The sequence below is a fragment of the Gallinula chloropus genome, assembly GCF_964237585.1.
Source record: "Gallinula chloropus genome assembly, chromosome: Z".
In the NCBI taxonomy this organism is placed as follows: domain Eukaryota; kingdom Metazoa; phylum Chordata; class Aves; order Gruiformes; family Rallidae; genus Gallinula; species Gallinula chloropus.
In genome coordinates, this window is record NC_140089.1 from 23,070,060 (window position 1) to 23,142,148 (window position 72,089).

Sequence of the window (72,089 nt, forward strand, 5' to 3'; positions counted from 1 at the left end):
AAGCATCATGTCAACTTCATGCCTAGTACAAGTGGGACTGAACCTTCAGGCCTGTGTGCCTGATTGTGAAGTAAATAACAGCTTGTGGTGCCTTTCAGCCCTGACTGGGAGGACATATTGCATTACAATATTAATCTTTTTGCCAAAAATAGTCTTCTGGAGCAAACATACTGATGGTCTGTCATCCTGTACATCCAACATACCCACACCAGATCAATAAAATTATTTTCTGTACCTCCAGAGATGAAAAACACACCCCAAAATATCCCCCCTCACTTATCCTAGGCTCTTAAGTAGATTGAAAACTGTTCAAGACTTACCACTACCACTTAAATCTGAGTTCTACAAAATGTTCAATGCAAACCCCAAATTTTGCTTCCCTATTTACATTTGTAAAACACCACTTACAGTAGTCACAGTAAATTACAGACCTCTGGCAACAATTTTCACAGTTTTTTTTTTCACCACACAGTTAAAGCTGAGCAATGTACTATGACTGTTGAAGTAGTATAAGGCTGTGAAATGTTCTACTAGAATACCTCTGCCCCAGCAAACCCACTCTAAGTTCTGATGCCATATTGTCAATGCAGTTATGTCTCAGTAACTCCTTCAGTATGTTTGTGGTCACTTAAGTGTTTTGGTCAAACACTGCACTTCCATAATCATCTACTTTCTATGTATATTGTTCAAACAAAACTTTTTGTAGTAATATATAAATTGTTTAAAATGTTGTCAAACTAACACAAGTATTTCACTCAGGAAAAAAAAAGGTGCTGGACTACAAAGTAGTGGGTGTCACTTTTCCCTAAGCATTATTAATGGGGACTATTTTAGTCTGCACTGATGGGGAACGACAGGCTGTAGTGTTGCTTCAAGTTAAGAATAGAAAATAACTGTACTTGCAAGAATTCAATTACTTTGCATTAAAGCCACCATGGGGTTACCGTACATTTATACATCAGAAAGTCAGTAAATTATTTTTCTATAAATTAGTCTCTCAAAGTTGACTTTTTTTTTCTTTCTGTTCTGAATGCCAAACTCCTGACTGCTTCTCCACCACAGAGACTTCATATCTGGATAGCCGACATCTGTAAAAACATTTCTAATGAAAACACTACTAATATAACCCCCTGGAGAAACAAATGAAATGAGATCTAAGTATGCAGCCGCCTTTCTACAGTTCACTCTTGAACAATAGCAGGGCTAGTGCTTCCTATCCAAGATTTGACACAGGTCATGATCATTTAGGCACAGTAGTAGCAAAATAAATAATTGTGTAAATATGTAATAACTCGTATAAATATTTCAGTAGCACTTAGAAGATATGATAAAGGCCTTCCATCTTTAGCTGTGCATTAAGGTTTATCTTGGTGGATGGGAGGGAGAAGCATTTAGACTGTAGTGAAGGAGAACTACGAATTGAATACGTGGAAGCTCAGTGCCAGACATAACATTGCTTCTCTTCTGCAACAACAGTTTTGAAAGTGTATTAGTGTTACAAGTGTTCAATAACTGTTAAAGTATTAAGGCAGTGGTTATAGCTTCATCCCAAAAAATATAGTGGCAAGGTCCACAATGTAACTGTGTATTTAAATAAACCCAATGCAAAGCAACACAGTGCTGCCTTATCTTTAAAATAAGATTTTTGTGACACCATTTTTCTAAACACCCTAACAATTAACAGGGTAAAAGCTTAGTTTCTTTTTAACAGTTCTCAAAATCGTAGCTAATGTTCCATATCAAAGCGTATAAACACTTGACATTCAGATTTTCTACCTTTGAACAGGTTTATAAGTAAATAATATGACACAACTCTTTGGTGGTCCACTACTGTAGTAACAAGTCAAGTCCTCATCACTGCAGGAATAATTATCACATACAGAGAAATGAGGGGATCTGCTGGCTGAAGATTATCACAAAAAAAAAGGTCTTTCTAAACGCCCTTGATTTTAGGTGGACTCTAGCTTTTCCTTTAAAAGACTGGACAAATATATATAGATATAATCAAAGCCTCCTTATCCAAAGCCAACTACAATTTCTGGGCCTGAATCATACGGCAGGATGAAAGCTGGAATTGATTTCGCAAAGGAGCAGCCCCCACCCTTCACCCCCACAACCCCCATTTTCTAATTTTTATGGGGATTCGTGTTCACAGAAACATATTGGTAAGAGTACTTGTTTTGAAATAATTCCATCATCTTCACTAATGACATCTGGGTGCACTGAAAATCAATAGCACGGGTTTCCCATAACGCCAGGAGGGCCTAGAAGTTGCTCTTCTTACACCCCCTTTTCGAAGGTGTACAGAACCAGGACTGAACCCATAAACATGGGTTTCATTTCCAGCAGTCTTTTTACGCTGTGTAAATTGAAGTAAGCTCGTTATCTCATGCATCTGTTTCAAATGGTATTTCTTTTGCCATGAAGAAAGATTAAGATAAAAATTTTAAGAGATTTTTGATTAAAATAATGGTTTTTTTTTTTTTCACTGAGTAGTTATAACCTTTAAAATGGTTTTGAGGCAATAAAAAGGCAAATGGAACCCAACATAAAAATTGTATTTTAAAAAGAGTAATATTGAGTTCCATCTCTGCTAAAGATACCTACTACAAATACTGACTTTTTTTCTAGAGTGCTTCAGACTGAAGCAAATAGACAAAATGTGGTAGAAAAAAATGAAATTAAAACATTTCTCATTCTAATACAGTTAACATGAAGGGTAATAACTATATAACAACAAAGATGCTAGACAGACTTTTTAATAATCACATAATTCATGCTTCTCACCAAAGTAGAACTACTCTCCTGAGTAGAATATTTTTAAACTCCACAGGCCTGTCATTTTCTTTAGAAGCCACAGAAGATGCTTGATTAGAAATTAAAACGTGAAATTAGCTTTGAAAGTGAACTTGTAAATTTCACACACTCAAGTACTAGAGACTGTGATATCCCCAGAAAGAGTAAACAATTTTTTAAAGTAGTTGAAAAGAAAACACAAAATTCTTAATACTTGCTGATTTTTTTTTATTTAATAAAGTAACACACCTGAAAAGTCATAGAACACCAAAATCAGCAGTTATGAAAATTTAGTCAACACAATCTTTGTGATCTTTAAGTCTAAGGCACCCTCCAGTGTTTGAAGAGGAAACTACACTTCCAGCGAGTGAAGCATTTGAAGAGAAACAGCATGAGCAAGTCTCCCTGTCAGGGCAGAAGCTCCCTGATTCATTTACAATATGTATATGATCATGCATCCATGATATTCCAAAGCCATGATATAGAAAAAAAAAACAGTAGAATTACTTTTAATGGATTTTTATTGCCTTTATGAAGGTGTTATTTGCTTTGCTAGTGGAGAGGGTTCTCTGTAAGCAGACTAATTTGAAAAATATAGTGTAGGGTGTGCAAAGTATTACAAAAGCATTTCTTACAACGTCTGGTATTGATAAGTGATAATTCCTCACAGAACATGATCTCTGTTTACACAGCTTGTTTAAAACTTTTCTAAGGAGTCTAAACTAATAGTAGGGAAAACAATGCACCTAGAGGCAAAGCCAGATATAATAAAAAAAAATTATAATTAATACCACGCGGAACAGGAAGGCCACATGTATACAGCCATGCCCAAGGAAGTTCACTGATTTATATTTAAATGAAGAAAAAAGGAATTTTCGCATTGGCATCTTTGTTCATAATAAAGAATTTATTTTACTTTGTTCATAGTAAAAAATGCTAAGATGTTTTCATTACTTGACATTCCAGTAGAGAAAAATTTGTGCTTATAGTGTTGCAACTTCATGATATTAGCTAGATCCACACAAATTATTGTATAATTATTGAAATAGAATGAAGGCTGAAAAAGAGAACCCAACTTCATCTGAGATTATGGAAAAGCTAACACTTTTTGTGGATTTCTCTTCTGGTTTTTAATACCTTGAGCCTGGACCCTGTTAATACTTCCACAAACATACCTTGTATATAATTTAAGTGGTAATGAGATAACATGCTTTGAAGTGTATGTTAAGTAACTGCAAAAGGGTTAGGTCTTAAGGAAAACATCTTTACTTTGAAAAGCTCTTGTGTTACATATAGGTTTAGAATTTAAAGCACTTGATTTCAATGAATTAGTGCTTCAAATAAGAATGCAATTGTACTTCTGAACTGCATCTCTGTTCTCCTGAACTATGTACAAAACTGCTTGAGCAACAAAGGGAAATTGATCCTGTACAATTGGGCGAGTTACTTAAGCTTCAGTTTCATAAGGTTTAAGAGTTCCTCTACCTCCCACCTCAAAACCCTAACTAATTTCTGCAGTAAATGAGACATCTTAACTACTGTTACAGAAGCAAAAAATTATCACCATGTGATTTAGTAAAGAGTGACACTTTGTCAGTGCAGCCTTTAATTTAGAATAAAGAGTTCTATCAGGAAAACAGCTGATGTAATTTTTCCCTAGTATAGCTAAAGATATCTTTAAAAAAAAAAGAAAAATATATTACAATATTGACAAAAAATCCTAGAATGGTTATGAAAAATATTACAAATAAACCTAGCCAAGGTGGTGCAAAAAGAGGTAGTAAACATTTTGGAAGAAAGTACACACAAGATAAATATATTTACACATATGTACACGAGCATAAAAACATTAAAAACCAGCCATCATCCCTGTAAAACTTAGAACAGTACTTAACTTCATGTATTCCAAATATTTACATTGACCTCAAAAAGAGCTAACAATAGGGTGCAAAATTAAGCATGACCTTACATATTTTGCAAAGTAGTACAGGTTTATAAAAATCACAGCCCCTGCTCAAATTTTGGCTCTATAGCAACTTTTTGTTTGCTTTTATTTAGTGATGTTCCTTTTTTGCAATAGCTTCTCTGATTTGACGATCAAGTTCACTCACAATATGATCTTCATGATTATATACACCTGTTCTCAACAGGGTATCTCTCTCTTCTATCAGACGGGACAGATAATCGTCCATATTCTCATTTAATTTTCTAGAATGAAGACTATCCACTCTACCAGAAGAGCTATCTTTAGCATCTTGCAACTGCTTTCTTTCCTCTTCTTGTTGCTTTAGCCTGATGTTGATAAAATGGAAAGGAACAGAAGATAAGTCATATTTAAAACCGTTCTGATTATTTTCATCTTAAGTCTTTTAGTTATTTATCTGCTGAGTAGTTAGAAAAAAAACCTATAAGAGGTAAAAAATTATCCTCTCTCTATGGAAAAATAACTATAAGAGAAATGTTAATATAATACTTTAATTCAAACAATATGTTTCCTATATGCATATGTAACTACAATACTTCTTACTGTGGCTCCTATTTTGGTAATGCAAACAGCATTCAAAAGGGTTCACATACAGTACTACTGCAGACAGCTTTTGAAGGACAACAGTAGATAGATTAAAAATTTTAAAGTATTAAAAATAAGCAAAATATATTCTTTTTTTTTCTTAATGTAGCAGTTATCCTTGGAACTGAAGGTTTAAAAGAGAAAAAAGCCTAGTGCTGTACAACTATGGCCATAAGAGAAAGCAGGGTACAGTGACCTAAAACATAGATTTTCTATATGGCAGTACTGTTGCGTTTTAGAAATGCACAATCTTTACCTCAGGGACACTGAATGGTGTTCTTTCACTGAACTGACAGCCAATTATAATCTTGATTTAACCGAGCCTTCTATTTTGAGGCAGAAGGCAAGAAAAGAGTTCAGGGGAAAAAAAAACCAAAACAAAAAAAAAAAAAAGAGGAATCTTACACAACACTTTTATACCTGTTAAGTTCATTTCTGATATCCTCCAGCTCTTGTCTGTCTGTTTTCCCCAGCTCTTTTTCTTCTGCTGCCAAATATCGCAGCCTCATGTGCTCCAGCTCTTGCTGCTGTTTTTTAAGGTGAGCCATTGCATTCTCTTGTTCACGCTAATGTGGAAAGGGGTAGAGACAACTCAGCTGATTACATGTAGAAGTGGTAGTTACAGTAACATGAGCAAAACCATAAATGAAGCCATGACTATTAAGTTTCCAACATATCAGAAATACAGGAGTTAAACAGAATGTCTTGGCTACTGGTATCTATAATGCAGTAAGACCAGTAACTACCACAGTTGTAGTAAATCTGTGCAGGCTGGATCAGCTGAAGCCAGGTCACGGGTATCTTCCCATTAACAAAATACCAAACACATTACAAACCCTTTTATAAACTCTAGCTTAGGCTGGTTAACACAAGACTTGCACTTGTGGAACTGCTCAAGATACTGAGATTGATACCTTCAGTACACAATATTTTAAATAATACCTTTGAGACATAAAAAGCAGAAAAAATGCTTAATAGCTCCAGGAAGTTTTCATCATCAGCCCCATAATGTCTAGTATCAAAGCTTCAAGAAATAATCTTTTAAATTGAAATTTATGGTTAAAAAGTATTTCTTGAAAACAAAACTCTGGTGATGTTTCCTTTAGCATTGTCTGGCTCTATACAAAACTTTAGATATCTTATTCTGTGGAGTTTATTTGGCTTCTTTGACACTCTAACTAAAGTAGGGTTTGTGTCCACAACCACTTTGTGACATTAAAGTGTCTTAATTAGAACTGTGGTCCTTCCAGTGTTTGTTTTCCTCCCAGTCATTTTCCATTTGACCTTGTGCACTAACTCAATACAGTCAGTCTCACATTCTGAATGAGACAGAAGACGTGAGGTAAAAATGGCATTTCTTCCTGTAGTTAAAAAATAAGGCAGGAGGTTACACAAACATCCTGGATCTAGACATATTGTAAAGTGCAAGGTTACCTTTGTAATTTTGACATTACTTTCATCTGCAATATTTGATTGTTAATACAATCAGGTTTATATTTATTGTACGGGTAAGAAAAGATAATGTTGTTTGATGTGTGAGTGTATTCATTATACAATTGACCTATTAATAATTGGAAGAGTCTAGGCAGGCAGTTTCCTGAACCTCAGTTCCCTGAACCTCAGTTCCCAGCATCTTAAAAACTCCCCAATGATGATCAATAAGTGATAAGAAAAGGAATTAGTATTAAACAAAGAGCCTAATTTTTATTGCAAGCAGGCAATGCAATAGAGAATTTCTTGACAATAAATCATACCATTATGTAAACCCCAAACACTTTATTTTTATACTGAGGCCAAAACACCAGCCAGGCAAATTAAATGCAGTAAGAACTGCAGTAAGACAGGCCAAAAAGCCTGAAGAACTTGTTAAAGAGATACACACTAATAATAATAGCAGAAGCAGGAATCCTGCCAAAGAGTCTACAGCTGTTAGATGAAGTATAAAAAAAGAACTCAGGAAAGATAAGGCCATAGGCTATCCTTCCCCAACAAGAGATCATTGCCGAAGAACGTTCCCGTGTGAGGGGCACCTTTTTTACGCAGGACAGGTTTGAAGGACAGTCTCAGACTGAAGGACAGGTTTTAGAACAGGAATCTGCAAATACATATTGCAAATATTAACAGGGCACTACAGCCAGCTGTATGCAAGTTTTCAAGAGTTGCAGGGAAATTAATACATAAAGTTGCAAGACCAACTGGAGGTTGCTGTTGACATCACAGAGGTCAGTATTCCCCCATATAAAAAATTGTATTCTTTCTTCAAACAGAGGCCTTAGGAATACACAAGAACTACCAGAGGGACTGTGGTCAAATTTGTTAATACCAAAAGAACTCCCAAATGAAGAATGAATCCAGCTTTTGCAGGAAAGTCACACTTCTAGACTTAAACAAGAAAATCCTAATGAAACACCACACCAAAGATGCCACCTCGAACCAAACACAAAACTAAGCTGTCATGGAGAAAGGACTCTGAGATTAGTCAGGATTTAGAAGACCACAGAAGGACAGCAGCTGATCATTTCCACAACAGCAAGTAAGTGACACTGGACTCCACAAGAATCTACACTGTCTTCCTCATTTATCAATAAATCATTCTAAAATAAACAGTTTGCTGCCAATAGAAAATCATTTAGTGGGGAAAAAGTGGATGTGAAAGAGTGGGATATTATGGGGGCAAAAAATATGAGTTAGTTTGAAAAGGAAACAGATAAATTACAAATACATTCACTGATGTCGATTAAACATGACATCTTGAATGCAACCACTGGCTCATGATGTACTTAACTGACTGAGGGAAGCTGGAGGATATTCAAAGATATGCAAACCATGTTTCTACAGCTTGTGCATGTACTGCTGGCCGATGGATGGACTAGATATTTCACATTGCTTCCACACAACAAAAAACACAGGCTGAAAGCAAAGATTAGGCAGATTCCAACTGTAGCTATGATCCAAGTTATTAGAAGTGGAGATTAATTTCTTAAGCAGTATACCAAACATGCTAGGAGCTTCTTAGCTGCTGAATATTTTGAATATAGACATTTGTATTTTTTAAAAACACTAAAGATCAAGCATTACTGTTGAAGTATTAAAAAAAAAAAATGACATAGGGAAGGGTTTGTTTGTTGCCTTTTTTTTTTTTATTCAGGTCCAGCAAGTACTACAATGGTATTTATCTGATTTCAAATATCTGGATAGTCAACAGCATCCAAGAGCAAAACCAAATTTCAAGTATACAATGGGCTACGAGGAATGGAATTATCTGAAGTATTTTGATAGTTGGACTTATCTTGAGTTGTTTCCTTACCAGAGGCTGGTAGGTAAGATAAGATACTGAGCATGATCTACTCTCAAGTAGGTGGGTATAAAAACAGTACAACCTCAGTTATAGTACAAGTAAATAAATGGACAGCAAATCTGATTATCTTAAATTACCCAAAATCTAGAAGCATGAGGATATGGTAATATTTAAATCTTTGAGACCACCACTATTCTTGTCTCATTAGATCTCCTAAGTTAAATTATTTTCAAAATCAGGTTAAAATATCACTGTGCTTCAGAAAAAACACACATTTACATTAATACCTTAAAGCAAAGACAGAATTTTGAGGATGTTAAATCTCCTTTGCAAAGGAAATTTAGGCTCACAAGATATGTGGTTGCCCTGTTCATGTAGAAGAATCCAGAAATTTCTATTTGTCTGTCTCAACAGGTAAAGAATTCAGTCTGGTGGCTAGTTGCTTTTCCTGATAATACAACAAGCCTTTAGAAACTTGCTATACATCTCCCTGTGGTAGATACTGGACAGTCTGCGTATCCAAGTACTGGATTTGGAATTGATTTGTTGACTACAAACTGTTTCTTCCTTTGACATTACAGTCACAGAGGCATCACAACAAATTATGTAAGAATGCATTTACAAGCTAAGTACCTCATCTGCAGGTGAAAACCTTCATTACTGTGGGGGATGAGGATCTTCCTCTTACATGTAAAAAAAATCTAAATCTTTTACAGGAGAGAGGACTGCCAACTACTGTTATCTTCTTTTCTAGCATTTCTACCTATGCTGATTAGTTTGTCCAATGAATTGTGGCAGATGGTGAGGAAAGGATTAACTTTGTGGGAAAAGGAAAAAATAAAATAAAAGTCTCCATACTCTGGAGTTGTGTTTATTCATGCTTTGTCACGTTTTAAACCAGGACAACTGTTGTTGGTATCTTATTAATTTAAGTCTCAAATTTGTGTATCTCAGTGATTGTATGAGAGAATTTTTTTGAAGGTATGTTGGTCAAACATCACCTAAAAACTAACTCCTGGAAAACTAATGCAAAGCAGAATAGCACTTATTACTAGCACAGCAAGACTTTAACGTGCCAGAAGAAAATTATATCCCTGCCTACTAATGAAACGATTATAATGAGTCATATAACACACACAATTCATCAAGTAGCTGTGACTACACTGAACAGAAGTTTTCTAGTCCAGTCCTTCAGTTTGTGGAGTGTATTACTCAGACCTATCAGGAAAGATTTTGAAAGTGTTCTTACAGTTGCAGCTTCAGAGGAAACTCGTAACTGTGCTGGCTAGAAGCAGCATGTGGAAGTGTAAGTTTCACAACAAGTTGACACATTACTATTTGAGGCAGGAAAGTTCAATAAACCAGAGGTTTCTGTTGTTTGGCAGCACACTTACACTGGCAAACTGATATCAAAATAGGCCTTTTGAAAAAGCTCAAAGAAAAAGTACATGTTACAAGTACATATACCAAAAGTTGGTAGAACCAAGTAAGGAGCTCAATTGTACAAAGACAACAACAGAATATTCCTTATGCTTTCCTACTGATCACAAGCTTAATACCTTGGTCCTTCATGTCCACACTGAATTAATTAGTCAGTACATTTTTTTGATTAAGAACCATCTTTCATGATGTTTAATGAAACCAAAAAGAGGGTAAAAGAATGATGCAAAAGCCAAGAAGAGATATACGGAAAGCAAGGCTTCCTGAAGAACCCTTCACTCAGTTTCTGTTCTTTTCAATGTTTTTTTTCTGGGAAAAAAAAAGTCTCTTAAAATAAAATAAAATTTAAAAAGTCAGTGTCAGCGGTGAGCAAGCTCATTTCTCAGGGTAATACCTCCAGATTTATAAGAAAGTAAGCTTGAATATAGTGTGTGCTAAATTCTCCTTTTCTCCATAGGAGAACAACTCTTACTAGTACATTTTATTTCCATGTAAGTTTTCAATAGGACTTCTTTTCAGACAAGTGTGATTATACATTTAATTTGATTACTACTACAATCGTGATGTAAACATGACAGATGTATGGCATTTCCTTACTTGGGAGGGGTGAAGGAAAATAAGATTAGTGTTACTCCTGGTAACTATCAGTGTCAAGAATTTCTGTAGCATGCTATGCCATAAGCCTGAATGATGACATTCAAGCACAAAAATATTAAGTAAAAAAATTAAAATCACCATTTTCTATGGCAAGATTTCCATAGCATTCAGTTTATGACAGTCCAACTTGGAAAAAACCCCATGTAAACAAGCACAAAGGAATTTTGCAGATTTATGATGGACCCCCATGTATAATTTAAATTACGCACTTAGTACTCTGATTTTCAAGTGTCTTTCCCAACATTACTCTTGGAGTCCTTTAAAAGTCTAATCATAACAATTTTTAGTGTGTGTAACAGCAAACTTGCTCCATATATACCACTCATAGCAAGACAGCCAAAACCATTTCCCAATCAGTTCCATCAATACAAGAAGATGGAAAAGAATTTACAACAGTTGTTTGGTAAATAGTGAGGCATGCTGATGCTGAACTAATTTATATACAATTTTGTTATACATTGAGGGACCATAAAGAGATTGTCTCTTGTTACAATGAGAAGGAAGGTTTTCTTAGTTGTCAGTGTGATGAAAGTGGTGCCACTTTATCAGAGACAATCAGGTATTAAATCTACTCTTACCACCACAGTTTAACGACCCATTGGGCAAAAAGAACTTTTTTAAAGCCAGAGAAGGAACTGAACTCTAATGCATAGTAAGTAGCATTTGAGATATAGCAGAATTCACCCTGAGATTTTCCAAAATGAAAAACCCAAATATTATTAAACACTTCTGCCTATTCATGGTCCTAATAACATGGCACTTCACTTTACTCTGTGTGTACTTAAAAGCTAAGTTACAATTGAATACAAAGTACTTTTTAAGTATATCTCAGTACTCACGAGTTTAAACATACATAGTCACACCCTTAAAATTCTCAGTCAGGGCTTTCTGATGTACTTTATATTTCCAGAGAGAATATGCTCCTACAATATATCCTGAAATAAGGAACATTTGCCATTTATTTCCAACAGTTTATTGCAGCTAGTCAGGCTGTTTGATGTCTCAGTAAGAACTATCAGAACTTTAAATTTTTGACTTGCAGAATTTTGCATTTTCAAATTTCAGGCAAGGGAACCCTCTGCAATCACCAGCTGCTGGACTGGAGGCAGCTCTGGGGATAGTAGATAAGACCCATTAGAAACTGAGAACACTTGAAAACTTAACTCTTGCTTCACCACCTAATCATCATCAACTACCATCTTACACACTAAGACAGCTACAGATAAACCAGTAGTATCACATGCAAACTACTCTAAATACTGTTTTGCAATATACTCTTAGTTGGCTCAGTTACATTCTCTATCCTTTCAGCACTGCTATTTGTTTCACTCATTTGCTTTCCTTTGCCTTCCTTGGTAAAGCTTATCACCAATATGCCGTTTCTTATTAATTTGATATTTTGCCATCTTCCTCTTTACATCCCTAGAAACAAAACAAGCCCCATCCAAACAAAGCGACATACATTGTTATATATCATTTACTTCAATGCTCTACTACTTTTCTTCAGTAGTTTCTCTAATGTAGTGCTTGAGACATGGGATACTGTTTTAGGAGCTTGCATGGTGGGAACTTTAATAATTTTTTGAAACCTTTGGTAATACAGGGCTATCAGCATTAAATAAAAATTAACCAGTAATAAAAACACCTCAAAATTTCAACGTTAATCAGATCATAAAATAATCCCTGTATGCCGCCAGGTGCTCTAGTTAAGAGGCTCTTCAATCAAGGAAGCACAATCTTTATTTTGCCATAGCTGCCTATAAATCCAAAAGGGAGATGTAAACATACATACACTAGACTAAACAATGGCTAAATAGCAGCCACTATTCACTCTCCCACTCACACATACCATGCAAGTCTGTGGGAAAAACTTACGATTGAAGCTAAGGAACTCAAGTAAAGTTTTCTGAAAATAACCCAGAGCTGACAAGTCAGTAGGAGGGCCTGGATGGTTTCAAGACACAGTTTTTAACCAAGACTTGGACCTCCAACTGGGGTTTTTTTTGTGCTTTTTTTTTTTTAAACAAAGATTTACATCCCATCCTTGGCTAAATTACTTATAAATTAATCAAATTCATTACTGAGTGGATAAGCAAGACACTGGACAAGATAGAGTAAATGTCAGCCAGCCAATATAGGCTACGTTGTTTTAAACAAACACATCCATGCTGTTTTTAATGTGTTTGTGCCCTATAGAGCTGTTAAAAGACTTTAAAAATACTTAGTCCAGAACAGTGAGTAATGTATACATATACATTTTGAGATTTTGGATTTCTAGATTATAATAGAAATTGTCAACTGCTGAACATAGTGTTTCCACCAGCTTTGATTTTTGTTTTTATACTTTGTTTCTTCAACTCAGGTACTTATTTGGAATTTAAGATCTCTGATCACCTACACAGTTTTGTGGAAATAGTCTGATTGGTCTCAGAAGTAATGCTCATATACCTAAAACCCACAGAGATCTCATTTGTGTAGCACTGAGATCTTCAAATCAGCAAACTTTGAAAAACCATTTCTGAAACCTCTGGAAATTACAAAAAACATCCTGTGTGCACAGACACATAGCTAGTTTGTTGACATTTTTGTCTTTCTAAAGCCAAACACGAGTTTAATAAATGAAATATTAATACAGACTTCCACTGAGTAACAAAAAGGGAAGAAAAGTAAGCTTGGTGAAGTCTATTTTCACCGAGTTTTACAAATTTGTGTTTAAATTCAACTAACTTCTGCATTTTGTTAAGCACAGGTAAGCATGACGTATGTGTATCCTGCATACTTTTTTGTTATCACTGGCACCGAGCTTAGCATTCACAATCCCAGACATGGAGAATTTTAGAGCATTTTCTATTAGCAGTCCCATGCTTTTGTAAGTTATGTAGTGCATATCTCATTCTGCAAAATATAAAACCATCACAGATGTGTGCTAAGAACTAGTTCCAAAGTAAAAGGAAACTTTTTAATTAAGGAAACATTGACTTTTATGGTTGCAAATCAGAAGAGCATTTTACTAAATGCTTAGCCTGTAGATTATGCTTCTTTAATTCACAAATTGACTGTACTAGGTCACCTTTGAGTAATGGAAATCTCTGTTTAAACATTTTTTTGGCAATGGGCACAAAGCATTAGATCTCATTTCCAAGACTTACCAGCTGGGTTTTGTCATTAACATTTATTAACAATCTAAGATATGGCTTTCAGCGTCTAATCCTCACTACACAAATGTTTTGTATAGTCCTCTAGAGAGCTTTGGTGTGACAAATTACTGGCACAGATTACAGCCCTGTGGCTATTCACCAGAGGCAATGCAAAATTAACATGGTACTAATCCAATTTAAACAAGAAATTGGTCAAACTATGCACAATTGCACAAATCATCTGAACTAAAGCAAATCTAGACTTCCTGAAGCGACAGTTTCCACATTTGTATTTAAAACACAGAAAATTATTTTTTTATCAGCTCTGCTTCAACTTTTATTTGGCTTTTTAATGTCACTTAAATCCATTATCAATAGACCCAGATGAAGCACAGGAGTATAAAACACAAAAGAACACCGCTTTGAAACAGTTTGTTCCATAGTAGAAAAGTTTTGGGCACTCACTGTACCTGCCAACTTAAAGGTTCATACTTTCAGAAAGAGGGTCAGCTGAAACAATCTACACACTACCAAATACAGCTCATCAGGTCTACAGTGATGAAATTTAACACTAAAAAACCTCATAATGATATAGACTAGTGGTAATCTGGCAAGCAACAACCTTCTTTTTTATCCTACAAGAGCTTTTAAACATGGAAGTAAGAAAAAATAGCCTGGACATTTCATATCTACTGTAGAAATCTCAGAGAGATATGATTTAGATTCTTCCTTCTATCATCTTGTCAAAGCTGCTTCATAATTTAGAGGTGAGAATTCAGGATTCTCGTTATTGGGGGGAAAAAGGACCAATTTGAAGATGACAAAGAGAGATGAGTTTTTAATTATTTATAGTGATTATAAAGCACATTCACACTCTTCAAAGAGAAATACAGATTTTAAAAGTTACTTATCAATTAGTAGAGGTTGGGCTTGAATTTTAATTCTCCAAGCACTGAATACTCTACAATTAGGAATGCAGTAGGAACATTAAACCTTCAAAAATACAACAAACCACCTACTTTTCCTCAAGCAAGAAGTAGCTCTGAATACAGATAACAAAAACCCTTTAAAATTTGAATTCTGATGCTTTATGTCTGTGGTAAGGTTTCTTCATCAACAGAAATTAATGATTTACTAATCTGTTTGTCAAGACCAATGGAAATGCTTGCCATTAAGCATACTGTTTAGCTAGTGTTTACTGTAATTTATGAAAGGCAGGCAATGAAAAAAAAGAGACCCCTGGATTCATGAAGATGCTACCTCTGCAAGTTTGAAGGGTGCATTTTCACGTCATCTGTGTCCATACATATACACACATGTGCACACACAAGCACTGTTAAAACATAGCAGTAAAAAAGAATGCCATGTTAGCATATCAGGACTTGCAAAAGCAGAAGCAACTTTCACTTCCAGATTATCTTTGCTGTAAGTTTATTTGATTTTGGTGTTCAGCAAACTTTAAAGTGTCCCTTTTTCCCTAAAACCTAAGATTTGTTTCTCATATTTGTTCTTCATGCATTTTACAATTAAAATACAGAACAGTTAGGCCTGGTACTAAGACGGTTAAGAGGGGAACAATACATTTTCTCTGGAAGTATTCACAGATTCGCAGAATTGTAGGGGTTGGAAGGGACTTCCAGAGATCATTGAGTACAACACCTTGCCAAAGGAGGTTCCCTAGGACAGGTCACAGGGATAAACCAAGGTTGCCTAAGCATTATTGGGAATAAGACTAATGAAACGTGCGTTCTTTTAGCTACACCAACGTTTTTTGAACTTAGGAAAGATGAAGGATCAAGTCTGCAATGTCAGTGTCAAGTCAGTTTTGCTGTTCTTGTTTTTGTAAAAAGCTTAGCTGAGAGTTTTAATTTTGCATAGACAAGCACTAATAAAATCAAAGCTCCCAGTAGTTACCAGGAATTCTAAGTGGCTTCCAATGCTACATTAACTTGGCTGTCTCATGTGACAAAAGAAAACCCGCATACCTGTTTTAACCTTGCAAGTTCTTTCAAAGCCCTTGTCCACTGTTGTTTGTAGTGAAGCTTTGACTTGGTAGCTGACTCCAACTTTCTTTCAAGTTCAACCTAAAAGCAATTAAAATCGTATCAGCTGAAGCAATAACAGCAGTAACAATCAGTGAAAGATGTATATATACAAAGGGTCTGGTTTAAGAAAAGTGTTTATGTAGTGTAACATACAACATCATCTAAAGCTGTTACATAATATAACATAAATATTATGGCACATGAACATTTTCTTGTTTAAAATATAGCCTTATTTTTATTGGACAGCTGTCTATACAAAGAGGAAAAGATTAGTTTTTAGCACTAAACCTGCTGACGTAAGCTTTAAATTTAAGATGCTCAAATCAGCAAACAGCTCACCCCACCCACCCCCCATTTTTTTCCTTACAACTTATAAACACTAACAGAAACATTTAAAATAAAGATTTATCCATCCAAGGCGTGTATCGAAAGGTGTGCATTTTTCTTTCCTACAACTGGAAGATAGGCATTGCATTATTTTTGCTGAAATAAACATCTGTTCAAATCATTCTCTAAAATCTACTTACTTAGGGTGAATATTTGATCTTAATATCTAAATAAATCTCAAAGAAATTACTAAAGTAATGTATTCCATTCTGTGGAAAAAGTTAATATTACAAAGCAAAACGGTTATGAACCACACAGAATACAGTAAACTGAAAATTAAGCATTTTTATTTTAAACTGGAGGCATTGATTTTTTTTTATTCAGATAAATTTAATGGTAAATAATTTTTAAGATCTTAGAGCATCAGTTTTAAATCTAACAAAAAAGAAACCTTAAAAGTATTTAAGACTAGAAACCTCTGTAGAGACAGAACCACTGTGAATGGTTTGCTTGGAGTTTTAGAACTTATTCAAAGCATACAGTAACATGCATGGGACCAGGATTGCATTTCGTGCCAAGAAGCCACGTCCACTTTTTTCTCCAGCATTTTCTGTCAATGATTTGACTAAAATCACACAATAATTCTGAGCAAAAAGTGCCCATATCTGTAGTTATAATTAATCAAAATATCCTCTACTTATGGGAAGTATGGTTAAAAAAAAAAAATCAACTCATGTCATTCAATTTATAACACAATCTCTTTTCTGAAATACTTAAAAAGCCAACAATGCATTTAATGGAGTACCAGTCTAAACTAATCCTTGTAAGAAAATCTCCATCTTTATTTAGTCCTATAAACACAGTGCTTGGAGTACCCAGTGTAAATCATGACTCCACCAATTGAAATATATAGTTTAGCTTTCTTCCTGCCTTAGCCTCTGACACTACAGTTCCCTCTATAGAAATAAAACCACCATTGGTCTTATTTGGATCTGAAAAAAATCTTGGAAAAAAGAAACAAAAATGGAAAAATTAACCACTATCATATAAAATTATTTTGTATTTCCATTAACCATCAAATGGACTATTGTGACAATTTTTGAAGACTAGAAAAATCCAATATACCTTTTCTAAAGTGAGAAGATTTATTTCTGATTGTAGCTGGATTTCTGGTTTTCTGCTTAGCTGTTCTTTGTATTGCTGGAACTCCTTCTCCAAATTTTTATGCTTATTTTCTGCTTCATAAAGCTACATTAAAGACATAAAGATATAATGTAAGTTAGCAGAAAAACTTGTTCACAGACAAAGAATTAGGCTACAAAACTTAAGTTACTCCTTAGTCCCTGGAGCAAACATCTTACTGTCAATTACCTGATATAAAACAGGCACTGAAAGCTACACATTCATAATTAATGATTTCTTGATGATGGCATACAGCAATGTTTTAATAAGATGAATGTGGAAGAGGATCTTTGCTCGGTACAGGAAAGAAAAAACCCAACTCTGTCCCAGTATACAAAAGATCACAATTTATAAACACTGCTGTTCACATTTCTAAGACAACTTGCAGAAGAAACAGAAAAACAAAACTATTTAGATTTACACACAACTTTTAAAGAAAGCCTAGGGTATTATCTACTATACGAAGTTTTATTACTTACTCAGTTTCACCAGCATGGCTTGTATAGGCATGTCTGGAAGAGGAAACAACTAATATTTTGTTCAGCCAAATAATAATTTAGAAGAAAGGCTGAAGTAGAAAGACTTCATTGACTAATGACTTAATGCTATGTACCTCTGCCCTCACTCTGTACTTCCATGGTTTCATGAAGATATTATAAAAAGGGACCTTTGCTTTTCATCTTAAAATGGGTACTTAAAAAAATGACAATACACATCACTTTGCTACAAGAAACCAAACAAGTCAGATGCTTATGAGCTTTTAAAGCTACACCATACAAAAAGTGTTAGGAATTTTTATAAGATATTTTCTAAGAGTAGCTTATATTCTACTTCTGTTAAATATTATTCAACTATAAATATCGTGATACACCTGTTGGAACTGATGCCTGCCATCACAGTGTGAGTCCAAACACTGCAACTGTATTGTACAACTAGTTAATGATAAAGTTTTTATGAATAGTATCTAACAGTTTAAAATACTGGGTGAAAATGCTGTGGAGAATTAAACTCTGTTTCAAAGCCTACCACTTCTTCTATTCTAACAGTAGTATTTTAATTCTTTGGATACCCTAATTGAATCACCTCTGTTTTTCTTCAAAATCTTGCTTTCTGTATCTGTTTTTATAGAATTGATGTAAGAAAGCAGAGATGCTTCCTAAGGAGCCATATAAAAAAGTAGTTCACTGCAGTTACTTTTCACATATAACTGCAATAGCCAACTTTGACATCAGATAGGATTTTTCATCACCTTTCCATTTTTACCAATTTCTTTTTGAAGCAGACATACAGACATGATGACGATGACAAAAAAAAATACTAACCAATTTCTTTAGCTATGAATAGTAGTCTCTTCTCCCTAGAACTACAATACACTTAATTTCTAGATTGGTTCTGAAAACCCTTTCAAAAATTGAATTTCTCATGACACATCAGGGTAATGGACTGTTAGGAAACTACAGAAATCAGATAAATAAAGCACAACTTCCTTATTCAGGAAAAGTGATGTTCTTCGTGACGGATGCTTCAAGAATCTCCTCCTGCAAATAGTGTGGCTTACCTTCAAACAACTTAAGACATTTAGAGACCTTTACAGATCAGATGTGAAAATTATGTATTGATACATCTCCTTAAAAAGTAAGCAACGCATCAAAGCATATGGTTTAGAACTATTATAATTTACTCCAGAACATTTCTTGTTAAAAACCCAAGCCAGACAAAAAAAAACTGCTTAAAAAGGTGAAAAAAGCAGCTCATCAGAACCGGTAGCAACAGGAAACTTCTGCTTGTGTACACTACTGGCATCCTTACAGGAAGACTGTCTCACTCACAGGTAAAGAAGCACAACAAAAAAATCCTCGTCTTGTGCAAAGTATCAGGTAACAACCACCTCACACTGAAGCATGAGTAGGATATAAAACAGTAGGAATGACACAGAGAAAGACAGCCAGGATGATAAGCTAGAAGTAACAGCCTTTATACAAAGCCAGACAAAACAGTGGAGCTTGTGTTTGGAAGAGACAGCGTGACAGACACTTGAGCAGTCAGGAACAGTATGTAGCACAGGCAAAGGAGTCTTCATAATTATTAAGCAACAAACTATTAAGCAATGACCTTAAAATGAACAACAGTTTTAAAATACACAACACATAATTAAGTTTTAGAACTCATTGTTACAGGATGTTGCAACATTAAAAGTAGAAATACTTTTTAAAAGGGTTCAGATGTGTTCATGAAGAAAATTTTCACTGATGGACAGTAAACATGAAATGTCGTTTCTGGCAGAGGCTACACTTAATGATACTTCTGGATATACCAAAACTGTACTTCTTCTCTGTCCCATTTCTTGTTTTCTTACCTTCTAAATTCAAGCATTGCTACAACAGAATGGCGAGCTAGCAGGATCTTTGGTCTAATACAGTATGTCTGTTTTGAATAGGTAAAATAAAGTGATTATGCTGGTACTGCAGCCTAGCTAGAAAAGTCAGTGGAAGTCAAAAGAATTAATTTGGAAGGTTACTGCTAGCTGGTGGCATTGGCCACTTAAGCCTGAGGAACTGTTGGCTGTCTTATCTGGACTGATACAGCATTGGTAGCTGCAAACAACACAGGATGATATAGAAGTTACCCACTTATCACTTTGAAGTGTATTGCATTCTGCAGTTTGAAACTTCTCATCTCCTTTCAATGACTGTTCAGTAGAATAATCAAGGTTAGGATCTTCTAAATTAGCAGCACTTTTTGTATTAGCTATATTGAGAAAGTTCACTGTCCTGCGGTTAGCGCATTAACCGCCTTCTTTTCACATCACTGTATCAGTGTTTAATATTAAACTAAAACCCCCCAAAAAACCCAGCACAATTCTTCCTAATACAAAAACATGCTTATGGTTGATACAGTTGTTCAAATAGTCAGATAGTCAAAGCTATTGTAGGACTATAACTGTCACGTAACAGAAATGAAAAGCACCAAAGTTTATATAGATTGATTACTTGCTATGTACTTCAAATTTTAGCAATGCGTTATTCAGTCTATTTAGTAACAAACTGTCCAATTTCCTAATTGCTAAAAAAGCCTAGTATTGACTTAAAATTTTACAGTATGCTTTAACTGTCTAGAAAAATAGCAAGAGTAGCCTTGTCCATAGTGCAAAAGCTAGCTTAAAAGACAAAAGAACACGGTTTAAATTTTATCAGTTTAATGAAGTTACTGCTGTCAGACTAGAAAGTCACAATATAAAATTAATTCTCTCCCCATCACAGTAAGCATAATATAAATACTCTTCTGCAGTGGAAGAATAAGACTAGCTGTGTGATCAAGTTCCCTGCATGTTTTGCTACGTCACAGAATCTCCGGATGACATATGGAAGGGACCTCTGGAGATCATCTAGTCAAACGCCCCTGCCCGAGCAGGACCACCCAGAGAGTTTTGAGTATCTCCAGAGATGGAGACTCTACCATCTCTCCGTGCAGCCTCTTCTAGCACACTGCTACTCTCACAGTGAAGAAGTTCCTTCTCATATTTAGGTGGAACTTCCTATATTCAAGTTTGTGCCCATTGCCTCTTGTCCTGTCACTGGGCACCACTGAAAAAAGGCTAACCCCATCCTCCTGCCCCCCTCTCCTCAAGTATTTATAAGACTGATAAGATCTCCCCTCAGTCTTCTCTTCTCTAGGCTAAAAAGTCCCAAGTCCCTCAGCCTTTCTTCCTAAAGAATATGTTCTTTTCCCATAATCATCATCATAGCCCTTTTTTGTACCCTTGATGTCCTTGAAGTGAGGAGATCAGAATATTCTAGATGAGGCCTCACGAGCGCAGAGTAACGGGGGAGGAGAACCTCCCTTGACTCACTGGACATACTTTTCTTGATACACCCCATGATGCCATTGACTTTCTTGGACAAGGGCACACTGCTGGCTCATAGTTGACCTGTTTTCCACAAGGACTTCCAGGTCTTTCTCCATAGAGCTGCTTTCCAGCAGGAAAACCCCTAACCTGTACTGGTGCCTGGGGTTACTCCTCCCTATGTGCAGGGCCCTACACTTCCCCTTGCTCAATTTCCTAAAATGACTCTCTGTCCAGCTCTCCAGCCGGTCCAGATCTTCTGGCATGTCAGCCACTCCTTCCAGTTTTGTATCATCAGCAAACTTGCTGAGGGTACACTCTGTCCCTTCATCCAAATTTTTGATGAATATATTGAACCCTGGACTGACCCCTGAGGAACAACACTTGTTACAGGTCTCCAACTAGACACTCTGCTACTAACCACAACCCTCTGTGCTGTCTTGCCGCAAATTTTCAATCCACCCCACTGTCCATTCATCTAACCCACAAATCCTGAGCTTGCCTCTGAGGATGCTACAGGAGAGAGTGTTGAAAGCCTCGCTGAAATCAAGGTAGACAACATCCACCGCTCTCCACCTAGCCTTCTACAAGGGCATGAGTGGACGGATATCAGGTTACTCAGACATGACTTCCCTCTGGTGAATCTGTGCTGACTATTCCTGATACCCTTCTTTTCCTCCATGTGTTTTGAGATGACCCCCAGAACGAGCTTCTCCAACATCATGCCAGGGATGGAGATGGGGCTGACTGGCCTGTAGTTTCCTGGGTTGTCTTTCTTGCTCTTTTTGAATATTGGAGTGACATATCCTTTCCTCCAACCTCCAGGCATCTCACAAGTTCTCCAGGACCTTTCAAAGATGACTGGAGAGTGGCTTAGGAATGACTTCTGCCAACTCTCTCACCACTTGCAGATTCATTCCATTAGGATCCATGGGCTTGGGGGTATTCAATTTAAACTGGTCTCTATCTAGATCTTCCTCAGCCATGGGAATGTTTTCCTTCCCCCAGACATTCTTAGTGCCAATGTCTGGGGCTCCTGAAATCTGGCCTGAGCAGTAAAGACCAAAGCAAAGGCAGCATTCGGTAACTCCGCCTTCCATGCATCCTCTGTCACCATGACACCTGCCTCATTCAACAACGGGTCCACATTTTCCCTAGTTTTCCTTTTGAAGATCTTTTCCCTGAAAAAGCCTGTCCTGTTAACCTTGACATCCCTTGCCAGGTTTACCTCCAAAGAGGCCTTGACTTTTCTCATTTGATCCCTGCATATCCTGACAGCATTCCTATAGCCTTCCCAGGTGGCCGGTGCTTCTTCCACTTGAGCTTTTTCAGAAGCTTTTTACTCAATCTCTTGCCCAATTTCTTGCTCTTAGGGATACACTGATCCTGTGACGTTAATTGCTAATAATTAATTGTTTGCAGACTACATCAAACTTGGAGCTGTTGACTCTGTTGAGGGTGGAGGTGTCTTGCAGAGACCTGGGAAGGTCAGAGAGCTGAGGAATCAACCACATGAAGCTTAACAAGGGCAAGTGTCAGATTCTGCCCCTGGGAAGGCGCAACCCTGGCTGCACATTTAGACTGGGGGCTGATACACCGGAGGCCAGCCGTGCTGACAGGGATTTGAGGGTCTTGGTTGACAACAAGTTAAACATGAGCCAGCAGTGTGCCCAGGCAGCCAGGAGAGACAACTGTATCCTGGGGCGCATCAAGCACAGCATGGCCAACCAGTTCAGGGAGGGGACTGTCCCACTCTGCACTGTGCTGGTGCAGCCTCAGCTTGAGTACTGTGTGCAGTTTTGGGTGCCACAGTACAAGAGGGACATGAAACTACTGGAGAGTGTCCAGAGGAGGGCAACAAGGATGCGGACGGGGCTTTTGGGGAAGTCTTATGAGGAGAGGCTTAAGTCCCTTGCTTTGTTGAACTTGCAGGAAAGGAATCCGAGGGGAGACCTCATTGTGGTCTATGGCTTTCTGATGGGGGGGAGTGAAGGAGCAGGTGCCGATCTACTCTTTGGTGATCAGTGACAGAAACCCAGGGAACAGTATGAAGCTGTGACAGGGTAGGTTTAGGTTGGACATCAGGAAGAGGTTCTTTACTGACATGGTGGTAAGGCATTGGAACAGGCTCTCCAGTAAGTGGTCATAACCCCGAGCTTAACTGAGTTCAAGAACCATCTGGACAATGCACTCAGTCACACGCTCAGACTTGGCTGGCCCTGTGTAGAGCCAGGAGTTGGGATTTTATGATTCTTATAGGTCTCTTCCAACTCAGGATATTCTGTGATTCTAAACTACTGAAAGGTATACTGCTGTTAAGGTTCTATATGTAGTGCATGCTTGTAATCAGAATTTGATTTTCAGTGTTAAAAAAAAAATGTAGCCATTGCATTGCATACTAGCCCTACTACTGAGCAAGACAAATGGATCTCTGCATGTAGTGCAATGAAAATAGATAAAATGTTTATTACAAAATTGCCAAAAAGTGCTTTCCTTAAAATCACTGCTCAACTTTGCCCATATAAAAAAATGCTTAAGTAGTTGACCCAGAAAATTTAAGTGTCCTTACCTGCTGTTGTAAGCGAAGCTTGTCTTCTTCCAGCTGTTTGATTTTTGACCTTTCTAGCTCAATCTGGTGTGCACATTCCTCTCTCACTCGCCGTACAGAATCCTGTAGCTCCTGCAGATTTCGTTCATGCTCTGCTTGCAACTCTTTTTTCACTCTTTGAAGCTTAAAAGTGAGACATATTTATATTAATCCTGAGGCGCAAGATCTTTATTTTCAGAGTCTCTTAAAAGTGTTAATACTACTTATGACAGAAAGGAACTGCTATCAATTTTAGAAATTAAACAATAGAAAATCCATTTTTTTTTCCCCTACATACTCTTTTATTTGTTTCCTATATACATTCTTTTTAAAACTAATGACCTGCAAATTACTAAATTTGGACTACAAATATACTCTTCTTGACTGTTGTGAAAATGTACCTTTCTACATGGGAACGATAGAGGCAAGTGTTCTATCCACCCTTCTACCACAAAGCAGCTAAAACCTTTTACTGCAGAAAGAGTGAAGTCACAGCTACAGACAGGATGCTTTTAGATGAGTAAGACTGCAGTCGTCAAATTGAGCACATCGGGAGAATTTCTCTTCGAGTTCAACAAGAACACAGTTCTTGACATGTCTGAACTTTCTCAAAAGATGTTACTGGCTCAGATAATAGTGGAATAGAAACCTCTTCAAACGGCTCATTTCTCAAACTGTGCAATTGCTAAATGAACCCTACATAATTTTGTCTAGACACTTTTGGAATCCATGATTTTTATTATCTCTAAGCCCTCAGGTCAGATTCTCACTAAATTTAGAGCATGTTTTGAGACAAATATGTATGAGATTCAGAATAAATTCTTTTACTAAGACTGAAATGCATTTGGCCAAACTTAAGCACCAGATATTTTGCCAAGATGTTAAAGGTAGTGTCAGACAATATTTACAGCATGGACTGCATCTTCGGAGACCCTGAACAGGACACAAGCTCAACCAGCCAGTCACTGCATTGGGACTTTCTTAGCTTTGTTCAGAAGCACAGGAGGTGTTGATGTGATAAAAATATTAATCTGGACTACAGGAGCAAAGAGAGAACTTCTTGGACTGCTAAATCACCACAGCAGTTTAGCTACATAACTGTGATTGTGTTCTGAAGTACAAAGATAGGCAATTTATTTTTTTCTTTTTTCATAAAACTAGTTTCCCTGAGTACTCACACCCCATTTCCTCATCTTTGGGGTATTCAGTGAGACACACAAACAGTAGTAGCTATTGGTTTCTCCTGCATCTTTTTTTGCCCTGTCACTGTAAAAAGTACAAAACAGGTACACTATCAAATCGCTGGATAACAAAACCTGGACAGGAGCAGTTTCTCCCAGCTCTTTGTCACCTTCTCATATTTCAATAGATAATCTAGCAACTACTGTTCAAAGTAAGGCACTTTTCTACCAAACTTAAAATTGAGGTATGTTAAATATCTCATATTTAAGATATCTAAAGGTGTCCACTGGCACTCTAATTCTTTTAATAATACGTTGTGGGTTTGCATGGCAAGGTTTTGGTGGGGGGGGGGACAGACAGGGCTGCACCACATAGTAAATACTTTACAGTTCTCTAACAACCTATCTAAAAGTCCATTGATTTTCCATTGCAATAAAAGTGTTGTAACAAAACTTGGTTTAAATTATTGCTCCTCTATGTATCAGTATGAATGTGCTATTTCACTTCTTATGTATAAGTCACAACAGGCTACATGAAAAGACAACAAGCCTTACAGAAATAACTCATGGAATTGCACAGTTTAAAATGATCACACACATTTTACCTCTGATTCAGCACTAAAAAGCTGTCGTTCTCGCTTATCCAGATCTCTCAGGGTTTTCTGAAGTTGTTCTTCCAAAACAGTATATTCTGCTACCTATAAGAACAAAAAAAGGCACTTTTTCTTGCAATAATGTTTAAAACTGGTAAAGAATTTACTTTTGTTGTAATATAAAATATTTGTAACACTTCTTTGGAAATTTACATATGTTTGACCCTGGCTGGAGGCCAGACACCCACCAAAGTCGCTCTATGACTCCCCTTTTGAGCTGGAGAGGGGAGAAAATATATATTGAGAGGCTGAGGAATCCAGATAAGGACAGGGAGAGATCATTCTGCAATGAGTGTCACAGGCAAAACAGACTGAGTACAGAGTAAAGGAAAGACAAGTCTCTCATTTATTACACTGCACTGCACACCCAGTGACACCACAGAGGGGTAATGAGAAGTGTGACCAGATCTTAGAGCACGCCCCCCACCCCTCCCTTCTCAGCAGACTTCACTTTAGTCATGATTTTACTCCCTTCCTCCCCCTCATTGTGGCACAGGGAAGGGCAGGTAATAGGGGAATGGGGGTTTCAGTCAGTTCCTCATGAGTTGTTTTCCTTCTTGTCCAGGGTAGCATTTGTCACACCCTTCCCCTGCTGCAGCATGGGGTCCCACCCACAGGAGACAGTCCTTCACAAACTTCTCCAACGTGAGTCCTTTCCAATGGGGCTTCAGCTCTTCACCAGTCACCCCAGCGTGTGTCACTTCTAGGGGGTGCAGTCACAAATCACGGAATGTCTCCATCTCTCAGGCCCAGATTGCGCCAGTCTGGGCCTCCACGGAGTCACAAGCCTCCCCCCGCAGCAAACTTCCTCCGTCATGGATCTCTCTCTCATGCTCATCTCTGTGTCTCTGTCTCTCTCCATGGGCTGCAAGTGCTGGCAGAGGCTCCAACACAGGTCACAGCATCTTCTGCATGTCTCCACCTGCTCCAGCGTGGGGTCTCTACACGGGCTTTAGGTGAGATCTTGGCCTTTTCCATGGGCAGGGTGGACACCAGCTCCACCATGAGTTTCTCCACAGGCTGAAGGGGCATCTCTCTCCAGCACCTAGGGTGCCTCCTCACCCCCTTCACCAGCCTTGGTGTCTGCACAGTTTCTTACATCATCTCACTCCCTTCTCTGGTGGCAAAAAGCAGCTGCTTGCGTATTTTTCTTCTGTGATTCCCAGAGGTGCTGTGTCCATCGCTGATGGGCTCAGCCTTGGTCAGCAACAACTCCAGCCTTGAATCTGCTGGTGTTCACTCTGTGGGGCCTGCAGAGAGCTTCTGGCTGCTTCTTGCAGAAGCCACCCCTGCAGCACCCCTTGTCCTCCAGAACGCAGTTACAAAACAACGCATAAAACAGATCTCTAGCTCTTAATGACAAGGGAGCACCTTTCTTGGTGCTAGCTGGTTACCACACACAGCTGGGCTGTAAAAGTGTTTTCTGACTATACAAGTGAAAGGCCATTAAAGCCAAAAAGCCCTCAGAGAAAGGAAGCATTTCTAACAAGTATTCTACAATTAAGGGCTACTTCTAGTCTACATCAGTGGAAAAATTAGATAAATTCGTAGGAGTGGGTGTGAAGACTAATCACAGACCCTTTCTTCTATATTATAGTTACCAAATACCTTGTCAAATTTTAGTGATACAAGATTTGTAATGAGAATTTCAGCAAATACGAGTTTCCTTACCTTTTTCTTCACTAATGCTTCTCTCTCTCTGTCTCTTTTCTTCCATTCTTCTGCAAGTGCTTGCATGTGGGCCATTTCCTTTTCTTTAAGCTTCAAAAAGCCAAAAAAGAAACAAACCCCCCAAATTAGAGAACCAAATCAAAGCTGTTCAAAAGTGCAACTTTAAAGGAGAGAGCACTAGCAGAACTAAGTTTAGTACACTGACTTACATAATTCAACGTACAATTCTGACAGTGAATGATAGACTCTCAAGTACAAAAAGCAAAGTAAGCCCAAGTTTGAGAAAAATATCCAGACAAACAGATACTAGATTTAAAAAGAAGCATGTGACCCTATGAGCACCTAGAATAACTTCCAGAGTAGAAACACAGCAATGGATTTTAACTGAGAATAAAGAAATGCATTGTTAATATTTAACACTGAGAATGCAAATCTTGAGTATATACTGTTCATAAACAGTAAGGGAATACTGTGAGGCAAGTATTTTTGTATTTCACCGCCTAGTAACTAATTCAGTCACTTAACTGAAAAGAGTTATATTTCTTAAGTGTGTGGGAGATACTTGTGTACATTTGCTGTTTCAATATTCTGTATGAGCAAAATTTAGTTCTTACTTGAATCAGTGCCAAAGTTTAAGGAAAATGCAGTTAACACTTCTCACCAATTCTGCTGAAGCTTTTCTAGCAGTCATGCAGTTTAGGAAATAAACAGTAAAAACCTGATTTTCAAAAATGTCCTCTTGCATTTCCTTCCACATTTCCAACTCCAGTGCTGCCTTGTATTCAAGAGTTTCTCGAGGTTCTGGATGATCTTCTGCAACACGAGGCTGAGTGGGAGGGACATGCTGCTGTTGACCAGCACCTACACGCTGAGATAACAGCAGTGGATTTTTAACTGGAAAAACAACTTTTCAAAGAAAAAAATTAAAGATTTATGTAAAATTTACTTGAGAAGAATCTGACACCAGAACTTCCTGCATTTTCACAAGCCCGTAGTCTTCCAAGGTGATAGCATATGCAAGATCTGCTATTCTGTTGCCTGACCTATAAATAGCATTACAAAAGTGAAAAACAATCTTAAACACAGAAAGTGAATTTCAGACAACACACAAAACAGCGAAGTTTAAGTGCTAAAACATTCCACCTAAGCTCAGAGAGTCTAGACAGGTGTCTACATGCAGGTCCAAACATGGTCTCCCATGTATATTGTTCTAACCTTGAGAATGATTCATACATCTATGGAAAATTTCTGACTTTAACAGGTAACTTGACACTGGGAACTTAGTTAACTAGCAGCTTACTATCATCAACACACCCCTATAAAAACAGAATGACCCAAAATTCTATCTGCAGTCTTAAACTTTACTGAAAATATACCTGGTCAATAAGGTATTGCTGCTGACTTCATCCTAAGACTCTCAATGAATTTCATCAGTCTTGCTTTTTTTAATGTTATCAGTAACTCTCTGGTTATCCACAGTTTAATAAATCACTTAGCATACCATGTGTAAACTGTCCTTAGATGACATTTCTGGAAGCCTCAACAGAAGAAGTGACACCTTGACACATAGGTTAAATATCTATCTGCTCTTATACAGCAAAAAAATCTACTAGATAACGTTTTAATAAACTAATCTGAAATTAGTTGCAGTTTCTGCTTAAGTAGAACAGTTTGCCTTTGGCTGCCATCTTTAATAAGACTAAATATAGTAAAGAAAGGTAGTTTTCTGCCCAGAAAGATATTAAAAGGAGGAATAAGCACAAATCACGTAACAAGTTTATCACTAGTCTAACAAAAAAGTACACTGCAGTGTAGACGTGTACTTGGTTAGAAACTAAACGGTCACGTACAGTTAAAACTACTCAATGATACAGAGGCAATTACACAATCATCTGAAGCCTAGAAGCTGCAGAACTAGATATAAAGTAACTTACAAGAAAAGGTTGCAGAAATTAATCATGGATGTAGCGTTCACAGAAATTGTCTTCCAGCAATAAAAACACAACACTAAAATATTTTTACAAATGTGCAGTTTTCTACACAGTTATTTGTAAAGAAGAAAGTAATCAACACCAAACATTTGTACTTCACATAAATTAACACATAAATGAGTGCCTTAAATTTTTACAACGTTCTATTGGTCACTAGTTAAAAAATAAGATTCAAGGTAGTGGACCTGAGAAATCTTGAGTGACTAGGTCAGTTTAACATATCAGTGTAAAAAGAACTTTACACCATCAGGAGAAAAGCTAGAAAGCTATCAGCACAGCAAAATGGAGACGCGATTACACTTTGAGAATGCCATCTAGTGGTTAAGTTTCATGCAAAACCAGGTTTCTTTTAACTAACATTCTAACCTTCATGAGACCACAATGTAACTCTCCATACAGTCAGGCTACACTGGATTTCGCATAAAAAAAGACAGATCAAATTTTACCAATTTGAGAGGACCAAGGATACCACTCTGTCAGTAACTTGACGTTTCCTGCATGTTAAATATAGAATGCTTAATCTTCTGTTGGATTAGAGGTTTAAAACCAACTAGTTGTAATAGCAATTATTTCTAAAGGCATAATCAAGTTCTGTTATCACACAGAAGATGAGGGTCCACACACTGATTGCTAGCACAGTTCACATCTTCAATAAGGACAGAAGACCAAAATAACAATATATAAAGAATGTACTTCTCTATGTAAATAAATATTCATCCTTGGAGTATTCACTAGTAGCACTGTTCCTTTTGATGTACACAAGCTCAAATCCTGCTACTATCACAGGGTATAATCCTGAAATAGGAAACCTCTCCACTCTACTGATATATCTGCCCTCCCAACCTCTGCTCAAGTCAGCTGCACATAAAGCCACACTGGACAAAGAGTCCTAACTATTTTCTGGAATATCAGAGGCTTTTCTTAAGTAACTTACTCAGCAAACTGCCTCAGTAATTTTTTTCCAACTTATTTCTTAAATGTGTCTCTGAAGCTTACCCAAGATCATGATTATATAAAGTTTTATTATGATGACTCTAGTAGCTGTGTGGAGTTGTGGCAATTTAATTTTTAATCTCTTGGATGCCTACTTCCACCCCTGTATTACAGTACTCTGCAGCCTGTTTACATATCCAAAAAGGTACACCGGAAGAGTTTGCCCCTTTCAGGGAAACATTAAATAAACAATTCTTCAAAGCTTGCTACTAAGGATTTTAAAAATAGTTTTACCCTTGTGCTGCTGTGATGCTGACTGTTTCATTACATATCTGACGCCAACATTGTTCACCATTACCACCCAAGAACCGTGTTTTTTCTGAAGCCAAAACGTCTGAAAGCTGAATTCTTGCCACCCCCAAAAGTAAATCTTTAGCAGTTTTATCCTTGTGCCACAATTCAACCAGGAGAGGTAATCTGAAAATAGAAGTGATTTTAGTGTTAGGCATCACCACAAGAGGAAGCATTCCTGTTTCTGTTCTTTTGGGGAAAGGCCCTCATGCTCTAAAAGTAACATCCCAAATCAGTGATGGTCACAATTGTCACACAAGATGGGTTTACTGCCTCTCACAAATGAGTAAGACTGACTGATTTTTTGTCTTCTCCACCAGTTACTTATTTTGGTCTGATTATTATTCCTTTCTCCAATTAGAAAAAACAATACTGCAGTGGAAGTGGTTAACTGCATGAATTTAAGATAATCTTAATTTAGAAATAGGTAGTAGAAACAAATTTTGGTCACTGCTACTCATAGAATAAACTTCCTCTACCACTTCTTTCATAATACCACTATTTTGATGATACTGTATGCTGTATCTTAATTACTGAAAGCTGGTGGTACTACTGGGAAAACTGTACCATAGCCTTCAATACTGCACTCAGCTTACTTGGTATCTTTATTTTTAAACTTATTGGATAGTCATTGTGTATTAAAAACACACACCCTTTTCTATTTTATTTGAATTTATGGTTTGTTAAGAATACATTATCAATCTTTAATTTAATAACAGCAACAGCATTTATGCCTTTAAGCAATAATCTCTGCATAAGCAGTCAAGTGATAAAACCAAGAATTTTAGGGTCCCTGTCTTTAAATGTAAGTAACAGAGAAACTGGAAGAGCAATGTATTAAATATTCATTGGCATTAGCACCTGGATTCTTTACTAAATTCTCAAATTGACGATCTGAAGTGAAAAAAATTGAACTTGTGACTGCATTTACAATGAAAAATAGAAAAAGTGTAATTAAGAGAAAAAGAATGCAAATTATGACCTTAAGAATGTATCTTGAAGCTGATGAGGTATAGTTGCAAAGTCAAATGCACAGTAGGACTGTGGAAGAAAGACTTCCATGTTCTTTCTGACTTCTACAGGTGGGCTTGTCATAATAGGTGCTGCACTGCCAAAAAATGGATACGAGTACCTAATAAAAACCGAAACAATAAAATATTAATTTAATAAATACTTTTTTCTTACACCTTCTGCAACAAGAAAGTCTGTCTAGACATCTTTTACTGAAGCACTGTGCAGAATTTCCACAAATATGTTATAGAATCATAGGGGATGGAAGGGACATTGAGAGATCATCAGGTTCAACCCCCCTGCCAAAGCAGCTCCCCAGCTCATATTGCACAGATAGGTGTCCAGACAGGTCTTCAATATCTCCAGAGAAGGAGACTCCACCACCTCCCTGGGCAGCCTGTTCCAGAGCTCTGTCACCCTCACTGTGAAGAAGTTCTTGCGCATGTTGGTGCGGAACTTCCTGTGCTCCAACTTGCAGCCATTGCCCCTTGTCCTGTATCCACAGACCACTGAGAAGGGGCTGGACATTTCCCCCTGCATCCCATACTTAAGATATTTAGAAACAGTGATAAGGTCCCCCCTTAGTCTTCTTTTCTCAAGGCTGAACAGTCCCAGCTCACTCAGCCTTTCCACATAGGGGAGATGCTCCAGGCCCTTAATCATCTTCGTAGCCCTTCTCTGGACTCTCTCCAGGAGATCCCTGTCTTTTTTATACCAGGGAGCCCCGAACTGGACACAATACTCCAGGGGGGGCCTGACCAGGGCAGAGTAGAGGGCGAGGATCACCTCCTTTGACCTGCTGGCCACACTCCTCCTGATGCACCCCAGGATCCCATTGGCTCTCTTAGCCAACAGAGCACATCCAACAATAGAACTCAGTTCTCAGATATCCATGTTTTTATTTCCTAGAGCACTGATCTACTTGCATTTATATTTGCTGTTATTTTGACAAAAAAAGCTTTAATAACCTATGCATTCACAAACATATGATTTTTATTGAAACTCTGCAATCATTATATTAAGTAAGCAGAGAAATGGAAGAAAGGAATATTCTGATGTAGTTTGCTACTTCAGAACATCTATAAATATATTTACAGCTAAGACTGGTCTAACACAAGTAATTTTTAACCAAGTATATGTATCAGTATATATATATGTATCAGTATATAGGTGTCAGAACCACCTGAAAACCTTGCTCACATTTGATTAATTTATTTAATTCCACAGTTTAATTCATGGAAAGGAGTCAAATCATTTTACCAATACGATTTACAATGTGGCCTGAAACTACTCTAACTAGCAGAACTGAGTGTATGATGAACTACAAGAAAGGGAGGCCAAGAACCTCTTGAACTTTGCTTTGCTGAAATTGATGATGCCAGCTGTCAGCTAAGTTGCTAATAAAATAATGCTGCATCAAATGTTGCCATTTATAATATTTCCTACTACAGTTGCTTCTGCAAAACTGTTTAAAGAGCTTGTTTAGACCTGAATGAAATACTGCTCCAAATACACATTAAAAATGCAATTTTTACCCTGCAATTTTTCTTAGTATTTATGTGTGTGGATATTTCTCCACTTTCTTGCCATATTCATTCACCACTGATTGTAAAAATTGAAGTGCATGAAACAAACAAACAAAAAAATCTATTTGTTGTCACTGTTCTGAAGCAAACTAATTTTTTGAATGTTATGCAAAAAAGCTTTGGTGTGACAAAATACTGCTCATCATATTGTTTTTTGTATACTCCTTAATAATATAGCCTACACAGAACACCCTTAATCATGTCATCTATATTAGTTGTGTTTTCAAATACTGCACTCTCCCATGTCAACTCCTCTCTTTTGTAACTCCACAAATTAATGTAAGAAGAAAATGCTACTTCCCTACTAAGGTTTGCTTCCTGCATGCATTCCTATATTCAAAGACAGTCAAAAACCTCAAAAAATTGCATTTACAATACTAACTCTTCCCTTTAAGTCTGCAATGCCTTTCCTTTAGAATCAGTCATACACAAATGAGCTGATCTGTCTATTACTAGATCACTGCATGGAGTTGCTGGTGGAGATGTGGAAAGCTACAGAAATCATTCCTTCAATCAGTCGGAATGGCAGCCAGTCTTTTTCTGAATGATGTCTGAGCTCAGATGTTCAATTGAGATTTAATACAAATTGCAGTGCAGGTGAAGCACTGCAAATATTTTGTAATGCTGCAATACTCAGAAATTTAGTGATTAGCCAAATGAACACTCCAGAGTGTTTGGCTTCTGAGAATAAGATAAAAACCAATGGGCAGCATTTAGTCAGATCTTGAAGTCTTTGCCTTGAAAGGAAAAAGACTGTTATTACCAGGAATAAGATGAATGAAAATAAGCCATACCTTAAAATGCAATTTATTGGAAAACCAACTTCCAGACCACGTATACTTCGTAGGTCTATTGAAAAGCAAAAATGGTGCGAGGCTGCTGGAATGACAATTTTCTCTGACACAGGCTCTGAAGAACTGGGTGCACTCACAAGGTTGGGCTGACATGGACCAGTATCAGCTGAAAACACAGAAGATTTGTGTGCATTTTTAATGATTTGTTCTGCTCAAAATAAAATATAATTATAAGTCTAATTTTAAGCACAAGTACACAAAGTTTCGTGTTTGTTTCCCCAAGAGCTTTCAATTCCTTGTTAACTATGAAAAATAGCCAGTTGCTGCTTCCACAAAAAAACCCCAGTATACTTCAAGTGTTCTTGAAATATTCTGTTAATATTTTTCCTTTTTTAATTAAATTTCAATTATCTCACTGATAGCAGTGATTAAATAAGAAAGCATCAATGATTTTATTACATCAGTCTCATGTTAACTATTTAGATCAAATGCTCTTACTACACTGGTAAGTCACATCCACTTATGCTCTTTGATCAGAACCCACCTACTATGTCATCCATTTAATAATTTAGGAAGCAGAAGCTACAGTGAGTGCCTGTCTAACTGCATCCAGGCTTCCTAAGACCCTTCACTAGCACCCAACACCACTGTCAAAAAGGAACCGGTCAAACTACAAGCTTTACAGACAGAGTCTCTAAGAGGCATCACTGAAAAATGTTTAAGATAGTAAAGCAACGAAAGAAGCAAAAAACTGTCAGAGAAGAACCCAACTCCCTTGTTAGAGTGCTATTTTTTTCTGATCCTCTTTTAAACAGTTATATAAAATAGTTAAAATTTTGTAATTTGTACAGAAATACTCTGTTATTAGCACCTACTTTATTTTCCCCCTTCTTGTTTGAGAAGCTACTGCATTAACAGGTGCAATATAAAAAGGTTCAGTAATACTTTTACACAAGGTAGTCAGCAGAATATAGAAATGAAATAATTTTCAGTCATACAGGTAAAACATCACTAGATCGCTTGGTGCAATGAAATGGCTGAACCAAAGTTTAAGGCTGTCACAGACAACAGAACAAAAGTAGCATACAGACTATCACTAAAATTCATTTAAGTTGCTACACAATCAAATTTCATTCAAGGTACTAGATTCAATAAATTCTGTATTACTGGAATTTTGCAGACCTGACGGTAGAGGTGACTTTGCTCTGCTCTCTGATTTGGAAACTGGAAGCTCTTCAGTATGGTGCTTGTTAACTTCTTGGCAAGACTCAGTCACCAGCACTAAAAGATAAACATGAAGTGAGATGTTTTACATCTTATGAAAAATGAGTTATTAAATCATTATTGCCACTAGTAAGAAAGCAAAATTCTGGACTTCTTAACTGCAGATTAGAACTAGTTGCTGGGTTCAGGATACCTTCCCTATAAAGGACTTAATACTTGCTTAGCTAAAATCAGTTGTGATTAAAAGAAAATTCGGCTGAATTAACAGACAAATCCTGGGAGTATGGGGCAGGACACAGATTTCATTCTATAGAACTGAGTGTCTTTAGGACAAATCTCAAAAGAACAGTAATAAATAAGTATCATTAGAAAAGTAATCATTCAGCTTTACCCATAAATCATCTCTTAACAAGATGCATGTTCAATAATGTTTAGCAAACCAACATTCTTTCTGAATCAAATCACACAACTATTGGGGTTGGAAGGGACCTCAAGAGACCGAGTCCAACCCCCGAACTTTATTTCATTACAGTATTTCATCCTCTCATCTATTTCACTTTGACTGCTCCCCCAACCCTGTCCTCAAATAAAAACCACAAGGGAAGTCTTAGTAAGCTATGTGGGCTACCACGTCTCCATAAAAGGGCAAGATAAAAACAAACAGCCTAGGTGCTTGGCTTTGTCCAGGAATCTGTACAGTATGAACATTTGTTTTCACAGTTTATTATCCACACAGTAAACTCCTCAGAAAATCCATGTTTCTCCTGCCATTTTATTTAATAAATGTGAACACTAGACCACAATCTCCTCACTAAGCAAGTCATTTTAAGAGGTTTTGTACTGAACCGTACTCTTCCAAAATTCAGGGAATTCCAGATATTTCTGGTATTATTTTTTCAAAGCTGATGACCATTGACATCACTTGTAATCTCCACACCACCACATCCCCAAAACAGCTCTTTCAAGTTTTCAATGATGACACATTCAGATTACAAGATCTATTCTCCTGTTACGCTTTACATGAGAAAACCCAGCACCACAAATCAGTACACAATCAAGACCACATCTGACAACTAGGGAAAAAATTACATACCACATACCCTTTTTCTTTAGTTCTGTGCCTTTTTCAAACTTAAGACTTTCCACTTCACTTCCTGTTGCTTCCTCTTCTGTTGGAGAAGAGTGTTCAGCTTGAGACTGCACATTCTGGGATGTCTGCTGCAGACCCTCTGTTTTTCTGCCAATAGGTGAAAGAACTTTCTCCTGTCGCTCTTTAGGTTCAGTTGGAGCATTTGAGGGAATCAAGGGCTGAAGGAAATGACACAGTTGGCTTATTGATTGTGGCTTGCACTGAAAAATTCTGTCTACAACTTTTTTATAGTTTGGTATTTTTGACAGATGAAAATGAAGCAATGAAAGGATTATTCACACAAAGTAACTTATTATTTCAGGTTTTCTTTTACAATTTATTTTTTTAACATGAGACTGTGCAACAGCGTCTAAACCAACAATAAATGAGTAAGCTATACCTGGGCACTTAAGCTCTCCTTTTGCAGAACTACAGATACTCCAACAGTAGGAGCCATATCCAAAGGCAACTGGGGCAGCTTCAGTTTAGCTCTATTTGGTGGAACAAGGATGAATGCTCCTTCTATTGCCACAGGGTGTTGACTGATCTCCACATTTCCTTTCCTCAGTAGTCCTGATAGTGGTATTTCAGTGCTTCCAAGAGACTGGTCTCCACAGCAAAGATGGATCTGTACACATATAAAAGTCCTAAAAAGTAACTAACCTTTCACATGTGCATTTCCACTTGAACTTCCTGTACACCTTCTATTAAAGGCAGCATAAATACAACAGATCAAAATTACCAACACTAGGCTAGTCCCAGCATGGTGAGAACAAGTGTTTTGAGGAGTGCAAGGACAGATATGAAATTTCATTATTGAACAGGATGGATTTGCTGAGTGCTAGCACAGTAGCAGATCACTGCACTGTCCTGTTGAGGACCTGTCTTATCCCTTCTGGAAAACAAATTCAATAGTCCATGGGTTCTAACTACAGCACTGAATCTTGCCTATAATGTAAATGCATATAAAACACATGACTGCAAAGTAAAGAAAAAAGTTATTTGAAAGCTCAGCTTTTGTACATATATTTAGACAGCAATAACAACAATTTTTAGAACTAAGTAACCATGTATTCCTGGTAAGGATAATTTCTATTGACTCAACTCTTTTGTCCTTACACAGCTTAATACTTATGCACTTAAATAAAAGATGGATCTTAGAAAGACAGCCTAAGGCAATTCATTTTCCTCAGTGAAAGTTACTCTTCAAAACTTACCTAACCAACTTGCTCATTTTCAAATAGAGTCACTTCAGTTCACTAAATGCTGTTCATTTAATGAAGACTTTTTAATACTAAAAAGTTATCAGTTGCCAGTATACACACCTAAGTATGTGCATATGTGTATGTATACACACACATCAATACAATTGTACAGTATATATATATATGCACTCCCTAGTCTGGCAGCTAGCCTCTTTCATTACTAAAGTCTTAATTCTCAGAAAAAATACATTAAGGATGGGAATACAGTGCTGTGAACCTATATTTTAAGGAGCTTATTGAGAAGGCAGAGAAAGAACACTGTAAATCAACATGTGGATCTGACCTCACACCTCCTGTTCCAAAACTCATTCCTCAACATGAAACACCTAATTCTCTGTATGTCTACACACATATGATATATAACATGTTATTTATATTATTTGTTTCAAGACTATAGACCAAGATTAAATATCAAATATCAAACATTACTTGTGCTTCTCCAAAAGCTGTCATTAGAAAAATATTTAAAGTTGATACAAAAAAACCCCTAGAACAATGTAACATCTAAACATTCTTAATGTAACCCAAGTAACAAAACTAGAATGGTCAGTACAAGTTTACAGGAAAAAAATTTTAAAGGGTCCAGACCCAGAGACTTACTTTGCATTGCTAACACTGTCTTATTTGCCAGCTATGTTATTAGAAACCCTCTATTATCTTGAGCCAAATAATATCTTGTTTTGTAATAAGAGTAAGCCAGATTGCCATTAATGCTTTCAACACTACCAATATTGAGAATCAGTGATTCTTTAGAAGACCCCCTTGAGTGTGACTGTAAACCTAACATAACTCCACCACCACACTATGTCCCCCACTTAAAGGCATAGCTAAAGGTAAGCAATATCCTGTAACAGTCCAAATATAGCTGTAGTGTTTAAGTATAATGAGTGGGGAAATCATTATTCATGAAGGGTGCTGAAGACTGATTTTTGAACTTAGGCAAGAGTGACCAGAACAGCTGGTGTGGGTGAGGTTACCACTAGCAGCACAAAGCAGGATAAGGGGGTGCAGATGGTCTGTTGGCCGAGTAGGTCACAGAACTCTGAGCTCTTGAGAATGACACCTGTTTAGGGAATATCGTGTTTCAGCAATATGTGTTATCATGACGTGTAGCACAGTGTACAGCAGTGACCACAATAAAGAGACTGTACTCCATCTGCGCTATAAAGTTCCCTGCTAGAGTTGCCCTTGTATCACTAAGACCATCAATGTATTTCAGCCAAAATAATGTAACAGAATCTACTTTTGGAAAGAGTTTCCAGTTTCAGCCTGAAACATACTATTTTATTTTCATTATTTGTTTTCTTTCACGTTTGAGAAGCAGCTTACCTGCAATTTTGACTGTGCACAAAGGTAAACTTGGAGGACATCAGCTGTACTACGTATTCGAACTGAAGCTCTTTCTGGTTCAAAGTTTGGATTAATTAAATCAGTGAAAGGTTCATTTGTGACATCATTTCCCAGTAATGAGTAGTAGAAAAAGAACTCAGGCTGTCGTTCAGGAAGCTTCATAGTACTAGGAACTAACTAAAAGAGATGCAGAAAAAAAAGAATGTATCTCTTTCATTAATGTCCAGTTACAGTAATCCTTAGGCATTAGCTTGGTAATTAAAGAGCTTAAAGAGAACTCAAACAGCTGACCTAAATCCTAGCCTGCACTACATACATAACATAAAAATAAAGCTTTTAAATTAATACTCACAGTGGATTAAAAATAATCTTGCTTTAGAAGCATATCAATAACTTGCAAGATGACCCATTCTGAATTGGCTTTAAGATTTATCTGCACCAGAAGTTGTAGCTGACATCATATAGTCAATAACGTCAAGCACTGCACAAATATTCAGAAATAAGCAATGTCTCCACAAAATATAGTGTAAATAAACAATGTAGATTAGATACCGACTTATTATATAATAACTTCTGTGATTGAATTGAAGACCAGAACAGCCTGAATAAGCTACTTCATTCTGTAACCACTGCAAGTTCAATGCCTAAAACACACAAGCTACCCCAGAATGATTACAGTAAATTTACATCATAAGTTGCTATAATTCTGACACGGAAAATTATTTTATCTGAAAAGATCTGGCATGGCTAAGGAGACCTGTAGATGAATTACAATCACACTAGCTTGGAGTCATGACTCACAGTAACTTGGGCATACCTATATATTCAAATCAAACCATGTCTATCCATGTATTATAGTACAGCATAAACACGGCAGCTGAGGTCTAAAGCTGAAATAATCACATTAGCATGGCACGTTATCCAAGCGAGTAAGTACTTCCCTGAGGCAACACATAAACTCTACTGTTTCACATATCTGACAGGTATGAAAGGTGTTTCATCTTGTCTGAACTTCAGCACACGGGTACCATTTGCATACTTAGTTTTTTTAAGTACGCGTACGGATACTGTACTGCAATATAAATGTATGCATTTCATAAAAGGGCATAGCTTAAGTAAATGCAGTTTCTGTGCTCCAAAAGAATTCTGATCTTTCATCTGTGATTTGAAATGTAAGCACCACAAAGTTTCAAATTAACGTATATTAATTAAATATAGAACAAGGGTATTTATTGCAGGAAATCTGCAAGACAATAAAAAACTTAACCAGAAATAAGGCATGGGAGGGAAAAAATAAAGACACAGGATAGTATTTCTTAAAAACTACACATAGTAAGTAAACAAACCTGTTCCAACTGTGTGGCAAATGCAATGGTTACAGACAAGACAAAGTGTTCTCTGCAATATTCTGCTGGGCCAATTTGATGATAACCCTCTTCTTCGTTCAAGACTGGTACAATACTTTTAGGGTCTAGTCCAGGAAGAATTGCAGATACTAAGAGAAGCAAAAAAATTAAGCAACAGTAACTTCATGACAACCAGTTTAATTACTGAAAGAACTTAGGATGGCTCATTCCACAGACTTTGGGAATGTTTCCTTTGAAGATTGTTCATCTAAAGTCTTCAGTGCATAAAACATTGTTTGTTTGCTGGTTTATCAGTTTTTACTCTATAGTGCCAGTAATTCAATACATTTCAAAAGACCTCAGGTTGCCACAAATAGTAATAATTACACAGCACTTTTGGTTACAGAATCCTAGAATGGTTTGGGTTGTAAGGGACCTCAAAGAGCATATAGTTTCAACACACTGCTATGGGCAGGGACACAGAACCAAAAAGCTACATTTCAAACACTGGAACCTTTAGACCACTCAGGCCAGTGAAGGAAAAAAAACCCCAACAAATCAAAGTGCATGAATCCTAAAATGAAAGCATGTCCTCAACTATCTGACTAGACTTCAACCACGTAGTCTAGCACTGTCATACCCAACGCTTGGAACATTAACTTTAAACCTGCAAAAGTTTACGTTTGTTTTTCTCCACTGCCCAAATATAGCATTGACTAATCTTGAGATGGCAAAAGAAAAGCAAAAGCTGGCAAGCTTGCAGGCAGAAAAATCACAAGGGAAGTGCAGATTAACAAATCACTTGGAGTAGTTCCTTGCCTCCTCTACAGTACGCACAATTCCCTATGCTTTGTTTCCTATCCTTTGCTGAAAGGATGGAGGAAGCTATGTGATTATACCAGAACTCGATAGTGTTTTAACTGCTCTTGCAAGGCAAATCCTTGAAGCCTGGGCCAGAAACTCTTTGCACCACTTAGTGCCACTGACAATTTTGTTTATACAGAACAGCCACAGATTATGATAAACAGATTAAGTTAGAGTTAATCAAAAGTCACCGTCAGGGCAAAACCATGAAGTATTTATTGCAAGGCAAGTAGAAGGAAATCCATTAGTAGTAAAACAGGCTTGGTTTTCAGAATTTAAGTAGGATTTAGTAAAAAGCAGAGCACACAAACACCTGCTAGCACTAATATTTGAGCTCTAATTTATTTTTGACACATTTCGCTAATTTCTTTTGAGAGTAATGTACAAGGGAATCCAAAAGTGGAATGAGTTCCAACAGTTAAACAGACAGACATTTCTATAAAAACTTAACATTTAAGTACTGAGTGATTTAGATAAGATGAAAAATCCAACAGAAGAGAAGCAGCCTACCACCAAATAAAATACTGCCCTAAATTCCATGCTCAAAATACTTAAACTGCAATCTGTAAAGTAGCTTCTTTCTTATTTATTTCATTGCAGAACTTCCTACAGCCCTGAAATGAGTAAAACACTCATAGGAGTAAACTATGAGTCCCTGATTCTGATTTTAAAGATCAGTTGGCTTGCAACTCTGTCCACCTGAAGGTGCCAATCAGCATGGTAAAGCATCCTGCCATCAAGGGATATGTTCATCTGGCTGAGGAATGTTTCTAATTCAGAGTGAGTGTTATTCTTATCATTTACTTACCTTTCCCTTCTCTAGGGGGTGCCTCCTTTGCTTTAAAGCCATCAACCAGTGCTTTTGAATCAGTCTCCAAAACAACACCCACTTGTATTTCAGATCTAAATTTAGCATACTTGTTACTGAGCAGAGGATACCACTTCGGTGCCTACATAATGAAAACAAAAAATAAAACCCAAACCCAAGAAATAATATAATACTGTTACAGAAACATTAAAATTGTTCTAGCATTTCTACTTCATCTATAGAAATAGACCTCGGGCTTCATTTAAAAGAATTTGGTCTACTATACTAAAAGATTCTAGATGACTACTGGAAGATGAGCTGAGTACACATTTCAACCTGTTTGTACAGTAAATAAGTCAGCAAGAAAAATACATCCAAAATCTTTAACAGAAGAGAAAAATCTTCAAGTTTCCAACTAGAAGTGCACAGTAAGTTATACTGAGCACAGATCCTTTAAAAGTGTCATGTAAAAATAAGACACCATGGACCTGTTCTGACCCAGATATGTCTTGATCACGCACAACATGGAATTCTCATTAAATTCACATAAATGGTTATATTTGGTTTAATCCATGCTGTGTTAAGGGCCTATAACTTCTAATCACCTAACATGTCTTTCACAGAGGCCAATTAAAATACACTTCAGACTTCATTTGATGATGGAAAATCAGTTCAATTGCTTGATATCAACTGCTTTGAAAATTTTTCCGAGGTGATTAAACCACGGACTTACTTAGAAATATTGTTTAAAAGTGTTCCAATTCTCAAATTCAGAAGTGTGAGATTAGTACAAAAGCATTTTCATCTGCCCATGTTTTTACACAGGGTCAAGATCACAGAATTGTAGGGGTTGGAAGGGACCTCGAGAGATCATCGGGTCCAGCCCCCCTGCCAAAGCAGCTCCCCAGCTCATATTGCACACACAGGCGTCCAGACGGGTCTTGAATATCTCCAGAGAAGGAGACTCCACCACCTCCCTGGGCAGCCTGTCCCAGGGCTCTGTCACCCTCACTGGGAAAAAGTTCTTCTGCATGTTAGTGCAGAACTTCCTGTGCCCCAACTTGCAGCCATTGCCCCTTGTCCTGTCCCCACAGAAGATGCCTCTTCTCAAAAAAAAAAAAAAAATCACCAACTTATGCAAGCAACTAGGAGTCATACTTCAAAACAAGACTTTAAAGATATGCCTGTGCCTTAATTAAAATTCTGCTATCTGTAACTGTACTGTAGTTAAAATATACATTTTTAAAGCTTTATACTCCATAACATACCTGTTTCTTTTCCTGAGCAGCCCTTAAATCAAGTACAATGTAGCCTATACTCTCTTTAGCTGAAGATACAGGATCCAGCGCAAAACACTGGAGTTTGATAGGTGTACGCTGCAGCCTGAAAGAACAGTACCGTTGAAATCCAGATATGTAAAAGATATCTCAACAATTAGTTCACAAAAGTAATTCTCAAGTTTCACATGTACCAATGATAGCATGTTTGTTCACTGCATAACTAGTTTCAGTAGGTCAGAAACTGATAATATTATTGAATAATTAAAATTCGTCATTATATGAGAGAACAAACAAGAGGATTCATTTCTAAGAAGGTTGTATTGGAACCTCACAGAGCCTCAAGTGCTGTTAAAGAGATATTAGTGACAAATAAATGTAATTTCAACCACATACAAGAAATAAGGAATGTACCTCACATGAAACTGGAATTTCACTTGTGAGGGCATCTTAAAAACAGGACTTATGCATAAAATTTTTGTGCAAAGGACCTAACAATACTTAGAGACAAAGATAAAGTATCTAGCATAAAGTACATTTATGGGTCTTTCTCTCACAAAACACAATATAGCCTTTTTAACTTCTTTCAAAATACAGAGGTAATGTAACTGTTTGCTTTTGACTTGACAGATTATAAAAACCTGACTCAATTCATCAGCTCTTCTATTTGACTTTTAAAAACATTTTGTGTAGACTTTTCAGGTTTGAAGTTAAGTTAATTTGGTGTCACAGTACTCAGGTTTTTTTCAGTAGTATAAAAGTGTACCCTTCAGAATCTTTAAACATCACTTATCTTGCCACATACTACTTTTGTGGTGGCAACATGACAGTAGATCAGTGTAGAGCTGAAAGAATATATCTAAATAATTCAAGTGACAGTTACACAAAAAATATATTTCAACAGATATAAAGACAAGAAAATGAAATTTTATATCCAAATTAGACCTTTCTCATGTTACCTGTGCTGATGAAGTGCTTTCCGATCAAGTTCCCAAGCCAATTCTGTAGCAAATTCTGGCTGATCTGTATGTTCTACAGGATCGGTAGCCAATTGTTCACCATCAAATTTTGCTTCAACTATAAGCAGGTGCTTGGGTCGTTTTGGAAAATAGCGCCCTGTAAGAGAGTGTATTTGCCATTCAGCATCACTAAAATAAGAAGCAAGGGCTCAGATTCATGCCATAAAACAATTACATTAAAATACGTATTCCAGATGTCACCTTCCTTCTTACTGTAAAGCTATGCTCTTCCTATAAAAAAAAACCCACACAGAATAACAATGCAACATGAAAGACTATTTGTGAATCATCCAGAAACAGCATGGCATTAAGTAACAAAGAACAGAGAAAGAACCTAAACAACTATTATTATTTAATTATGAGAGCTCTATGATTTGAAATAGATCAAGTGAACAGGTGAGATACAGAGATTGAATGTTTTACCAGTACTAAAGATCTTACCACTGCCCCACCAGCAAACCATGATCTAACAAAAGCAGTGAAAGGTGCTCTTCTAACTAAAAGTATCTAAATAAGAAAAGTGCCTACAGTTTTACAAAATTTGTCCAGGGTTCAGCATCATTCCACACTGATCAATAATTTCTATGACAAAATGAACACCTGTGATTTACATGTGTCACTGCGGGGATGGACTACACGCATGTCAGAGGGCAGGATCTTACTTTAAAGCTACCTTGGCAAAGTGCAGAGTGTGATAATGGGGTTCACTTGACAAAGAGAAAGCATTCAGCCAAAAAAAGCCAAATAACCCAAAGCAGAATAAAAGACACTAACAAACAGACCCCCCCCCCCCCCCCCCCAATTTTACCTCAGTAAGTATAATCTTTGGAAATACAGCAATTAAGAATGATTAACTTGGTATTCCAGTCAATTAAAAAAGAAAGGATTACAACAGACTGCTAATAAGGGATTGAAACACCAGAACAATACTGACAAATAAAAGGTGGGGGGAGACAAATGAAGGTACAAATGAAACTATCTATTTGAAGACATCATCTGGACTCTCTGTGGTTTTGTTCAAGGCTCCCTTTAAGTGTGGCCCAGCTGAAAAGACCTTGCAGACAGCCTGCAAGACCTGTGCCTCCACAGCCTACATGCAAGAGCTAGCGATGCTGTGTCTGTAGCTAAAAAGCAGACTAAGGATGCTGAGATGCCTCTGCCTCTCTGCCTACATACAGGCTCGATCCAGAGGGAGCAGTGCAGAGACCATTCTCCGCACCCACTGGGAACAGCAGTGATAGGGGAATTAAAGGACAACCCAGGATAGGTGAATTTTGTAATGCAAAGAGGGCTTTTTTCAGGAAAGGAAGGGTGTTCTTATCATGCCTCATTATGGACTCAATAATCCTTATGGATCTCTTCCAACTCAGTATATTCTATGCTTTGGGCAGCCTGGGCTAGTGGAGGGTGTCCCTGCCCATGGCAGGGTGGTTGGAGCTAAATGGGCTTTGAGGCCCCTTCCAACCCAAGCCCTTCTATGAGCCTGTAGCTTATTTTCAATACTAATGTGAGGAAATACCTCCAGAAACCATGAGGGTGGTGGATCACTGGAACAGTCTGCCCAGAGAGCTGGCAGAAGCCCTACCTCTGCAGACACTCCAAGTCAGGCATGACAGGGCCCTGAGCGACCTGACCCAGCGCAGATGCCCCAGCTCGCTGCAGGGGGGCTGGACGGAATTCCTCTTAAACGTCCCTGCCAGCCTGACGCACTTCGCGATCCTGTGAAACTACCCCGGCCCCAAGACAGGCACACACACAGCTTCACTGAGCAGCTCTCTAACCACAGCCCCCGAGAAAACACACCCCGAGGCAGCGACCACCGCTTACGTCCCGCCCCGGAGGGACGCGGCTCCTCCCGGCCCCCGCTTACCTTCCAGGACGCAGACAACGATCAGCAACCGATCAGAGGCTCTGGAGACCATCTCCCCGCTCCACTCCGGGGCGGCTGCTCCCGCGGCACACAAGACACCAACCCCGCCACTCTGCCGCCGCTCGCCACCCTTTTACCGCCTCGGAGCCTTTAAACGCCAACCGCCGCCTGCCGCCCAACTTCCGCCTAGCAACGGCGGCCCCGCCCACTGCACCGCACGCCACATCCGCCTCCGCGCCCTGCCCCTGATCCCGCCCCCGCGGCCTGAGCCCGCAGCCTGACAGCGCCCCGGCGGCCCGGTCCCGCAGCCTGGTCCCGGAGCATGACCCCGCCCCCGCGGCCTGGCCCCGCCCCCAGTGCCTGGCCCCAGCTGGCGCGGGGCGCCGTCACGTGCTGCCGGTGGCGCTGTTGGAGGCGGGCGGCGCCGGTCTGCATTGCGTCACCGGCCTGTCTGCGGGGAGCCGCGCCGCTCGCGCGGGCCGGCCTCGCGGAGCAGCCGTGTTGGGAAGCCGGGGCGCGGCAGGGCGGGCCCCGCTGAGCCACCATCCGCAGAGCCGCCAGCCGCCTCACGGGCATCACTCCTCGGTGGGAACAGCCGCCCTCCGGGGTGGCAGGGCAGGGTGACCTCGGTCGAGTTCTAGCCGAGCGCAGCTGTGTCACGCCGAGGTCGCTTCTGAGGCATTTTATCTCCCACGTGGAGTAATAATCAGTTGAGCAATAATACCAGGAATTGGCGTCCCCAGGCATCCCAAATTACATCTGTGACCTGTCTCTGACGCAAAAATAAAACCAAACCAACCCCAGTTTAAGATCTGCAGCGAGAGCGTCGTGCTGAGACGACATCCTCGCGCTGCAGTAACACGCGTTCCCAAATACAGGTCCCACTTCCCAAGCGTCAGGAGAAGGAGCACCCCTTTCCTGCCGCAGGGGCTTGCTCAGGCGCTGAGGCGCGGTTAAACGCATGTCTCTTGTTGGCTTGTTTCTGAATTCATTCCTCCTGGGTTCGGGTCCGGGTGGTGCCTTTCGTTGCAGCATCCCCCGCTGCACAGCACTGCACTTGGTGCGGCAGCTCGGCACTCCCAGCCAGGAGTTCTTCAGCTTCCATCACTGTCAGCTTCTGCAAGCCAGTCTGTGGGTGTTTTCTTAAGGAGACGCTGGGCAGACTTCTCAAAAATGAGTGATTTTGGCTAGGGACGGAGCATGATCACAGAAGATGACAAAAGCGTACCGTTTAGCTGGCAGGTGTTTTAATTTGAAAAACTGACTTTTCGTGGTGGGTGAGGTTCCTGGAAATAATGTCTTTCTCGTGGTGGCTTACGTGAGTTTATTCCATGTCAGACAGCTGCAGTTTGTAATGATACTGCTGTATCGGTAAGTAAAGATCTAAACCACAAATGGTTTACTCTATAAATCAAAGCCAGAAGTACTTTGTGGCTGAAAAAAGCCACCTTCAGTGGTCCACTCCTTTTCCTTGTAAGTCATCTATATTTCATCACTTCTTATTCCCTCCTATTTTTGGCCTTTCTTCATTTTGTCCCATATTTTGTCTCTCTGACCTCCCTAATCCCATGAACACTTTTTGCACTTTCAGTCTTACCTTCTGTGTAGACCGATGCCTCAGACTGTTCTTTTCCTGTAGAGACAGACTTCATACTCAGCATCTGTCCTTTTTAATTCCTTTTGTATAGCTGCAGGAGCCAAAGTTTTGTGCACTCAACTCAGACCAATGTGATCAAATGCTGAGCTCATTTATTGAAACACACACAGAGCTTATATAGGTTTCCCTATCAATACACGAGTTACATTACATTACTATGGGTTAGATGCTCCATTCACCTGCCTTACATGCGTCTCACTATTGCTAATGATTGGTTTAGGCTACACAGTCACATTGTTCCTTTTTAAGGCAGTTGTTAACATTCTTGCAGTTTGTTATCTCATGGATTAAGCTCGTGTTCTCACGGACATCTGCTCTCCTGTTACTGTATACTGACATGTGTCTGCTGCCTTCCCCAGGCCTGATTATATGGGGGTCAGGAATAAATCTGTGTGGTCCACAAAACTCACTCTCTCAAAATGCATTGCTACATATAGCTTACCTGAATTAAGACTGATGCCATCTTTCTCATCAGTCTTTTTTGGAATAAACAATCTAAAGTTGCAGATTCTCTCTGTATGTCATGTTTTCTGAGATTTTATTAAATCCTCCAGCCCTTCTCTGAACTCTTAATTAGACCTCTTGCTTCTTCATTGACAGTGTCTTTAGGTGGATAGACTGCATTAGGGAAATTCTAGCCCGTATTTTCTACGACATAATTGCCATGTGTTTTCCTGCGTGTTCTCCACTTACTTCTGGTGGGAAAACAGGTGGGACTACTGGTGGAAAAACAATTGGTTCTTCTTGTAACCAGTTTGCAAGGTTTGCTTTTTGCCCATTTGGCAAGCTGAACTGGTCAAACAGGGTCAGACAGATGCCAGAGCCAGCACAGGAGAATGACAGAATACAGCTGCCTGGTTCTGGCTAAGATAGAGTCAATGTTCACCAGAAGCTGGGAAGGGACACAGTGGGAGAGCTGACCCAAGGTAACCAAAGGGGTGTTCCATAACATGAGCATATATCAGACTCAGCATATGAAGGGGACTGGCTGGGGAGGAGCAGCGGTTGGGGACTGGCTGGTTGGCTGGTTTCATGAGCAAATGGCATTGTATATCACCATTTGTGTATTCTAAGTCCTTTTGTCATCTTTGTCTCCCTGTGCTCTTGCAGTAAACTGCCCTTGTCCCAAGCCATGAGTTTTCCTCCCCATTGGACTGGGGATTGGGGGGGGGAAGAGTGAGTGAGTGGCCACGTGGGGCTGAACCAGGACAGTCCTTTCTGGCACATAATGTGGAGCACAAAGGGATCAGATGATGACAAACCTGACCAGAGTGTGTTGAAACAAATTTGTGATAAGTATTTGTGATGTTATTTAAATAGTTACTGGCCACAGTGATGCTTTGTTTGTTCAGATGGCTTTGGTCTGTAAACCCATACTTGCTGTATATGTTCCCTGTAACAATGTTTGTCACTTCTGGGAGGTTTGTCACCTCTGGGAGGACAGTCTGGATTCTCATCTTGCTGTGTCGTGTAGTAACTTCTGATACGGTAACATCACTGGCCATGAGGTGAAGCTGGTGTGTGTATGTGGCATTGCTGTTGTGCCTGTACTTTGGATGACATCTCTCAGAATTGCTGGGTAATTGCATCCTGTCTGCAGGGAAGACAGGGAAGGAAACTGTCTGTGGGTCTTTCACCTCCCCTCTTCCCTTCAGGCTGCTTACAGCAGCTTTTGAGGATTCTGAATGTCCTTGAGATGTTCAAGCCAGCATGCTCCTATTGCCACATCTCCTGAGCGTGTTCCAGGCCTTGCTTAGGGTTACAGATTATTGTATGAGGAATAGTACCCAGAGATGTAGCCCAAGTCTGAATAGTGAGGGGTGCCATGGCCTATGGCAGAGTAGGGACAGGTATCTAGAGATTTTCTCAGCCCCAGTGGTTTGAAGCTTCCCTCCTGAACAGGTGCAGGACCCTGATGAAGAGATAAGAGTGAAAGGAAAATGCTGTGGCTGTTCCAGAGAGGCCCAATTTACTGCACTCTGCTGTGCACTGGACACAATCTACCAAACAGGTTATGCACAAGATAAGGTGCAACCAAGCAAGACTGTGAAAGTGTAATCAGGAAACAGTCTTTGGTGGTGATAGGAAGATTAGAGAAAGACTTGGGTGTACTGCAAAACAAATGAAGCTGAGAGGACCAGCAATGCCCTAAGAACTTCTTAATGAGTCCAAGTGGCAGGCTGCAAGCTGTAGCTTGCTTTTGTGATAGCATGGGGTGGCAACAGGGAGGACATCCGTGGGAGGTGTGCTGAGCTTAGTGGCAGGGCTTCAGGAGCAGATAGGGATGTTGAGGAGAATCAGGGAATCTGATAGATTCACAACTGAACCCCTACCTTTCCTGGGACAGCCCTGTCAGACAGACAGGGTGCATGATATGGAGTATTCCTTATGCTCTCTCCACCCACCAGAACACAGTGACTAAATGGGCAGGGTCAACGGCAACAAGTTCCTGCCTGGTGCAGCGGTTTTCATCTCCTCTGTGACTACATCATGCTCACAGGTACCCTGCTGTAATAGGTATGAAGCTCTACACATAGAACTGAACAATGACAAGGTCAAAGGTTCACCAAGGTCAGGGGTGTCACCAAGGTCAAATTGGCCTATACCTGCATCAAAACCACTTCCATAAAGAAAAAAGAAGGGTCATTGCCATAGTAAACTTTCTTCTGAGGGGAACAGAAAGTCTAGTTTGATGATCAGGCCCACTTAAGAGAAGTCTGCTGCCTCCCTAGACTAGTGATGTGATGTGATGGGAAACTTCCTGCCCTGGTGTGGCCCATTATTATTTTTTTCAGGTAAACAGTGTTGAAGTTGCAGTAAATCCGAGGGAAATCAAGACAGACTTCAGCACCTTGGGTTGACAGGATAAGGTATCAGGAGCACTAGTGTTCTCTATCCTTCCAGTTGCAGGGAATGATGAAGGGGGAAAGGGAACCCTCAGCAGATCAATACCTGGCTCTGGGACTGCTGTCACTGGAAAAATTTTGGATGTTTTGATGATGGGCCAGTCAGCACTACCTGCTGGTGACAGATGGAGTATACCTGTCTCAAAGAGGAAAAAGGGTCTTTGTGCCAGAGTGTGCAGGGCTTATTCAAAGAGTTTAAAACTAGATTTGAAGTGAAAAAGGGATAAAACTAGGCTTTCTAGAGATAGGCCTGGAGGTAGTATGCCAGTGTTTGAGGGTTGGTGTGCTAGCGAGGTCCTTCAGTCTGCTCAACAATGAGCTGAGTACACCGGAGTACATTTGAAATACTCTGTATTAATATGTGCTGCACTCTAGCCATCTGTCTGGAGGTAGGAGATGGATATCCACATTGCTGGAGAGACACAAGGGTTAAAAATCACGTAAGCACCTAAAAACCGTCACATAGGAATTAGGACTTCTCCCCTAAAAATAGTGGCAGGATCAATTACCCAGCTGAAGAGCATCTACACTAATGCACACAGCATGGGCAACAAATGAGGGGTTGGAAGCCATTGTGCAGCTGGAAAACTACAATAAGGAAAGATGGTGAAGTGCTGGAGTGTGTCCAGAGAAGGGCAATGAAACTGGTGTGGAGGGTCTAGTGAAAAAGTCTGGGGAGGAACGAAAAACTTCTTCACCAGAAGGGTCGTCAGTCACTGGAACAGGCTGCTCACAGAAGGGGCTCAATCACCATCCCTGGAGGTATTTAAGGAATGTGTAGTTATGCTGCTTAGGGCCGTGGTTTAGTGGTGGATTTGGCATTGTGAAGTTTGTGGTTTAACTTGGTGATCCTAAATGTCTTTTCCAACCAAAATGACTCTATGATTCCAACCCCGTCTTCTGTTTCTGATGGTTCCTCATACTCTTCCTTAGTAATTAGCCATAATCATTGAAGAGCTAATCTAGCTAGCACTATTCTTGCCATTCCTTGCACCAGAATACTTTGCATGTACACTGCTGAAATGTTTCTTCAATGAGTTACCAACACTCTTAAATCACTTTTCTAATAAATATGTTTTTCAAAGAAATCTTACCCATTTGTTGGTTTAGTTCAGTAAAATCTGTTTTCTTGATATTTTTTATGCTTTTGTCTGAAGTCATGTCTTACCCCAAACTGGGAGAACTTAATGACTTTCAAACTTCAATAAATATATTAGGTGTTGGAAGGAAATATAAACAGAACAATAGAATAACAGTGATTGCTTTAATAAGATTTTAAATGTTATTGTCATGCAGCACACTCCTTTTTAAGAATTTTTGTGAGACTTTTTCTGATTTATCTGAAAAATAGACATTTAGAAAACCCAGGATATAACAGTCAAAAAATAATCACCAAGAACAATCAAAAGAGTTTTAATCATAAACCAGACTGTGTTTCAACTGCAGTTTCTATAACTTGATATGAAACATTATATGAAAGTTAATGTGTTTTTCAATTTTCTGTGTTTGTTTAATGAACATTAGCAAATTAACATTATTATGCTTCTCTTTTCACAATAAAAAGAGAACTGTAGCACTTTCAAGATTCATTTGTCAATTTATAATCCAATTTCCATGAAGAAGATACAGATTGTCTTCACTTAACCCCCATCTCTAAGGGAAGAATATAATTAAAGTTGCCTATAATACAATTTATAAAGTAGCTCATAAAAGCAAATAAAGCAGTGAATATTAGGTAAAACATTTAAGTTAGCATTGGTTATGAAATTTTCTTTGTAGGGTGATGAGACTGGTAAGTTTTCTGTATCACTTTCAGGTTCATCCCACGCAAAGCTGTCCATTCTTTCTCATCCAGCATGCCTTCTATTAATCTGCTTAAATTTGGGACATTGTATTTCCCATTACAGAACAGACAAGCAGTCGAGTCACTGTAGTACAGCATTGCTAAGGTTTCTCAGCATGTTGTGGTAGTTTTGGAGATTTCCCCCTTGCTACCTCTTAACAGGCTAGAATAGAATCATCATATGCAATTCCAACAGGGATGCACTACCCTCTCCTGCAGGCATCTTGATTCATTGCAGCTTAGCCCTGAAGATCCTTCTGCTTGGTACTGTTTCAATCACCATTTGTGCGTCTCTGTGTGTGTGTGGTGTTTCTATAAATATCATCCCAATTAAAAAATTACTGGTGATTTTAACTTAATGTTGTTTCCAGCATTTTCAGCTCAAAATGCATCATATTTGTTTCTGAATTCATTTATTAATAACCTCAGGGTAGCTGTTTATTGGTTTAGGATCATTTATTTAGTTCTTACTTAACCTGTCTTGCAAATTTTTTAACCTTTGGAGATGTTTCATGCACATATAACAGGTAGTTGTATCCCTTTGTGGTAGGGGTTTAATTTGCACATGTGCAATGTGTAATCTAAAAGAGTAACTTGATTTAATCTTCTTGTGGTAATTTGGTTACACTTTGGAGTACTTAAGAAGCATTCTTCAATTTTTTTTTTTTTTTTGTAAAACAGAACTTGATTAGGAGCAAATTTTTTATATGGACACAGAATATGAGCAGAAGATATAAAATGCTGTCTTTAAAGCAAAATTTGTAAGTAAAATCACTGATACTCAGTGCATGACCTGGTATGGTCAGGAAGAGCAAAACCATAATTTCAACAGAGGATATTTGAATTTTAAAAAATGGTCAGCTGGAGGTTCTTTTCCAAGATTAGATTAGATTAGAAGGGAGAACTCAATGGTGAAATACATTATTCAAAGTAGGAAAACATTATTTCCTCACAGAATTACAAGGTTGGAAAAGACCTTTAAGATCATTGAGTCCAGCCATACCTGTCCTCTACTAAACCAAAACCTTAAGTACCTCATCTACATGTCTGTTAAACACATCCAGGGATGGCAACTCAACCACCCCCTTGGCCAGCCTGTTCCACATCCCTACAACTCTTTTCAGTGAAGAAACTTCTTCAGTCACAGTTGTGGTATGTGTAACCAAATGGTTTAGATGTCACTGGACAGGTTATTGTAATGCCTAATTGACATAAACTGTATTTGTGAATAGTGCTATTGATGAAAATGAGAAAACTGTTAGAAGAACTTGACCTGAAAAGGAAATGGACAGTTACATGTGTGAGAAATGAATGGAAAGTATCCAGTGGGTACAAATGCAATGGCTTTGCTCCTCTCTAGGGAAACAAAGATAGTTTAGGATAGTTTAATCTAGGACTATCTAGAAAACTATGGTTAAAAAATTATATCATCTGGAAGAATATCAAAATATATTCTGGATATCTCTTAAGTATGCTTGTGCTCTGACACTTCCAGGACTTTTTCTGTAACTTATCAGATTGTTCCTGTTTCTTTGCAACCTTTCCAGTAAAAGTACCAAGTCAGATTCTGTGTAAAGATGTCTGGGATAGGAATTCCTAACACTAATTAGGAATTAGTTTTAATTCCTAATTAATCTAAAAAGCAATTAAATGGCTGTTAAAATCTAAAAATTCTATCAATGGACACATTTCTGATGTTCTTCTGTAGTGTGGTTTCCTGTTATTTGTCTGCTTACTGTTCACCTAGTTAAGTATTGCTAATATTGCCAAGTCCAAATTAGTTGGACTGAGGAAAACTTCCATTCAGTATTTCAGGTGGAAAAAACCCCCCCAAAAACCAACTCAGTAAAAGTGAGCATATTTTTCAGTGCTCTGGTATTCTTACAGATGCTTACAGTTTTCAAAGCTTTAACGTACTTGTGTAGAGGTAAGACATCTTGAAAGTTACACTGTGAGTGAAATTCAAGCTTAAATAATTTCAGGAAATAGCATTTCCTCATGATTAATGATGAAGGGAATATCTTACATCATCGCTTCACCCTCATCACTCATTCATTCCCAAGAAACTCCTTCCGTCTTGAGAGCACTAATACATTAAACTTTCACACCTTGTTTGGCCCAGTGCATGGCCACTTGTAAGTGTGGGTGTCAGGGTTGTGGGCTTGCGGGGGACAGCACAAGGCGAAATGTCAGCCAAGCCAATTCTTATCACTAATCCTGAGGGCCAAACAGCTACGGTCCACCCATAGGCGACACATGCCCCCTTGACTTTGTGGGACAGAGACTGTTTATCACAATGGGGAGTGAGAATTACAAGGTATTTTTGACAGGGGGCACTGTGTTGCAGGGCGTTAAACAGCCCACTTTAACCTTGACATGGTTATCTGAAAAACCTGTGTGGGTGGATCAGTGGCCCCTGCCTCTGGAAGAACTACAGCCCCTGTGAAATTTAGTGAGTGTACTATTTGCTGCTGGACATACTGAACTGTCCAACAGTTTGTGGAATATGCCTGTGTTTGTGATTAAGAAAAAATCAGGGAAATGGCAACTTCTACATGACCCAAGGCAGGTAAATGCAGTCATGGCAACTACAGGAGTCTTGCAAACAGGACTTCCCCTGCCAGCAATGATCCCTATGGACTGGAATATAGTAGTTATGGATTTAAAATATTGTTTCTTTACAATACCCTTGGCCCCTCCAGACAAGGAGAAATTTACCTTTACTGTAGCAACTGTAAATCATAATGAGCCTGAAAAAAAGCATCATTGGGAAACTCTGCCTGAAGGTATGAAGAACTTGCCTACAATTTGTTCAATGGATTGTTGCTCAAGCGCTCTTCCCGGTAAGTGAGGCCTACCCTACAGGGTGTTGCTATCACTACATGGATGACATCTTGCTAGCCACAGAATCTGAAAAGCAGCTACAAAACATGGAAAGAACAAGCTGGCAGCAATTATCTCCCCTCTATTCCATAAATCAGTATTATCATCACATTACTCATCCATTGGAGACCATCTTTGGTGGTGCCAATGGGTATGATTAATAATCATGCTGATATTTGGTGTAAGCAGTGACAAGCGACCAATAGTACATGGACCCCTTACTATAGCAGATGGGAGGCCTGGCCATGCCTGGTCTCCACATATTAAAACCACTTCTTGGGGCAACCTCCATGGTGCATAGAGGATAGAGGTAGAGAAAGGAAGAAGGAAAGGAAATAGCATGCTTACAATAGCTAACAATATCTAAAAACTACAATTAAAGCAATCAACAATCTTGAAATAACATTTCCAATAACTAACAACAACTATTAACATCAAATAAACATTAACTAACAATTGTAAGTTGTCCAATTCCAAAAAAGAAACAAAACGTTATATTGCTGTTTCTTGTAGTTCAGGGGTTGGAGGAAAATGAAATTATGATAGTTTACTTGAACGTTTACAAGATGAATACGTGTGCAATCGAATGTATTCCGTTGTTTTCCATGGTTTCGGAAATGCAAAACTGAGTGGTTTTAGCATACACAGTGTGAGCAGTCATCTTGTGCTCTACAGTGCCCATCTTCGAGCAGGCAGCCACCATTTCCTCCACAGAGGGATTCCCGGGCAAAGCTTCTATTATCTTACAGCAGTCATCATTAGCGTTATCTTTTGCCTATTGTTTACACAGGGTATGTCGTAGACTGTCGTCCTCAGTTTGCTTTTCAAGCGTGGCAGTTACTTTCTCCACAAATTGTAGGAACAGCGCTTTTGGCCCCTGCCTTATGGTTACACAGTGCCGACAAGGGGCAGCCATCTCCATGGTTCTGATCAGAGCAGACATCCCAATTCTTTGAGCTTGTTCTAAAAGGGGTTCACCCCACTGCGCTTGTACTTGTGCATTAGAGTAAGGACCCGTGCCCATAAGGGCATTGATCCCAGCCCCGAACCTGGGGTCGTCTTGTTGTAGCCCCATGTTATTCACGGCTACTCTCTCAGCCAGCTACTTGCATTGGAATGCCATTATCTGAATCGGCTCAAACAACACTTGTGCCAAACATATTATATCAAATGGAGCAAGCAAGTCAGTGTTGATAACACGAATGAGTTGCATTACTTCATGAGAATTAAGCCTGAATTTCTGGGGTTTTGTCTGCAAATCCTGCACCACCCTTCATGACAAGGGATTATGCTCATCTCGCTGCCCCATACCCGGTGCAGCTTTAAATATGGGATAAGCATCAGCCTTGGAGGGCTTGGCGGTAACTTCCATCTGGGTGACTTCTTGGGGCAAATCAAGTTTTTCCACGAAGTCCAGTCCCCATTTCAGCTGCTTTTCTTTTTATTTGCTGCCAAAAGCTCCCAGGCTGCCATGGCAGCATGGTTACCCTAGCCAGAGACAACATTCAGGGTACCTCATCTTTGCCGTTTGCCTTTTAGGCCGGCAAGCCGGACTGCCTTTCGGAATGTCTGCCCATTTAACAGATGCTTCTTCCTCCTCAGCACTGTCCCCTGCTATCAGGCAAGCATGGGCACAGAGACACAGTGGGGTGAAGCCTCCTCCTCAGGAGGTGCAGACGGCCCCAAAGGCTTATCGACTAAACACATCTCAGCCAATTGTTGTGCTGGGGTTTTCCAGTTTGGCTGATTATCCAGACACTCGTTTGGAGTTGTGGAGGGGTTTTTTGGGCAGCAGAAAATTGGGCTCAGCAAAGGCCAAGGTAATTGGTGAGTGACTCAGTAGGGGGTGAAGAAGACTGAACTGGCTTATCAGAAAGCTCAGAGCCTTCAGCTTTTGTTTCTCCCCCAGTGGTCCCCTCCAATTCCCTCTCCTTTGAGTCCCTTTGTTTTTCCACTCTCTCAAGGTTTCCAACAGCAAATGCCAGGTAGTGGCCAACTGAGTAGCATCTCTAGATCTAGAACCTGTGGAGATGGCATCCCAAAGCTTTTCCCCCGCTTTCTCCCAACATGAGACACTAAACGCTACTACCACATCCTGCTGAGCAGCCCATAAGAGCATTCACTGCAGTCCGTGGTTATTAGTTTTTACGCCTTTTTGGGTGAGCAGAGCTTTCCATGTAGATAATACCATCTGCTCCTCTTTTGTCATATGCTGACCCATTCTCAGCCTCATCCCCGGTGGCTCACCTTATATTATACTGATCCAGACCTGGCAGCTCCCCTGCTGCTCTCAGCTTCACTGGGCTCTGTTCCCACTGCACATCTCCCTGCAGCCCTCAAGTTTCATCAGATCACATCGCTGGTCACCATATGTTGTTGTAGAGACAGACACACCACACCAGTCAATGAATGTCCTTCAGAATGCTTGCTTTATTGCAATTGCACAGGCATTTTTATAGTACCAACCAAACAACACGTGCAGATGCTATAGGCTGAAGGGTTGTTTTTCACTTTTTCCATTGCTTGTCCTTTCCTGCCTCCTCTTTGGCCCTGCGTGGTCTGCACACCGTGTCACCGTGGTCACGCTGTCCTGTGAACTTGTTACAAAGATTTCAGCGTGATTGTCTTCTCTATCTCAAGGGAATGCAGGAATATTGTCAAGGTCATTCCCTTCTGCAATCAGAGCCAGTTTGCTGGCAGGCTAGCTGCCTCCCCCGACACCCCTCATTCACTTACTCATTCCCAGGAAACTCCTTCCATTTTGAGAGCACTAACACATTAAACTTAAACATGGCGTTAAACTAAGGGCCTAATTCAGAATACATGTGAGTCAGTGAGAGATCCCTTTGAAGGGATAACTTCGGTGCATTTTGGATCTTGTCACAAGTGTCCAGGGACATCTTGCTACGTCTCTGCAAGCAGAAAGGTCATCCACATAGTTCAGGTCATATTTGAACAGCAAACACAGTAGGTTTTTGTCATTTTGTCATTTAACCAAAGAGAATTATCATTTCGGCTTGCGTAACCAGGCAGGCTGGTGAAAAACTAAGAACTTTGATCTCCTGAATCTTAGCTCTTTCAGTTATATGACAGGCCTTGCTGGGCTTGATATAAATCAATACGTTACCTTTCTTTCTCACAGGGACCATTTGTGAAGCTGAGCGTGCTGTGCAATGTGAAAAAGAAATTAAGGACAAAACCATCAAAATAATTCTGCAGTCTGTGGTCAGTGGCAGGAAAGCTGATAAAATGAGATGCTTTTGAAAGCAATTTAAGAAAATGTCACTTGGGTCTGGTATTCAAGTTAGGGTTGCTACTGGATGCACTGTGGTAATGGAACATACACACGTAATTTGTGTACTTAGACTTGATAGGTTAAGAGTAGGCAGAAGGACATCTGAAAAAATACAAAGAAGAATGTTGGGCTCAGAGATGGCATGAATGCTGCATGGGAGTTCGGGTCATCATGTCTGTGATAAGGTTACACACTGACTATTCTGACCTTAGCCAGGAAATAAAAAAGGAAAAGAAAAATTTTCAGTGCAAAACTTTCTTTCCCAATTTCTCTACCACAAGCAACAATGTAAATTTAATTACAGGGAGGCAAGCGAAAGATTCAGAGTAGATATAACAGTTAACAAATTGGTTGGAAGATTTAGTTATATAGTTCTAGTAAACTACTTATGACAAGAAGCAGTAGTGCTGTTCTGCCCTGACAGAATGTCTAATCGAAGACTGGCATTCAGTCATCTTTCCAACTTGGGGACTGTATTCCTTCCTATAAATACATGATTTCTGAGGTTCTGTCTGTGTGGATGCACAACATAACGTTCTTGACAAATTCGCTTATATTCTGGGGTACTCAGAAAAAAAATTCTAAATGAATGTCAAATACATGACACTAAAATCAAGTCACATTCTAGGATCTGCTTCCAATTATATATATGTATATATATGTATAATCACTCTTTAAAGAGGAATAAATTAGTAATTAGTCTTTGCTATATGATATGAAGAAGATGGACAATAAGTATATAACTTCTATTTATCAAAAAATAACAAGTATGAGTGTTCTAGCTCTGATGACCAGAATACTGGAAGTGCGCTAAAGTACTTCCTTAAGGCAGGGATGACCTTGTCATGGTGATCTGTATAGATCATAGAAAGTGATACATGGGAAAAGACAGTCCTGGGGAGTTTACAGTTTAGCAAGCAGTAATCTGTACTTGGCATTTAATGTGCATTTGCTCACACAAACTGTCTCTGTAACTGGTAACTTTGTGCCAGGGTGGGTTCGCATCTTAGATGGACTAGAGGAACAGAGAGTTAGAGATAGGATTTTTAATCCCATTGTGGAGATGGATGACTGTGGAGTAAAAGGACTGAATGACTTGCCCAGGGATGCAAAGGAATATAAAAGCATTAATTCTGTTTTCCACATTCCACTACGGTGTTCCATTCATAATATAGTGGAGCCTTGCCCTGCTAGGACCTAGGGAGATCCCCTTCATCAGCACAGGGCTCAGGCACTCCTTCTTCGAGCCACACTCCCTCCCTCTGTGAGTTGAAAATGTTTTCCAAAGGTGTGTTGTGGCCATGAGCCTTTGCAGTCATCTTCATCTCTCCTTGTCCTGTTCCTAAAGCTCAGTGGCTGGACTAGGAGTGTGGAAAACACCCAGACCTGCCTTGCCAGTGCCTGTCTGTCCTGGTGGAAAAAATTCCTCCCTGATCCCGGACCAAAGACACCCATGGGATCTTGGTGCTCAGCAGGAATTTAGCCAAAGAGTCCCAGAGGTCTATTCCCATTTCTATGTTTCTATGTTATAATCTATGGATTTGGTAGCCAGGTTAGTGTTCACTACATTAAATGATTTCTTTCTACCATGTTAAATAGTCTCCAGATTAGACCTACAGATAAGGATCCGCCTGCACATGGTCTAACAAGAAGGAAATATTTGTAGTTTGGTCATCAGGTTTACCATATATAATGTCTGAATCATTCAGGAAAGGATGCACCCAAGAAAGATTATTTTCTCAACACTGGTCTTTCAAAATTAAGTATAAAGATAATTGTATAAAAAGTAGACAGCTAAGAGAAAGTACAGATCTTTACCACTTCAGATATTAAAGAAACATAAAAAGAGTGTGAAATTTGGACATCCTTATCCAAAAGCTGTGTTAAGATTGTTAATTGATAGTTTTACAGTATGCAAGTAATTTCTCAGGCTATGATTTTGAAGAGCAGGATGAAGGTAATTAATGTGTAGTTTGCCAATGATTGAGCAAACTATAACTGTAACAAGTGAAATTGGGGTCATGAGTTTAGCATGAGTTCATGATATATGCTGGAGTAATAACAGATGCTAAAGCTGAAGTATTCTAAAGAGATTTTAAATTTTTAAAAAGTGTTCTCTCTGCCTTCACACATGCATATTTCTAAATTCCTGGTTTTGTTTGAAGTTATAAAATGCATATTTTGCCCTGAAACGATCCAAACAATTTAACAGTATTACCTTTTCATTCTGGAAACATTTTTTTTCTTTGGTAGGATCTTGTGCAGCTTGCTATTAAACTCTTCTGGCATCACAAGGGTTGAGTGGGAGAGTCACTTTCCTTGATTTGCTGGCCATTCTTACTTTGATGCAGCCCAGGACACCGTTGACTTTCTGGGCTGCTAGTGCACATTGACAGGTCATGTTGAGCTTCTCATCCACTAATACAAGTCCTTCTCATGAGGGCTGCTTTCAATCCATTCTTCACCTAGCTTGTATTTGTGCTTGAGATTACCCTGACCCATGTGTAGAACCTCACACTTGGCCTTGCTGAACTTCACGAAGTTCACGTGAGTCCACTCCTCAAGCTTGACAAGGTCTCTCTGGATGACATCCCTTCCCTCAAGAAAACCAGCTGTACCACTCAGTTTGATGTCATCTACAAATTTGTTGAGTCTACACTTGATCCCACCATCTATGTCATCAAAAAAGATACTAAACAGTACTCATCCCAATATGGACCCGTGCAGGGTACCTGTTGTTACTGATCTCCATTTGGAGATGCTGCTGTTGACTGCAAATTTTAGGTTGTGCCTATCCAGATAACTATCCACTGAATAGTTCATCCATCAAACACATCTCTCTAAAGTAGCAGCAAGGATGTTTTGTGGGACTGCATCAAAGGCATTACAGAAGTTGAGGTAGCTGACTTCAGTTGCTCTTCTCATATCCAGCAGTGCAGCCACTCCATCACAGAAGGCAACTAAATTAGTTAGATGTGATTTACTCATGGTGAAGCTATGTTTGCTGTCTCTAATCACCTCCCTGTCATCCATATGCCTTGACATAGCTTCCAGGAGGACCTGTTCCATCTTCCCCAGATGAAGTCCATGATCGTAAATGGTGATGTCTCTATCTTTATGTAAACCCATTTTCTCTCTTACTTTTTCCTCCTGTCCTGGTGAGAAGGGGAGTGAGAGAACAGCTGGGTGTGCTTTGGGCAGCCAACCAAGTTTAACCCACCACCGCACCATGTTACAGAAGAATAAGGATTTTATTCATCACTTGAGAATTAAGCAATGGAGAAATGGCTGTTTATTTTTGCAACTTTTTAGCATAATGAAAGTGTAGAAAATCAGTGTACAAGAAATGTATATTGTGTGATAGGTTCACTTTCATTGTCTGTGAGAGAACACCACAGGAACTCAGTAATATTTCTGCTTATGCCATGTGCATACTCTAACGGTTGAAGGTGCAGCTGGTTCCATTTTAACTCTGGCTTAAGGCTGAATCTTTTGGCGCCCAGCTTGTACCACATATAGCCACATTTTCAGAACTGCCATATTGAATGCCCCTCGCTTTCCAGATATCCAATTTAAAATACATTTTCACATGGTTTGGCAGGGATAGAGTTAATTTTCTTCCTAGCAGCTGGTACAGTGCTGTGCTTTCTATTTAGGCTGAAAATACTGCTGATAACACGCTGATGTTTTTAGATGTTGCCAAGCAGCCAAGGACTCTTTAGCTTTTCACGCTGCCCTGCCAATGAGAAGGTGGGGAGAGCCCAGAAATCTGTGAGGGGACACAGACAGGACAGCTGACCCAAACTGACCACAGGGATATTCCATACCATATGATGTCATGCTCTGTATATAACTAGGGGTGGGCCAGGAACTATTTGAGCATCAGCTCTGGGTGGTGAGTAACTGTTCTGTGCATCACTTGTTTTATAAATTCTTATCATCATTATCATTATCATCATCATAGATTATATTTTTTTTTCTGTCCTATAAAACTCCCTTTATCTTAACCCACAAGTAGGCTTTTTTTCCCTTTTCAATTCTCTCCCCCATGCCACTGGGGGCAGAAGGAGAGTGAGAAAAATGGCTGTGTGGTTGTTTTAGCTGCCACCTCGGTTAAACCATGACAACGTTATTCATTGCTTTTCAGTAGTGCAAACTGACAACTGTTTTTGTATAGAAATTGTTCAGCTATCCACAAACCAGAAGCTTTTGATAATACATGCCTGAATTGCCTCATCTTTACAATGCTGTGATGAGTTGACTGTGACTGGAGACCAGGTGCCCCCCAAAGCCACTGTCACTGGCCTCTTCAGCTGGACAGGGGAGAGAAAAGGCAGCAAAAGGTTTCCTGGGTTGAGGTAAGGGCAGGAGAGATCACTCACCAGTTACCCTCATGGGCAAAATGAATTTACTGCCAATCAAATCAGAGTAATGAGAAATAAATCCAAATCTTAAAAGCCCCTTTCCTCACTCCTTCCTTCTTTCCAGGCTCAACTTCAATCCTGCTTGCTTTACCTTCTTCCCCCAGCAGCACAGGGGGATGGGGAATGAGGGTTCATCACACGGGGAGGACTCCTCACACTTCATCTGCTCCAGCGTGGGCTCCTTACACATGGCACAATCCTGCAGGAACAGCCTGCTCCAGTGTGGGCCCCCCATGGGGTCACAACTCCTGCCAGCAAATCTGCTCCAGAGTGCGCTCCTCTCTCCATGGGCCCACAAGTCTTGACAGGAGTCTGCTCCAGCACAGGTTTCCCAAGGGGTCACAGCTTCCTTTGGGCATCTGTGTGGCCCAGCATGGGATCGTCCCTAGGCTGCAGGGGGGCAGCCTGCCTCACCATGGTCTTTTCTGTGAGCTTCAGGGGAGTCTCTGCTCAGCCACCTGGAGCTCCTCCTCCCTCTCCTTCTGCACTGCCCTTGGTGTCTGCAGGGGTGTTGCTCTCACATCTTATGCCTCTGTCTCTGGCTGCAGGTGCTGTTGTGCAGGTTTTTTCTGCCTTCTTAATTCTGTTATCCCAGAGGTGCTACCACCATTGCTGATGGGCTTGGCCTTGGGCAGTGGTGGGTCCATCTTGGAGCCATCTGGCATTGGCTCTATCAGACATAGGGGGAGCTTCTCACAGAAGCCACCCCTCTAGAGCCCCTCTCTACCAAAATCTTGCCACACGAATCCAATATAAATGGAAACCAAACTAGGTACTTACCCACATTGTACAGGCTATTTGGTACGTATCGACTAGACAGATATTAGTTTCCTTCTTTGGGCATTGCAGTTTTTCCAGATGTCCTCTTGGATTTCTGACTTTATCAACAGTTATACACAGAACCTGTGATGTTACGGGAAGGATCTCTGAGGAGTTTTAGAGACAGTTTCTAAAATTCTGGTTCAACTTTAGTTAAATTTGCAGGAATTTTTCCAGGCCAATTATGTTGTACTTGGAACAAGTACATGAGATATGAACACACTAAGTTTTTGAATATCTGTTATTAACTTTTCTTGGATGTTTAATGATAAAAAGAATGGTCCAGGTTTAATGGAATCTATAATTTTGGAAAAACAAGAATTACAAGGGAAAACTGTTAAAAGTGTTCTCAAGAAATGCATTTTCTAAAGAAGTGGAACTTCTGTTGATGTTCTTTTATTTGTTGCGGATGCCATAAAGTGCGAAAGCACAGGCTGCCTTTAGATCTGTTTGGGACTGGAAACAAACACACACCTATGCTTAGAAGTACATTCTATGGCTTCTGTGTATGACTGATGATAGTCTTTTTCATTAGGTCTTACACATATTATCACATCTGGAAGTACATTACAGTGTAACATACAATTTGCATTCCTAAACCTTCACCAAGTGGTATCATACTTCTAGATGCATTGTGAGGATTAGAAGAAATTCAACAATACATAGGAACATTACACATGAAATTAATACCTTCCTGATTAACACTGCAGATAGATTTTAATTAGCTATAAAGTTTGCAATCTAATTGACATAATACACCATGCAAATGACAACATCAGTAGTATATTATAGCTAAATATTTTTAAATCTTTATTTCAGAAAAGAAATATTTGTCATAGGTGTTTGGAAAATAATTCTTGATTTTCAGCAAAGCAGTATTTAGCTAGAATTAGCTCTACAGATTTCATAAAAGGTTCCCAAACACTATTAGTGGCTAGTAATAGGCTTCAGTTGATCTTATTTCTTACCCATAGTACATAACACAACATATTTACAAACATTAGGTGTAGCATTACAGCACTAGTTGCACCTGATTCAGAGGCAAGAGATACCCACAGAATGAATAGCCATTAATATATCATCCTGGATTTGTGTTTTTTTGAGGCTCAGAACAGTTCAATGTGGGCTGCTGGAGGCTGCATGCTACATGGGTTTTCAGAATTACAACTCAGACTTGGGAAGAAAGGAGTATTTTATGTGTCTTGCATCATCCGTTGACCTTATTTGCATTTCTACATGCGGTGCTCCAAAGAGTTAAATCCATTATGTGCGTATTAATTTCACCACCTTCCCCAGATGTTTTGCACATCCTTCCTCACAGGTAGGGCAAAGTCAAAGGTTTTGACCCATTTGAGGGATGGGGAGTGAAATGACCCATAAGATACACAAAGAGGAAACACGATTTTGTTCTTGGCGTTGCATTTGGAGCTCAACACATTTGCATTCAGTGAAGCCAGTCTATGGCGACTCAGCAACCAAAAGTGCGTTGCATGATTGGTTTTTTATCAGGTATGGGCACAGTGATTCAAAGCCTGCTGCAAATTAGCTTGCACACTGGATGCAAACATATGTTCCTTCCTTTTATGCCACTGGAGAGCTCACCAGCATGACAGTGCCAGAGGTGCTCCCCACATTTAAAGTGGTTATCAAAAAGAATTGCAGACATGACACAATGTGGACACAAGTTAAATTTTCTAACAAGTTAAGTCTAAACAAAAAAGTTAATTAACTTGTTAGAAAAGTTAACTTAATTTGTAAAGAGAAGATGCTCATTGGTTTTTCATGAGCATGGAGTATTTCGGGAAAAATCATAGCTGTCCCTCATGAGCTAGCAGCTATAAATTCTGCTTAGGTAAATGTGCCATGTCTAGCCACCTGCTTTGATTCTTCCTGGAGTTACACTCAGTGGCGTTCTCTGTGAAAAGCTTTTCAGCTCTCCTCAGGATTTCTGAAAATGAATTATAATACCTCTCAGAAGGAAACAAAAGGAGCATATCTTTAGGCTTTTACATTGCCTTTAATATTATTTCTGGTATTTGTTATTAAAATTTCATCATCCACTCAGTCTTAATGAAATCTTACAGGAAATGGAAAGAATATAAATGCATACCTCTTTATTTTCACTGATCTTCATGCAATTGTAAAATATTTATCTACAGTGTCATGTCTCTTAATGTCTGTCAGATATATTATTTTACATTGAAATAATACAAAACCAAACAGATTTTTATTATCTTCTGGGTTTTTCTACTGCATCTGTAGTGTGTATACACACAAGAGATGGTGTTTGTGGATGTTCGGTGGGTTTAATAGTATTGATAGTTCAGGACTTCATAATGGATCTGAATATATCAGCTTTTATATTCAGGCTGGAGGGTGAGAGAGGATATGTAAAAGGCATATTTCAGCAAAGATTTTAAATGGCAATAGTAAAAGTTGTAACCCTGAGTACAAGAAAAAAACAACCTGAACCAATCAAAGAAGAAACTTTCATAACATACTTTATGGCCTGAACAGAATTGTTATAATTGTTATGGGGGTGAGTGCTTTCCTCCACTCATCAGCATGCTAACTTTCTTCTCTAAATGTGTATTTATAGGAATTGCAGTACCATCAACAGTTCCTGAATCCAGTAGCCAATCTTAATTTGATATTTTCTTTGCATACACTAGAACTGCTGTTCTGCAGACTACTGGTAGCATTCGGTGCTGTGAAAAAAAGATCCATTTTAGAGATAATTAGGTTTAAATTAACTACTTTAAATTTACTTCATCATACCATGCCCATATAAATAAATAAATAATAAAAAAAACTTATAAAAAAGTTCACACTCTACGTGAGCCATTCTGAGACTTGGTTTTGGAACATACTCTCATAAGGTGATGCTGAGCCATACTCCAAATTGGTTCTGCTAAATCAATTATTAATTGTCAGGCATAGCACATTTCTGACAAGAATCCTCACTTGAATGTAAGCATAGGATAAGTACAGGAGACTGCTTAATGCCAATGACAGTGTATAATTCTATTTTATTATAGAATATTGTACTACAGACCATCCTGAACTTTGCATATCTTTCCTACTCCAAACCATTTACACTTAACCTAAGAAGTTTGTCTTGCTAGTGTACTCCACTGTCTTCAAAGTGATCTAGCCTGAATTCTTCCCTTCTACTCTTGTTTTCATAACAGTATCAGAGTCTTAATTCCTGTACTTAAATTTGGCATTGTCCAAAGACTAAACAAGATACAATTTATTTTGGAATATTTTATTTTTGGGTTTTTTCTACCTCTTTAGAATACCACTGACATAAGGGATTTTAGTTTTGCCACTGCTTCAATCTAAATGCCATGAGGTTTTAAAAGTGATGTGTAAAAATCAATAATATTCACTTACAGTTCCACGTAAGCAAAATATAGCACTGTCTGTATTGTTTTCTTTTGCATCCTCTAAATAACCTTGAAAAATTTAGGATGAATCAATTGGGATTATATTGGAATGCAACCAGAATAACTAGAATGTGAAGGACACTGCTCTCAAGACATACATTTTTAGTAATACACAGAGCTATAAGAGGGTGACTTTCATATCATACCACCTCTGGGGGTGAATAAATGTACTGTATGAATTCACAAGTTAATACCCTCTGCTGTTTGTTAATATTTCCAAGCCCCAAAAAGTCTCTCTGTAGAAAATCAGTGAGGCCTCAGTGTCTGAAAAAAAAGTTTTTATAAATTTAATGTATTTATTTTGAATTCCAGAAGCTCCATTAGTTGCTAATTCAGAAAGTGTTTCTCAGATGTTGTAGTGCTTTTCCATTTCTTGGGTAGGATTTTAATGGTAAAATCTTGAATTAATGAACTAGCAGTGTGAAGTAAAGTAATATCTATGAGCATGTTTGAAAGTGATTGAAAAATACTTGTATTGCTGAAATAAGAGAGTATGAAATCACAGAAACAGATCTCATTCCAGGATTATTTTTTATTTTTAATGCAGTTTCAGAGTCATAGCAATACACTGAAAATACTTAAATGGTCCTATAAGTAATTTTTTCAAAAGGAGGAATTTTGCAGATTTATTTGCTTTTTACCTAGTTTATCCAGCCAAAGAATATGATGAAAACTGACTTATGGAGCTGTGTATTATCAGGAAAAGCATGCAGCACTGGATACTATCAGGACAAAACCCTTTCACTTTATCCATTTTAAAATGTGAATCAACCTCACATTAAGGATGGATCTCTCAAATAGAATAATTTGCCTTTGACGTAACCAGGAACCCAAATTGGGATTTCTGGGACTGAAGTCAAGAGCACAATTCCCTTTGGCACCGATGGGTGGTGGACTCCACCCGTGGCATTACTCAAGATACCACCAATGCTTCAGAATCAAAGGCCAAAGCATATGCTAGGGAGGAGCAGGCTTTCACAGCAAAAGATGCACCCAGAGGATGTTGACTTACAAGATGGTACTAAAACTGAAAAAGCAGTAATTTAAAAATGTTTTATTTTACTGCGTATGTGAGTATTTAAATCTCATTTATTAGCAGTGGGTTTTCACTGTATTGTATTCTGGGAATAGTTTGACAGGTTTTGTGGTTTCTTAACACTACAAAATTTCTGCCTTGGCTTTATCTTATTAAGTGAATGTTTTAACGTGATGGAAACGATAATCCTTATCCTGCCGAGCCTGAAGAATGCATGCAATCCTACTGAAGTCAACAGGATAATTCATGTGGAAGAAAAGCTATTCATATGCTTGAGAGTGTTCAGCTCTTACATTTTGTGCATGACTTAGTCTCAATAGTGAGAATGCGTATAACTTTACAATTACCTGCAGTCATTCTACATGCTAGAGAAACTTATGTCCTCCAGATCTCAAAAAGTGATATACTGAGAGAGGAAATTATACCTGATGACTATTTCACCTTTTCATTCCATCACAAACAAAACAATCATATATATTCCTGGAGAAATATAATTTTATGTGAATAAAAAGAATTAATTTTCAAGTGTAAAATGGATTAAATTATTAGAGGAGTGAACAAAATTATGTTTTATAATTTCGCTGGAGTTTAACCCCACACACATAATTTATTTTTGTACTGTGATACTGTGCAGAGGTACAAAGAATTTGATTGGCAGTACTTTGTCTTGTCTTTTTCCTTTGTTCCTGGATTGCTGAGTTTACACTTACCTCTGTGCTTATACTAGTTACTCTTTTGGGTCAGTTTTCATTGTAGGTGCATTTGTAATTATGACTTTACCATCACATATTTTGGCTGCTTACATCTAAATATAAAATTACTTTAATAAATTAATTAAATTTCCATACACTCTAATGCTTCATAGCATTTCTGTTTTCAACAGTTTTTCCATTGACTTTAAAAGGGTTTTAGAATATGAATTTATTTCTTTCAGATCAAGTTACTTCAGTATTAATTTTACTCAGTCCCACCTTCCTTACTTTTGCCGTGGAAGTTCAGCAGACTTTATACTTTTTCTGAACTGAACTATAGGCAGCTTTTTCTTGATGGTCCTTAAGTTTTCAATACCGTGGAATTTATAAATTGACATAATACTACAGGCAAGACTGACTTTTTGTCCATATTCCCAATTACATGGCCACTGGAAATCTTTTAGGAAAAGATTAGACAAGCATCTGCTGGATTTAATATAGGTATAGTCTTAAAAGGGGGAGTTGGAACTTATGACCTCTAAGGGCCTCTTAGACCATTATTTTTTAATTTAACTGTGTCTAATTGTTAGATGCCTACAGTACATGTATTGACAATTTAAATTTGATGCCTTCAAGATTTAATTAGTTTATGATTTCAAGAAATTACATGAGTATAGGTCACAATAATAAGGAATATATTTAACACTAGTGTTATACAAAGTTGAATAAAGTGCCAGTGTATTTTCATGAAAAGACTACAAAGCTGAGGGGGGAAAAGGATTCCTTTGAATAGTAGCACTGTTCAGATGAAGGATAAAAGAATGTTATTTCTTTGATCCTTTAGCTGAATATTAAAAATACACTAGGTAAGCAACACTGTTGAATGTTGGCAATATTGTGTGTGGACATGGAAATATTATTTTCCCTTGCTGCAGGTGCTTAGCTGTTGCTTTGGGTTATTTTTTTTCTGTTTTTTGTTGTTGTTGGGTTGGGGTTTTTTTGGGGGTGACTCTAAATAAGTCAGAAAGTAGTCTCCTAAGAGTTGCTATAAAATCCTTAAAGTGGGCTGTCTGAGAATGGATAGCATATTAACTAAATGGCAAGACTAAGACGTCATAATTTCTACAAATTCTTGTGGTTCCAATTATGTTAGCTTTGCTGGAGTAAAATAAAAGGCACATAACTAGTGAAATAATTGAGAACCCACTCGATGGAAATAGAATTTGTGTACACTCTATGGAAGCTTATATAATCTGAAAAACAATAGCAGAAATAAAGCTATCAGGAAAAATGTAAAATACACATTTATCAATATATAATGTAGTATGTACCACAATGTTACAGCTATGGCTTGATAGAATGTATAATAAGTTTTATATAGATTCCAAATTATACCTCTACAAAGCTTTAGTCCATGAAATTACTGTAGATAATAAAAATAGCAGTAGAGAAATTACGGTGGAGAGATAACTTAGCACACTTAAATTGGTATTGCTGAAAAATACAGCTTTATTGACAGGTAATTATAAATGTTACTAAAACTACAACTGGAAGGGAAATTGTGAAAATATTTTTTGCAAGATTTATGTATGAATAAACAGGTGTAAAGTGGATCAGATCAAAAAAACTGGAAGGATGAGCCAGGAGAGAGCCACACAAATGCATAGTGGAAAGATTAGGAAATATGTAATAGAAAGATCTTGTCTCTGACACCTTTCCAAGGCTCAGGATGGTCCTTTGCAGTCATTCAACTCTTCTTCCTTTGACATACATTTATGGCTACAGATATGTCTGGATAGAATCCAAGTCTTATTTTCTCATTACCTTTCTTCTGGCGTTTGGAAGGATTTTTCGGGCATAAGGATAGTTCACGGTGTTCGATTCAGTCTAGCTTGTGTGGTTTTTCATATAGTTTCTTGGATTTAGGCGACTATTTGGTAACTGAGTTCCCTACTTATTTTTCCTTCTGGCATTTCTGATTCTGGGGGAAAGAAGGGAATGCATACATTTCACATTGCCAAAACTAAAAACAGATGAGCCATGCTTTTCTCACAACAAAAGTGTGTTGGTTCAGACCTCATAAAGCGTTTCCTTCCTCCCCTCTCTCTGTCCTACTTCCTAAATTTTCTTTTTCCTAACACTTATTTTCATTATACCTCAGATTCACCAACTTCAAAAACTTTAGAGCTACATCCTGCTAGATAGCTTCTATGTTCCTCTGTCCTTGAAGTGGCCATTCATACTCCTGTTTACAACTTAAAGTATATAGTGGAACAGGGGTGAAATGCCTTTATGTAGTGCAGATTCTACCTAGAGCTACCCTGTGGGGTATTCTTTTGCCAAATGGAAAAACAAAGATATGGATTTTGTGTGACCAATCTGAATGGAAAAACATCAACTTAGCAGCAGTGTTTTGAAAAGAGTAGGTTTTGTTGAATTGGGTGCGGAGATGACTCTTCAGTGATATGTTGGCTTCCTGTACCAAACATAATATGAAAGAATTTCCAATTTTCTTAGGATTGTCTTGTCATTCACTTTTTAATTTTATAATTCCATTTCACTTTTTAAAAATGAACGTTAAGTACAAATCCAAGCTTGATCCATGTTTTAAATACATCTTAGAGTTGTGCCCGAATCTGATTTTTTTACATGATCTACTGTTAAAATTTCCTGGACAACACTGCATGTTATAAGAGCAACCTGAAATGCCAGGTGAACTTCAAGACAGACAAACATAGTGTGATGGATATGGGGAAAAACAATCAGGGTTTCACATATAAAATGGTCATAACTATGCAGGAATGGGACCTTAGTTTATGAAACATCTGTGCAAAACTTCAATGCTCTGTAGAGAAAATCAGATGTTAGGAATTATTTGAA

At 38.6% G+C, this 72,089-nt stretch overlaps 1 protein-coding gene across 1 annotated transcript; it reads right to left on the bottom strand.

Moving 5' to 3' along the window:
- Positions 1–4,850: 4,850 nt before the first annotated feature.
- Positions 4,851–46,257, bottom strand: CEP120 (centrosomal protein 120; the record flags this gene model as incomplete). Its single annotated transcript, XM_084278845.1, has 21 exons — positions 4,851–5,088; positions 5,786–5,931; positions 15,883–15,981; positions 17,395–17,517; positions 23,865–24,026; positions 25,669–25,761; positions 27,388–27,477; positions 28,106–28,255; positions 28,334–28,430; positions 30,606–30,788; positions 31,645–31,794; positions 34,054–34,219; positions 35,221–35,334; positions 36,378–36,585; positions 36,807–37,034; positions 39,001–39,198; positions 40,368–40,516; positions 42,040–42,181; positions 43,308–43,422; positions 44,276–44,432; positions 46,206–46,257. 21 exons carry the CDS (start codon positions 46,255–46,257, stop codon positions 4,851–4,853), a joined length of 3,060 nt encoding a protein of 1,019 aa, XP_084134971.1.
- Between the last annotated feature and the right edge of the window lie 25,832 nt (positions 46,258–72,089).